The 70,932-nt window shown below is 53.0% G+C and overlaps 1 protein-coding gene and 1 pseudogene across 1 annotated transcript; one reads left to right on the top strand and one right to left on the bottom strand.

The window, feature by feature from the left end:
* Window positions 1-11,878: 11,878 nt before the first annotated feature.
* TWIST2 (twist family bHLH transcription factor 2) lies at window positions 11,879-62,004 on the bottom strand. Its single transcript, XM_032857650.1, has 2 exons — window positions 61,333-62,004; window positions 11,879-12,090 (listed from the first exon to the last, which is right to left on the bottom strand). Exon 1 carries the CDS (start codon window positions 61,848-61,850, stop codon window positions 61,368-61,370), a length of 483 nt encoding a protein of 160 aa, XP_032713541.1. The 5' UTR covers window positions 61,851-62,004; the 3' UTR covers window positions 11,879-12,090; window positions 61,333-61,367.
* Window positions 62,005-62,388: 384 nt separating this feature from the next.
* Window positions 62,389-63,285, top strand: LOC116867926 (annotated as a pseudogene).
* The last annotated feature ends 7,647 nt before the right edge of the window (window positions 63,286-70,932 follow it).

The raw sequence follows: 70,932 nt of genomic DNA, 5'->3' as shown, positions 1-70,932 counted from the left end.
GATCCAGGTGTGTGCTCCCAGGAAATGCCAGCAGTGCCATATGGCAGGCGGGAACCCTCATGGGGTCGCCCTGCAGGAAGCTGATGGGACCACCTCGTGCTCTGGGGTTCAGATTCCCGGGAAAATGGCAAAAGTCTGTGCCTGTGCTGAGGGAGATGCTGGGCTTCCCGGCCCAGCCACCATGCTGGCATCGCCGTCGCTGGCTGGGCACGACCACACAAGGCTGTGCTGGCCCTCCAAACTGTGGCTTGAAGGCTTGGGTGGTTGGGGGATGGAAGCACTGTCCCCTGGAGCCCAGGGAGGAGAGTGCATGAGAAAGGATCCATGGCACAGAAATGGGGTGTGTAGGAAACAGGAGGGCACCCGAGGTGGGTCCAGGCTTTGTTGTGAGTAGATGCTGCCTCTGCAGAGCCAAGGGCCACCCGGCCAGGCCACCAAGAACCCACAGGGTGGGGGTCACCCACATTCCTTGTTCTCAGAGCAAATGGGAGGAGACACATCGCGGGGTGTGGGAAAGCAGACCTCCTCTGGACCAGGACCCCCATGCAGGCGGTACAGAATGCACGATGCTTGCATCAGGTGACTTGTCTTCCCCCTGGATCCTTGTGGAACATTCTAGTACAGATAAGAGCCAGCTTGCCATTCAGAGTTAATAGTCTTCCCAAACCTGGGAAGGACCAGATGGTGGATGTACCTTTCCCAGCTGCAGGGTGTGTGTGTGTGTGTGTGTGTGTGTGTGTGTGTGTGTGTGTGTTACAGAGCCAGGAAAGAACGATGGTCAAGGGCAAGAACTCTGACTGCCTCTCCTGCCACCATACAACTCCAAGCTGGTACCATAACCTGTGTGGGCAGCGAGAGGAAGAGAGGGTGAGAGCCCCGGCTCAGGGGCCACAGGAGCCACGGCAGGAAACGCTGCAGAGGCACAGCCCGTGGGGAGGCTAGAATCGTCGTACCATGGTGTGTTGTCAGGATGATGGGACGCGGCCACCACCATGGGGATGGCTGGGGGCAGCCAGTTCCACATCGTATGGGGCACAAGAGGCCCCAGGGGTGCATGTTCCAAATTCAGAAGCCTTTTCCAATTTGTAAGCAAAGCCCCAACCCGGGAATAGAAATCGTAACAAAAAACGCTCGCGAAGTCACAAAGACATCTTGAATGCTTGGCCTATAAAGAAGTTTTGATCATTGATGTCATGTGTCAGCTTGACTGGGGTAAGGGATGCACGGTGACCCGGCAACACAGGATTCAGGGTGTGTTTGGTAGTGTTTCCCGAAGACAGCAGCTCTGGGGTTGGCAGACTGAGTCAAGAGGGCCCTCACTGGGTCTCTTGCCTAGATTAGCGCTGATAGCCCCGGGCTTCCTTGGGACTCCAGGTCACAGACGGCGGATCATGGGGGTCTCAGCCTTCATAGTCATGGGAGCTGATTCCCGCAAGGATGTATCTGCATGTATCCTATTGGTTCTGTTTCTCTGGCGAGCCCTAGTGCAGAAGTACTATGGTCAATATAGGACCTGAGCTTTAAAAGGGAAGGCAGCTTGGTGGGAAGGGTCTGAGAGATGCCAACACTAATAAGTTATGGGGACAGGGACGGAGACTGAGACCGCACAGGAAGCAGTGCTAAGGCGGCACCTGTGGACACTGGGGTCAAGACGGGGACTGTGGGGGGCAAGGGCTTGACCTCCTCCAGGACTTGCTGTGTGCACCTGTGCCTGAGCACCCTGCATTCAGCTGCTAGCTTGTTGGTGCAAGACTGGTATGCTGGGAGAAATGAGAGAGGAGCCGGTGGGACTCTGCAATGCGTCTGCCTCTTCCCCCATATTCACAAGGGGGCATGAGCATGACAGAGCAGAGCTGGCTGTGTGTCAAGGTACAGCAAATGCACCCCTGGGGGACCCCTAGGCTGTCAGCTCTCCCGGGAGCGGTTGAGCCCTTCACGTGTGTTCGTAGTGCTGGCTGGCACCCTGGAGCAAGTCAGACTTGCTTGCAGGTCAACTGATGAACGATTTATGAGGGGATCCTCTGTGCTCAGCAGGGAACAAAACAGATAATGGCCAGGCCCCTTTTGAAAGCTGAGATCGCATATGAGGCACTCAAGCTTGCCGGTGTCAGCCTCTCTCCCGCTTGCTCAGGGCTCCTCGCCTCCCTACCCACCAGAGCCCCCACCGTAGCTTCAGACCCACATTCTCTTGGCTTCAGCTCCCGCCCCAGTGACAGCAGTCTCTATGCACCCCAGCTCCCAAGAGGACTCTACTCGACTGGGCTCCTCATTTTGACCAGGCTCCCTGGGCCACCCAGGCCATGGCCGTGGCAGCTCGGGGGCTGGCCACGTTGGGTCCGGCGTCCACTCTGCTCTGGCTGGCCGGGGAGGGCAAGGGGGTGGCCGTGCAGAGAGGAGACTGTTTACTCAGAAGAGCCGTGGGCAGGAAGATAGTATCAACACAGAAGACATAAAAATGAAGGCAGGGAGATTTTCCTTGTGTTTCTTATGAATTCTTACAACTCCCCAAATGGACAGTGGGAGGACCTGGGTCAGCGGGACCATCCAGCGGACAGAATGTGCAGCTTTTTCCAACTCGATTGGTTCTGCATTTTTTTTTTTTAAATCTGTGAATTGTTGGGTCAATTCCAACATCATAAAGAGCCAGCTTTTGTTAATCTTGGCGTTGAAATGATGTGTTTTCAAAATCTGAACCAAACCAAAGAAGTAACAAGTGAGAGGAGGAAGCCTAAAGAAGTAACATACTGTTTTGTGGGGAGTCTGCTAAAAAAAAGAAAATACATAAACGGGGGAAAAAACACTATGCTGTGCTAAGCAAATGTCTAAGCGCACGCTGTGGGAGGGTCAGGAGCGCGCACTGAACCCAGCATGGGAAGATGTGGGTTTCCAGACGGATGCCTCATCCAAGGGTTTGGCTCGTGTGTGTTCACCTCGTCTGGAACCCTACACTTCCCACCCCCTGACAGAGGGCTGTTGCCGGGCAGTGACACCCACAGATCAAGAAGAGCGTGAGAACGGCTTTCGGGGACCTTGACCCAGAGAGAATGTTTATTTTTAGTGTGTCCGTCACAAGTGGAAGAGCTGCCCACCTGCCCGTCAGGCGACCCTGAATCAGATGTACTAAGCTGGGACGACATGTGACTCCAGGAGCACGGAGCCTGCTGGACCAGGCTTCCAACACCCATCGGATGTTTCCTCCCGTCCCTGAGCATTTTTCACACCCACAAGAGCCCCAGAATGACAGCCACAGTCTGGGCTGGCTCACTTGCTCTCCTCCCATGTCCGTCTCCTGAGAGCCCTGTGAGTTGTCCCAAGCCTCTGCGACCCCTCCCTCACAGATGGGGAAGCAGAGGAAGAACAGGTCATGGGGTTGTGCTGTTTCTTTAGGTCAGAAAACAGTCTCTCTCTTCTTCCTCCTTCTGATGGTGGGAATAGAAGCGCGGGCAGGCCTTTCCAGCCTGGGCGGCTGAGATGGTGGCCCTCGTGCTCGCCGGGACGCCCAGAACCTTACACCTGGCAGTTTCTATTTTCCTCAATGTCTTTGTAAAGGTTACTATTTGGATGTGGATTGTTATGATGCCAGTAGATCCAAACAGGTTTTCCTTTTCCCTCCTAAAATTCTGCACTCGTGACAACTGTTAGCTATGTTCTAATTTCTGTTTGGGTGGATTGTATCAGGACTTTTTACATCATAAACAGACAGGAAGTCCAGTTCAAATGGGTGTAAGTGGCTAGGGCTGTGTTCTTGGGGGAGGATTCAGGGACCTTCAGGAGAAGTTCGATCCAGCAGCTCTGTGATGCCGAGGGAGGGAGAGCCCTCAGCCCCACTCCCCCTGCATTGTTGGCAGCCCTGCAGGCTGACCACACCCCGCCCTGAAGGAAGGGAGTCGTCCCCTACTGGATTCCTGAGGCTCACTGAGCCACTTCTACATCTTCTTCCACTCAGAGCTATTTTCTTTGTGTCCCTGGGCTCCTGGGTGATGGGTTGTAGCGGGGATCATTCATTGGAAGCCACTTGCGGAAGGGCTCCCTGAGAAGTCCGAGGCTCGCAAAGCCATGGGATGGCCTGGCTCCGAAGAGGCCTCCTGAAAGCCCTTCCACAGCGCTCAGAGAATCCCCAGCAGGGGCTCCGCAGTCCCTCTGCGCCAGCCAGCCGCTGCTTCCAGCCCCATGGGCCTGCCAACCCCGTCCTTGAGATGCTGGGCTCCCACCCCAGGCCAGCTCAGCTGCCCACACCCCTCATGGCCATGCTCACCACCGCTTCTCGTCTTTCTACGCACACTCTGAGCGCCTCAGGCACAGACAAGGGTTGACAGGGCCCTCCCCTGCTCCTCTTGGCAGAGCTCTATGCCCTCCCCTCCTCTTACTGTCTGTCCTCCTCCACCCCTTCCCTGGCAGGGTGCCCGCTCTCCTGCACCACAAAGCACAGCGGGAGCTTCCAGCGCTCCCCATCACTGACCACTCATGGACCCCCTGCCACTACCCCAGCCCCCAAGGTGCTTCCTCCTAGAGCTAGACCGCCCCCCTCCACTGCCCAGCTGCTTTCCCTGCCCCCAAGCCCCTGCTGCTGTGGTCACCAGCCACTCAGAACTCGGTAAGGCAAAGGTCCAGGCACTGCCCTCCTCTGAGCCCCTTCCTGTCCCCACCACCACAAGGACCCGGCCCTCCCTGAGCACAAGGCAATGTTGGAGTCATTCTTCTGCTGTTCTTTGATCAGGAGCTTATCTGGGGCGCCCCTGGGAAAGTCCAAGAGTATCAGACATCCCTCTTCCAAAGCACCTCCTTTGAGCCTGGCCCCGTTTAGAAGTTTGTCTGAGCTCAGGGCCTCGTCCCCCTACAGCCCTGCCTGCTCCCAGTAGTGAAGGCACCCTTGGGGAGGCTTGCCGGGCTGTTCCCCTGAATGTGGGGGGTCCAGAAAAGATAAGGAAGAAGGAGGGGGCCTCCGGGGCAGCTGAGGGGCATGGGAAGCAGAGGGGCCTCTGCTGGCCCTTCCTGTCCTCACCTGGAACCATGGTCCCCTTTCAGGGCTGAGGACGTTTGGCTCAGCTCAGCTTCTGCTCACAGCACACTCACTGTTTTCTAATAAAATCCAAAGACCATTTGGGAGCTGGGATGCCTCTCTGGATCTCCTTGCTGCATGGGTGGGTAGGCTTGTACAGGGAGGTTTAACCCTAAAATCAGCCACAGGGAGCACTCAGCAGGTGTCATTGGAGTGGCGGGTCACACCATCCTTGAGGGCCACCCAGAGGCTGCATGATGCTCTCGGGAGACCCGCCTCTGCGTGCAGCTAGCAGTCACAGAGGACCCTACCAGGAGATGACCCTATTATGAGTCAGGTCACAAGGAGACCGCAGGAAAACATGTCTGCGCACATCATCGTATTGCCGCCAAGCCCCATGAGAAAGGTCAGACGGGGGTTCTACCCCATTCTGAAGAAATTCAGACCACAAATCCAGTTTCTAACAAGGCCTCTGCCCTTCTGGTTCCAGGAACACGGTGTGACACACACCACAAATGATAGTTACCAAGCAGCCGGAAGAGCAGAGAGAAACTGAACACAGAGGCGAAACCAGCCAGGTGTCTTTCAGGCCCAAACCACTGGCCCCTTGGGGTGCAGCAGGTGAAAATTTCTGATGCTTAGAGGAAGTCCTTTGTGGGATGGGGCCAAGCTGAGTACTCATGGACACTGGTCCTACTTCCTTCCTGGGCCCTCTGGCCACCCTGGTGAGTGAAGCTGGGCCCTGGAGGGGGGGCTTGAGATGCTCTGGGACCCAGGCAACCCAGCTTCTTTGCCCTGACTGGCTGTGGCATGTAATGGATGTGCAGAGGGGGCTGCCTCCCTCCTGGGGAGCCCGGGAGGGGTCCCCTGCTGCCTGCCGCAGTGCCTCTCACCGGCCTGGGTCACCCTGCAGCCCCTGCCCCAGCTGCTCACACGGGCTGCAGGGTGATGCCAGGGGAAGCCCTCATGCGCATGCCACCCTCGAGCATGGGAGAAGTGTGGCCTGGCATGGTCTGCCAGCATTGTGCAAAGCTCCAGGTGCCCAGGGGCCAGCAAGGAGCTGCTGGAATGGTCCCTGTCCTTCACGGTGGATGCTGTCTCCATGCCCAGCCACGTGCCTGCTGCAGAGAGCCCCTCCACCGGGCGCTGAGGCCAGCCCGGGCTGATGGAGGGCCCAGGGGTAGGTTTGGAACAGCCGGTGGGGGGGGGGCAGACCAGCCCACCCCCTCCTCCAGGGACACCTGCTGACATTTTCCGCTCTGGCACTGGGGGCCTCAGCCAGGCCCGCTCAGAGGGGTTCCAGCCCACATCCTTCCTGCACACCATTCTGAGCCTCTGTTTCTGGGAATTATGTCCAGAGACCTCTTAGAACTGACCCCAAAAGGGGAATCTGCCTCCGACATCCAGTCCGGAGAGAAGTTTCATGATGCTGACACTTCACCTCCCTTCCAGCAAAACTTAGGAAGTTCACGCACGAGGAAGAGGGAGGATTCCTGTCCAAGAGCACAGGGTTCATGGACGATGGGACGTGGGTGACGGGGCGGGAGGACTGCAGTCCCTCCCTCCTTGGACGTGGGACCACAGATTGGGGCAATCTGCTGTCTGGACGCCTCTGTGTCCCTCCTGGGACATGGGATCAGTTCATCTCCCGAGATGGTAATCTTGGCCTGGTCAGTCCCACAGACCCAGAGAGACTTGGTCGTGCCTTCTGGAATGGAGATGGATCCCATTCACCTCATTCCCAAAGAAACATCTCCAGTGTGAAAAGACCCAAGGGCCGTCTCAGGTCTGACGCTAAGGGGACAGCAGGTAAAGCAGGCCATCCCCTCCCCGCCACCCGGTCCTTCAGGGAACACTGAGTTTCTGTGGCCCCCCAACATCAAACCTTGATGGTGAACCCTTGAGACAAGTATATTTAATCACGCTGAAGGGGCCAACGGAGCACTCGGAAGGGCAGGAGTCTTTCACAGCGGCTCTGGATGAACGGCAGGCCACCGTCCGACTGCTCATCCCACCTGCCATCCCCAGGAGGAACTCCCAAAGTGCAGTGTACTTTCCAGAAGACTTGAGACATAGGAACCCTCCTGGGCGGGGGCAGGACCGTGGCATCTGGTCGTGCATTTTTAAGCAGAAACCCTGCTTGCGAAGGGTTGGTGGTTTGGCTCTAAGCCGGGCATCTTGCTTCTACAGGAGGGGAGACCCCTCGGCTGGCACCTTGCCCAGGCTGTGCAATGCCCCAAGGAGAGCGGAAACACAGACGGGGAGCCTCTCCTGTGGGCCGTAATTCGGCAATTAGCCAAGAGCCCTCTTCCCCTTTCATCAAGTGGGGGATGGCTGTCTGCAGGAGGAGGGCTTCGAGCGGGTCTGCAAGGCCTTCCATCTCCTTCCCCCAGGTGGGGAGGGGAAGGAGGGGTCATTCACCCCTGTGTCCACGGGGAATTCTGCTCCATGGTCAGCACCATCAGAGAGACCAGGAAACTACACTTCCCATCGTCCGTGATCATCTCTGACATCACAGTGCCATCTGTGCTCTCGTCGGCACCGTCGCCCCCTTTCCTCCCACGGGGAAGTCCGGTCACTGACTGCCACTGGTGGGGACCATAGCTCTGCCCACCCTGCATTTGTAAGCTTGGGAAGTGAGGCCAACCCCACTGGTTTTATGCATGTCTGATCTCGTTTCCCTTTCTCCTTTTAATCTTAACAAAGCAAACGCACGAGCAGGGGGCTTTACAGCTTGGTCGAGGGCAGTCCGAACACAGCACCAGGCATGAGGCAGCTTACATAAAACATGTGTTCTCTCTCTCTCTCTCTCTCTCTCTCTCTCCCCGTGCTGCATGGGGACATCTGAGACCAAGGTGTGGGGCAGGGTTGTTCCTTCCCGGGCCCCAAGGGAGAACCTGTTTCTGTCCCCTCTCCTTGGCTTACTGACAGCTGCCATCCATGTCTGAGTCCTCTTCTCCTCTCCTTATAAGGACATCTGTCACATGGGATGAGCTCATCCTAAGGGCCTCACTTTTACCTCTGCAAAAACCCCTGCTCCAAGTAAGGTCACCTTCTGAAGTACCGGGGCTAAGACTCCAACCTAGGATTGTGGGGGGACATAATTCAACCCATAACCAACTTGAATGGCTTTCATAGGGCACTTAGTCCACCACCGTGGCTTATAAAAGGGGAAACTGAGGCAGGGAGTAGGAAAATGGCCAGCAGCAGCAGTAGCTCCCATTCCAAACGCTCACTGGGTGCCGGGAACTGCGTTGAGTGGAGTCCGTGGGTGGCTCCAGCTCAGCCCGACGCCCACCCTGGAGGCAGGGACGCTGTGCCCCATGATGCCAATGGGGACACCTGCAGCAAGAAGGGTGGGGAGCAGAAATAGTCTTGGGATGTAGGTGCTCATCACTGACTTGTCTCCTCATTTGGTGAAGTTTTCTGTGGAACGATAGCTCCCTGAAGCTTTCTCTAGGTCCCAGACTGGCCCGAACTTCTCCTCTGCACCCCGGAGCCACAAGGCACGTGTCTGTCCTGCCCCCGGGCATGCCTCCGGCCTGGCACCTGCCCCAGCCTCCAGGATTTCCCTGTGATCCGAGTTACCACTTCATAAAGAAACCACTTCCTGCCAAGATAACCCAGATTGCCAGTGGGATTCCAGGAAATTGTGGGAGGAAGCTGTGTCCTTAACGTGTGGCAAGAATCCTGACATGTCTCTGTCCCCGGCCACATTCAGTATTCTTGGCAATGGCTGCCACTGCTGTCCAGAACTCATGCCGCCTTCCTTACCCCTCCACCCCCAGCTGTGTCTCCCCACCCTCTGTGTCGCTGACATCCAGACACTGACAACACCCAGAGCTTGCCCTCCACATATTCCTAGGTCCCAGACAAGGAAACGGAGGGGTTCCATTGCTCTTCCAAAGCTTGGGCAGCAGTGGGCCAGGGAGTCAAGACAGCCTGAGGATCTCAAGACTCCAGGTCGGGCGTCCCATATCACCCTCGGGCTGGGAAGGAGAGGATCAGGCAGGGTTTCTGATTCTCCTGGGCTACAGTCCAAGGTAGAGGGCATGTCAACAAAAGGAGTATTTAAGCAGGTGGCCCAGAGCCCAGGGTCAATGACTAGAACATGAAAGGAGGCAACGTGCTACCACCAAACTAAATGCATAAAAAGCAAAGGTGAACTTGTTAGTTGGAATAAAAATCACTGGCCACACTGTTCCTTAAATATTAGGACTGATGCTTCTGTTCAGCAGGGGAGGAGTTAATCCAACGTGTTCTACTCCTTCCAGAAGGCAAGAGGCAGTTGTGGGAGGAGGAGTTGTCCACACGCCCGCAGGCCACTCATTTCTACACGAAACTGGGACATGAAGATGCCGGTTCAGTGCCCCTCCTGGGACATGGGATCAGTTCATCTCCCGAGATGGTAATCTTGGCCTGGTCAGTCCCACAGACCCAGAGAGACTTGGTCGTGCCTTCTGGAAAATGCTTCCAATGACTTACAAATTACTACCTTTTCCCATCTTTGCATGTCCTTTTGGGACTTCGGCTCTCCTATCAGGAAACACCTGATTTGGTAGAGGAAGGAAGACACGTACAGGTGAGGGCTGTTAGACCGGGTGTCAAAAGCTGGGCTGGGACCCCGGGTTGGGGATGACCGTTCTCTTGCTAAGGGCTGGGCCCGCAGGCAGCGAGAACCCCTCCAAGTGTGTTTGTGTTTAGTGGGGAATGGAATCTAGCGGCAGAGTAGGGTGTCCCAGGTCCTAGGATATGACCTCAGTTTTTTCCATGGACTCTAGCCCTGGGGTCCCCGGCTGGAGGCCCTGAGCCCCACCCGACTACCCCAGCAGAAGCAATAGACACAGGCCCCCCTCATCCCCAGCACGTCCTGTGTTCATGCCTGACTAAGACATCCACCCTGGGTCTGGGCCTGGTCACCCGCAGTGGAGGCCCAGGGCTGGCCACGACACAGGCAGACCAGGCATCTACCCCGGCTCTGGGAGGGGGAAGCATGACTTTTGAAATTCGGGAGTCAGGAAAGAGCTCTTCACGGCCATCCAACCCGCACGTTCGATGAGCTATCGTGTTGGTGCTTGTGTTTTGAATCACTTCAGGGAGAGATGCCGGCGTGTCTAACAGCCCCTGCAGGACCCAGGGACAGCCCAGGGAAGCTCTGGACTCTGCCAGGACCACAGCTGCCCAGCTCTGTGTTCCCGAGGCCTCTGCGAGGGGTGTGCATGTGCGTGCGTGCCTTCCTGGGTGTGCGTGCATGCCTTCCTGGGTGTCGTTGGCGCTGGGACTCGTGCTGCAGGGACCAGGCCCCCAGACGGGTGCATGGAGCCCTCTAGGGGGTGCCAGCCTGGAGGGAAGCCATGCTACCTCAAGGTCATTTCAAGGAGCCAGCCAGCTGATGAAAGTGAAGGTGTGGCTGGCGTTCCCAGAGCTCCTGCCCTCCCTGTGGCAGTAGGCAGTAGTTTCAGTGGACAAGGAAGCTTCACAGGCCACCACAAGCCTGGGCCCTAGAATCCTGTCTGGGAGCCAGGGGTTGGGTGTCTCTGTGTGGCCTCTTGTCCACGGACAGCTCTGCCCAACAGACCTAGTATCTGCCATCCCCCAGGAGATAGGCCACCGGTGGTTCAGGGTGGTGGCCTGGTGACTTTGTGATCCCCCAGCCCTTAGCCTAGAGGCTCCCCACACTCCTGGCAGTGCCCGTGGACACGGTAAAGGGCTCCAAAGCCAGCAGCCTGGAGGTGCTGGACTTCTGGCCCCCACGGAGTTATGTCTACACCAGACCAGACCCCAGCCAGATTCTCCTTCTTAGCTGCAGACTGTGGCCCTTCTGGGGTTCCTGTACCCCAGTACCTTACATGTACACACAGGTGCTCCTTCCTCAACCTCCCCCTGCAGTGTGTACAAGACTCCGAGGGACAGGACCGTGGCCTGTGGAGCCCACAGTTAACACAGGGGTTCAACACAATCTGAGACTTCGAAGAAGCAGGGGACGTGCGTGCGGGTGAAAGGTGGTGGGCAAGGCTCCTCAGGGCCCCCAGGGGAGCGCTGGCCTCGGACAGAGGGACAGACATGGGATGGACACAGCCTGACAATGGGAAGTGGTCCTGAGAGCAGCTCTGACAGCGGGGGCCTTGGGGGACATAGCCACTGAGAAGCCGGACGCACGGAGGGACCGAGGCTGGCATCAACCGCTGTCCCAGGCCTGGGTCTGTTGCCCTCGCACTGTGTTAGGGTTGGTAGCTTCTGGAATGGCTAACAACGACCTAGGACATAAAATGCCTCGCATCCTTTCTTGTCCCTTCTAAAGGGAACCGAATGTCACTTTCTCAAGCCGCTCCAACTTTGACAGGCCGATTCCGTGCTGCGTGGTACAGAAGAGGAGAGGGGAGACGCGCTGCACCGACATCTTTATTATTCCTGGGAGGGGAGCGGGGTACACAGCCACGTTGCAGTCACCGAGCTTGTTAAAAATATCTCAATAAATAAAACAAATAAGCAACATATACACTGAAACAGAAAATATTTTAAAAACGGTTAGCTGAGCAAATCATGAGAAAGAGAAGAGGCGAAGAGTGAGGAGGGTTCCAGGCTTTCGTGGAACAGTCATGCAGAGGCTGGGGGGCGAGGGAACACGAGGTTCTTTTTCTGAGAGCCTTGGTCCAGTTTAAACAGAAGGTACAGGAATGCATTTCTGTTTTATTAAAAAAATATACATTAAAAAAGGCACTTAGAGGGAAATACAAATCCAAAATTTCAATCCTTGTAAATATGTTCCTGAATCTAGAGATTTTCGGAAAGAATAAATCCCCCCCCCCGAAAAAAAAAAAAAACAAAAAAAAAAAAAAAACCGAATCGCCGGCAAGAAAAACAAGTAACCCTGGCAAGAAGGACCATGAGTGTCGCGTCCTCTGTGGGGACCGTCTCTGGGGCAGGAGCTGTGCAGTCTGGGCTCTCCCACTCGGTGCCGCTGCTGTCCCCTCGTCCACACGCTGTGCTGGACTGCAGATGGGGAGGCTTCCTTGAGGTTGTTCAGGTTTCAGAAGTGACAGATGTGGAGTTGTCCCAGTTCCACTTGAGCCTCAGCCCCACAGGACAGCCTGGAAGACACACAAGAGGGAGGGTGAGACATCACCGCACGTGGGGTATGCCTGTGTGGTCGTGTGTACGTGTGTGTGGTAGTGTGGTTGTATATGTGCAGTTATGTGTGTGGTTGTGTATGTGTGTGGAGTGTGGTGTGTGTATGTGTTTGGTGAGTGTGTGGCTATCTGTTGTGGTATGTGTGTGTGCAGTTGTCTGTGTGGTTGTATATGTGTGTAGTGTGCATGTGTGGTTGTCCGTGTGGTCTGTCTGTCTGGTGTGTATTTTTATGTGTGTGTGTATGGTTAGGAGTGTTTTACGTGTCTGCGTGGCTGTGTATGTGTGGGCAGTATGTGTGGTGTGTGTTTGGGTATGCGTGGTTTTTGATGTAGTATATGGGGTTGTGGGTGTTATATGTAGTGGTTGTATGTTGTTTGTGTGTCGCTGTGTGTATTTTTTGTGTTATGTATGTATGTGGTGTTGTTTGTATGTGGTATGTGTGGTATGTGTGGTTGTGTATGTCTGTGGTGTGGTTGTGTGTGTAGTATAGTTGTGTGTATGTGTGGTTATGTGTATGAGTCTGGTGTCTGTGTGGTTATGTGTGTGTGGCTGTATATATGTGGTGTGTGTGTGTATTGTGTGTGGCATATGTATGTGTATGGTTGTGTATAGTTGTATGTGTGGTGTGATGTGTTTGTGTGTGTTTGTGCATAGTGTACTCTGTGTGTGTGCCTGTGTGTTTTTGTGTGTATGTGTGTGTGGTTGTGTGTGGTGTATATGTGGTGTTGTGCATATGTATGTGGTATATGTGTGTGTATGGTTATGTGTGTATGATATATGTTGTCATGTATGTGGTGTGTGTGTGGTGTGCATAGCTGTGTGTGGTGTGATGTGTGTGTATGTGTGTGATTGTGTGTGTGGTATGCACAGTTGTGTGTGTGGTTGTGTGTATGGTGTAACGTGTGTTTTTGTTTGTGTGTAGCGTGTGGTGTGTATGTGTGTGTGATTGTGTGGGTGGTGTGTATGTGTGTGTGGTGTGTATGGTTGTGTGTATGGTGTAACGTGTGTTTTTGTGTGTTTGTGTGTAGTGTGTGGTGTGTATGTGTGTGTGATTGTGTGGTTGTACGTGTGCTGTGTATGTGTGTGGTGTGTGGTTGTGTGTGTGGTGTGTGTGTGGTGTGATGTGTGTTTGTGTGTAGTGTGTGTGGTTTGCATGGTTGTGTGTGTGGTGTCATATGTTTGTGCTGTGGTGTGTATGTGTGGGGTGTGTGTGCAGTCCTAGGCCAGCTCATCACACAGCGATTCTAGCACTCGCCTTTGTGATCAGGATAAACAACTTTCCCACATCCAAAGGTCCCACAAGGGGGTGTAAGGGTCGCAGGAGCGTAAGGGCGGCCGTGCCTGCCCGCGGCGTGCACTGAAACCTGCACAGTGCGTCTTGCCGAGTCTCTCCGGGGGCCGCAGGGGCATCCCCTCCCACTCCACCCTGTGCCGTGGGACTGGCCAGAGAGCTACCAGGTGGGGAGCCCACCCATTGACCAGGGCCATGCTCCCCACGAAGCCTCCTGTCTTCCTGTAAGGAGGGTCTGTCTATCCGGTTGACCCTGCAGCCTGGAAACAGGGTGGGGGTTCAGACAGAAGGCCGGATGGAGTAGCGCTGGGTCTCTCTAGACCCAGCGGTGGGGTCCTCAGACCGCACCGGCTACCGTGTGTGCCACGGGGCTTGCTGAAGAAGACGTGCTGGGAAGAAGCTCAGGTGTGTGATGCCCAGACTTTAGAGACTTGTGGCTGTTGTAAGCCCAAGGTCATGAGTTCTGGTGGAAGAAAGGGGATAAGACTGCTGGGCACGAATGTGTGGTCAAGGACTGCGACACCTGCTGGAAAGTTCGTGCACCTGGGTGCTGAAGAGACTGAGGGTCCGGACAGGTGGGCCCCACACCTTACTCCGAGGTGGCAACTCGTGGCTAGGACAACTTCCCACCTGTCACCAGCTGTTCCGGGGGGCAGTGGGTGGCTGATCGCCTAGTCCTGCGGGACCCCAGTCCTGCGGGACCCCACTCCTACAGAACCCATGGCCAGTTTGCAACCAGCCCTGAACCGATAATATCCTTCCCAGGAAAACCCCGAGCTTCGTTAGTGATTCCTTAAGACTGACTGGTGAGCCCTTTGGTCGCATGTGGTCTTTAGTGCCTAACCCACCACCTGATGCACATGGCGTGCGCAGTTCTACGTCTGGAGAACAAACACAGAAATAACCAGAGAAACTTCATAACCCAAGCAGCCAAGTCCATTCACCGAGAGCCCTTGATGGCTGCCCTGGGCGGGGGTGGGGGGTAAACTGATGCTGAGATGGGAGGCTGGCAGGGACCTGTGGGTGGGGAGGAGTCAGGAATGGCTTTACCAAGGAGGAGGCTGGGGGAAGGGTCACCATGAGGAATTTCCCTCCAGGACAAGAGGTCAAGGACAGTCAAGCCCAGGCTCTGGGACAATGATGTGGAAAGGTATGAAAACACAGAAGGATCTCTCTGATACAGTGACAGGTGACATCTTCAGCAAGGGGTGTGTGTGTGTGTGTGTGTGTGTGTGTGTGTGTGTGTGTGTGTCCCTGATCCTACTGGGCCCTGGGCAGCAGAAAGCTTCCTCCTGTCTCCGTACTCCCAGCTCTTTCCTGACAGACCCCCCAGAGAACTCCAGAAACCCCTGCCGAGCCAAGACAAAGGTCTGAGAACACACACTGTCCCCGGAACTCGGGTGTTTTCACACACACAAACACACACACATATACACTACTTTTCCTTCAAGCCCTGAACACTCCAAATCCATCTGCCTTTCTAAGTGGTCTCGGGCAGAAAGTCAAAGGCTGCTCTCTCTCGGAGAATGTGGTTGTAATTAGATAATTAATCAGGGGGGCAGTTAGAGAAAGCTGAATGGAAGCCTTCCTCAGAGAGGGAATAATTACAACCATTTTTGATATATGAGCTGTGCCAACCCTCCGAGGGGAAATACAGGATCATCCGTGAAAAGCCAAAAATGACAGCAGCCATCCCCCAGCAGTGGTGAGCTTTGGGCTTTGCTGCATATGCCCGCAGGGAGCAGCTTCATTAGTCTTCTTGACAGAGAAGCTGGGGGCCTGGGCCCCTTGATGTCACCCTGACCCCAACCATGTCTGCTGACACGGGCAGCGTTCTCGGCAACAAACACAAAACATCTGGGGCCCAGGGCTGCCTCCCGCATAGAACAGCCACCTGAAACCGTACGCATATGCCCTGTCTGGGGTTCACGCTCTGCTTCTGTCTGCCCTGCAGGGAAGGGGGGTAGCGGGCAGAGCAGCAGGGCCGTGGCTACGCTGAGAGAGCACCTTTGCTCCTCTCTCCCACACCGGGACCTTGGGCACCAGTGCACAGCAAAGGGTCTTCACTGATTCTTATTTCCAGGACCTAATCCAATAAGTGAAACACCAACATGAATTCTCCAAAAAGGGAGGCAGGGCGATTAAGGGGGCATTTATTATAAGGTCTTCTGTCCATCTACCCATGCACCACCGCACCCATCCATGCACCCACCTACCATCCACACACCACCCACCCTTCCCTCCTACCTTCTATCCATCCATCCATCCATCATTCCACCCACCCTCAATCCCCCCATCCTTCCGTTTGTCTACTTACCCACCCCTCCTTCCTTCCATCCAACCACCATCTATGCATCTACGCGCCCACCCACCCTTCCATCATCTATCCACCATCCACCGTCCATCCATCTACCCATCCTTTCATCCATCTTCCTAACATGTATGGAGCTTCTATCGTGTGCCAGAAATATTTTAAAAAGCCCAGAAAAGAATCTGAGAAATCTAAGAGGGGAGAAGAAACATGTTTGGAAACAACTAGAACACAGAGTAGACAGGGACAACATTTTTAACGGAAATGGCATTAAGACTGCAGCCAGAAAGGAAAGGGACAAAGGACCTTGAACTTCGCTGGACTGCTGAAAAAAAGCAGGGTAGGGAATAAGGAGGGAAATAATAAGGACACAGATATGTTACCTCTGGTCACTACAGCACACACACACACACACACACACACACACACACCCCTGGGATTTTGCCAGTGGAGGCTGGAGGGGCAGAACGTGAGGCTCAGGGAGCCAGGCCCTGCCCACACAAACCTAGGGGCATGGCCACGGAGGGCCTTGCTCTGGCCCTCACTGCCCCCTTAGGCAGGGAAGTAGAGGACTCTACCTCCACAGGACCCTTACATTGTCCAGGTCACCAAAAGGGGCTACCCCCTGCCAGCCGTCTCCTGTAGCCACCTGTGTCTCTCTCTCCTTCCAGTCACTACACTGAAAACATCCCCCCCGCCCCCCACCAACTCTTGGGCTCCCAGGTGCACTGGGCTCAGGGGAATATGCCATCTGGAGGTGAACGTTCATTGGTAGCTGACCACCTGCCCCCACGGGGGTCTTGCCCAACCCACAGGAAACAGCATCCCCACCCACCCCAGCATTCTTCGACCACCGTTCTTCAGCTGGGGCCCTCTGTCCCCTGGCTGAGCCCAGACACAGCCTCCTGGCAGTTTGAAGATGCCCCCCCACCCCCACCCCAGGGTGGGCTGGAGGCACAGAGCCCACCCACCCATGTCAATCTGACGGGCCCGTAAATACGAGTAGAAAACAAGGAATGGTTCACATCAGGACCACGGTGGGGAAATCGGCAAGCTGAGCACTTCATGAATGGCCCAAGCACAGGGACCAAACTTTCAGAATGGTGGAATTCGTCATTTGGAGAGAAGCCAGGGGAGTCTGGGTGGATAAAATGAGGATACTCCATTTTCAAAGGGAAACACAGCCAGGAAACAAGGAACACGCTCTTGGAAATCACAGAAAAGTATGGAAGCGGCATATTTTGCAAGAAATGGGAGCAAGATAGCAAAAGGATGAAAAATGATCAGTAAATCAGAGACTGACTCGCGGAGGTCTCCAGCATCTGAGCAAAAGACAAAGAATGTGGAAGGAGGGAGGAGACGCAGCCCCAGGCAAGATGCAGAGGGAAATGTCCCTGTGCTTAGGGGAGACTGTCAGTCCCAGATAAAAAGGAACACAAAGTTCTGGGAAGGGCGACGGACAACACGGGCAGTCATGCCACATCACAAGGAAAGTTCTGGACTCTAAGAGTTCAGAAAACTTCCCACTGGCTTCCAGACATAAAAAGAGGCAGAAAAGAACCAGACCAGGAGAGCTTCCTGCTGGTGCCTGCGGACAGGCGATCCCAGGACGCCTGGGGTTTCTCTGGAAAAAGGGTCCACGAACCGTGTGGGGGAGCAGAAGTGACAAGGCTAGTCATATACAGCTTCAGAAAATGCACCCCCGGGGGCCACTTCTGGGGACACACTACCTGGAAATGTCTTCCACCCAGAGGAAAGTACTTAGGGTCCCTATCTCTGCAAGTATGGCCACCAGTCATGGAACAATCATCCCATGGCAAGACAAAGAGGCCAATAAAAATGCTGGTAGGAAAAACCTCAGAGGCCGAAGGAACCTATGGGTCCCTAGGCACCCCAAGCTCCCACCTGCCCCACAGGCCTCAGGACCCCACGCCAGTAGCCCCATCCATCCGTGATCACCACGCCCGCGATTTCGCACTCTTTTCCAAACTCACTCAAGAAAAGGGGGAAATCTGAATGTCTCAGTATTTGTGAGATAAGCCGACCAGGTTACAAAGACTCTGGAACCAGACTGTTTTACAAAAGCATTACACAGAATCTTCCAGAACCTGGTCATTCCTATCTGTATTACTTAAGCTGTTCCAGTGTTTACAGATGAGAAAACACTTCCCATTTTATCTTATTTATTTTTATTATGTGTTTATTTTGCCGAAGACTATTTTTTTAGAGCAGTTTTAGGTTCACAACAAAACTGCGAGGCGGGTGAAGAAATAGTCCGTGTACCCCCAGCCCCCCACCATGCACAGTCTCCCCATAAAATGCCAACAAGACACGACTCTGACTCCTGTCCAAATGGCAGAAGAACCAAAGGCCAGGTCATGCCACCCGGGACCCTGAATGCAGAGACGCTGAGTAAGACATCGGCAAACCAAGTCAAGTCACGGATTTGAAGAACCCCTTCCATGCCACCCAGAAGGCTTTGCGCCAGGAAAGCCAAGAAGTTAACATTCGGAATTCTGGTGCTAGAAGGTTCATGAACCAGTAGCTCAGTACATACTGGGGCAGCAGTGCTAGGACTCGAGCATTCTGGAAGCTCCTGGAAGTCAGGAACTGAGAGCTCAGGCCTCGAGCTGAATCCTAGTCCTGCCACTGTGGTCACTGCCACCTTGGGAAGGCGGCTTCAGCTCTCCAGGCCTCGGCTTGGGCATCTGTAAAAACACCCACTGAGGGCACCCTGAGACCACCAGCTCAGGGCTTACAGAGATCCAAGCCACAGCACACAAGAGGCTCAGGGCCCAACATCCTTGTCATGCCAGGTTGGGGTTTCTTCCCCAGATGGACCCCCAGGGTTTAAACCAAGCCCTGGCACATAGTAGGTGCTCGATAGACTTCTTTGGAAAGAGGCCTACAATGAGGAGGTAACGTGGACTCCAGCGCAAAGCTGGTGTGGGAGTGAAGCTCTAGGCTCCTTCTAGAAACCCTCTCTCTACCGTGCTAGCTCCCATTCAAGCCTTCTCAGTCTCTGGCCCAGCCAGCAGCATCAGCCTCACACTGGAGCTCAGGAGAAATGCTGCAGCAGGCTTCGCCCTGAACCCTAAAATCGATGTCCACACTCTGCCAAACGCCCAGCTCTTCAGAAGATGCCCCTAGAGGATCCAGAACAGCTGGATCAGCCCCGTCCACATCCCGCACGTCCCTGGTCAGCCAGGTCGGCTGCACCTGAGACTGGCCATGACTTGCCAGAGACACAGCTGGTTAGAGACAAGGCTGGAAAAGGACTGGGGCATCCTGATTCTCCCTGTTGGGGGCCATCCACAGGGCAGGCGTCCCCACCACACCCACCAGCTGCCCTTCTGCCTGACAGCCCAGACACACGGGCCGGTGTAGGTGGGACGCGAAGTGGACACAGCTGTGCAGCCAGCCGGCAACTTCCACAATTACTCACCCTAAAGGAAAGGCAGCCAGGGTGCCAGTGACAGGCCCTAGAGGCTCTGAGAAGGCCACCATGCCCAGCGGAGGGGGATTGCTCCTTCCCTCTTGCTGAGGGCTTTTCAACGTTTTCCCAGAGCCGCTTTGCCTCTGGGGCTACCTCCAGGACAAATGCCTTCTCCAGAGACAGTGGAAATAAGAGGTTTTGCTCTCAGAGGACAGAATCTGCAACTTCCTTCCAGGTGGGACCTGCAGGCAGCTCCAGGCAGGCCGCAAACAGACCAGCCCTAGCACACGGGGCCAACACCTACAGGAGCCGTGCCAGGTTCACCTGGCCGATCAGAAAGGCAGAGATCCAGCCACCCCTACTGGCTGCTGTGGGGGGCATCCATGGGGGTCCCCAGCGGGGCCGGGGGGGGGCATCCTCATGGTTTAGTCCCCCTCCCCTCCCTGCCGACTTCTGTGCACCTTTCCCAGAGCGGTCTCAAAGGCCAAAAACGAAACACAGCGCCCCCCACCCCACCCCATCCCAGGATTGTAAGAATCCACTTCCAAATCAGAGGGCAGGAGGGGCCAGCTGTCCTCCCATAGGTCAGACTCTACCACCTGAAGTTGGACTCTCTACAGAGTGTCAGGGGACATTCCTACAGGATGACAGAGGCCCTAGGAGAGGACGGATAAAGGCAAACCACTCTCACCCAAGCAAACACAAATCAAGAAGCCATCAGACATGTAAGATTTTTACAAGGTTCTCTGGCCGTCTGTGCCCCTGGCCACTCTACCCTCCTGCGCAGCCCCCCCCCCAACCCCTCTGGGGTCCCTGCCATACGGGGTGGTCTAGGCACTGTCCCTAGGCCAAGCAGTGGCTCTGACAGGCAGGACACTCTGCTCGTTCTCTGCTGGCCACCAAGCCCTCTCCCAGAGTCAAATAGAGGCCACCGCCATGGGGCCACAGCACTCTGCAAAGCAGGCCGGAGTCAAGATCCAGGAGCTTCTCTGCTGGCTGGGGCCTGGCGCATTCCCCTCTGGAGAGTCCGCTTTCCCAGGAATGGTTGGGTGGAGAGGGTGCCCCTGCCAGCCCCACGGGGCTCCCAGGACACCAGTGGGCTGATGGGCTTCTGCTGCTGGGCCTGAGAGAAGGCTGAGACCCTGCACCCAGCACAGCCCTGGAGGGACCTCCTGGGTTCCCAGGCCAAGTGGCTCCCGTGCGTCCTGGGGACAGTGAGATGTCCAGGAAGGCTGCTTGGAGACCAGCACAGGCTGTGTGCTCCTGTGCCCCTGGGCCCCTCTCTGCTTCCGAGGCAAGCCCCATGCTCCACTGTGTGGGGCACCTGCTCAGGAGTCCCAACTGATTCCCGGCTTGCCTGCCGTGCATGAGGAAGCAAATTCTGTCATGAACGACTGTATTTATGATGCCCGCACTAGTCTCCCACGCTCCCTGGTGGCTGGAGGCAGGGCTGTTGGCCCTGGTCCCTCAGGGGAGTAAGAGTTTCACACCAGCTCTGAAGCAAAGCTGTCTCTCTCTGTCTCCGTCTCCGTCTCTGTTGCTCTCCTCGGGCGTGGTGTTGGGAATTCGACCGGACGGTGTCTGGAATGGCCTTCCTGACGAGGAGACGCCGGCCTGCCAGCAGCCTGGGGAGAAGGCAGGCTTGCCTCTGCTTCCAGAACCTCTCTCTGCGTGGTGCCTCCCAGCCTCCAGGCCTCGGATCAATGTGGCCCCAGGACTGTCCAGGCCAGCTCTCTCAGTTCCCAAGGGAGCTGAGGCAGGAAGGCACAGGGTCCTCTCCAGTGACTCCCACCAGTTAGCCTACCCAGCCTTCCTCTGAGGGAGGCCGTCCCATCTCTCCTCCCCAAGTCATGGGACACTGCAAAGGGTCTCCCCAAGCTTAGAGGTCGTGAGGGACAGCGGTCCTGGACAACCAGGTAACAAGAAGATGCAGCCTCCTCTGGGACTCGGGGCCTCCATGTCCAGGAACTACCTCGACCAGTGAATTATGATTTCTCTATATGTCACTAAATTTAGCTTCCAAATGAAACCCACTAGCAAAGGAGGGCGGTGTAAAAACTTACCCTATGGGGCCCTATTTCAGGCTGGGGGCGCAGGCTGTGCCTGTGGTGGGAGTGAACCATCCAGGGACGTCACATCAGAGATGACGAGATGGGGCCTGGGGCTAGAGGGGACTTAGGCCAAGTGACCAGGCAGGTGCAGAATTGCCCCCAGAACACAGGTCAGCTATGCCCCAAGGCCCAAGGCTGACATCCTTCTCATGTGTCTGATCTTGTTCCTACACTTGTCACGTGGGTCCAGACCCAGGAACACTGACTTAGTAAATGTCTTTGCACACTTGACAAATGAGGATTGGAGGACACTACCTTCCCCACAACAGCAGCGGTGGCCCAAGAGAACATTAAGAGAAGGTTCGCTGATGTCAGGCACTCAGATGCACATCATGGGTACCACTCAGTCTCTGTCCTACACCAGTTCCCTTGAGGACAGACGACAAAATGAGTTATTATAACAAATACGTAATACATGTTCCAGTAAAGGTATCGTGGAAGTACACAAGGTCTACAACTATATTGCTCTACAACATAAACATATATTACAGATGTAAATGATTGTAGCAAAATATAATACATATTAAACATACAATATATAATACACATTAAAGTAAAGGTACAGGGCACCTGGGGGGCTCAGTTGGTTGAGCGTCTGCCTTCAGCTCAGGTCATGATTCCAGGTTCCTGGGATTCCCTGCTCCCTCTCCCTCTCCCCCTACTTGTGCTTTCTCTCTCTGTCAAATAAATAAAATCTTTAAAAAAAAAAAAAGCTATGAAAAGGTACATATGAAAGGCTCAGAGAAGGCAACGATTAAACCTCTGGGCAGGTAAAGGGTCTGGGGCGCTCTTCACAGAATTGGGGCTTGGAGCTGGGACTTCGAGGATGTCTCGTCCTGGGGGGAGGGAGGACTGAAAGTGTCTCAGGGCATATTTTAGGTGGGAGTGGGAGGAAAGGGGGCTTTCAGGGCAAGGTGACTCGTGACTCCCCAACAGTGAGGCCCTGGGCAGAGCATGGTGACCAGTGGTCTGGCTTGGGTACCAGGAGGGGTCAGGACCCCAAGAGCAGAAGAGGGAAGAGGAGAAAGATGCTTTGGGGGGAAACGGCAGGAGCAAAGATGATGGAGCTGAGCTGCAGGTGTTTGCGGGACCCCCAGAGGTCAGGTTCACCCAGTGGGATGTATAGCTCCGAACCCCAGAGGGGGCTGGGGACTTCACGTGCAGCTTCTGAGGGAGGCTGACAAAGGCATGAGACAGCAGTTAACTAGTGTTGGCTGGATTCGAACCCAAACCCGGGCTCATTCTCCAGCTCGGTGCTTCCTGTCCATGACAGACCCGGATACGGACACCTGGGGCAGCAGAGGGAGGGGAGGTGGTCCCTGAGGAGGCCACACGTGGCACTGGCTGGCAGCGCCCCCTGCTGGAAGGAGCCTGCCCTCTGCCAGGGGAAGCAGGACCTGACGGGGCAGGCAGGGGTCACCAAGAGACCTGGGGAAGGCCAGGTCAGGCAGCAGGGAGGGCTCCTTAAGACCGGTTTTCTTTCTTTTTTTTTTTAATTTAAATTTTAAGTATCCTGCATACAGTGCTGTCCTGACTTCTGGAGCACAATTCAGGGATTCATTGCGTACATTCCCATGGGTGGGCCCACTCCCCACCCAGCCCATCCCCCACCCGCGTCCCTCCAGCAACCCTCAGTCTGTTCTCTGTCGGTAAGAGTCTCTCATGGTTTGTTTCCCTCTCTCCCTTTTTTCTTTTCCCCCTTCCTCTATGTTCACGTTTTCTTTCCTAAACTCCACATGTGAGTGAAACTCTATGGTACCTGTCTTTCTTTGACCTATTTTGATCAGCATTATACCCTCTAGTTCCATCCACGTTGTTGCAATTGACAAGATTTCATCCTTTTTGAGGGCTGAGTGTGTGTGTGTGTGTGTGTGTGTGTGTGTGTACATACCACATCTTCATCTGTTCATCAGCCTGTGGGCATCTGGATGGCTTCCCTAGTTTAGCTATTAGTTGATAAGGTTACTATAAACACTGGGGGACATGTGCCCCTTCCGTTCTGTATTTTTGTATCCTTTGGGTAAATACCTTAAAGTGCAATTGCTGGGTCATAGGGTAGCTCTAATTTTAACCACAAAAGAACATTTCTGAGACCATTTCCCTTGAGCAGGGATAAACGGGGATAGAAAACGGTTTCCAGGAATGAATCTGTCTGACGACGAGCCCTCCCTACCTCCCAGCACCAGCATTTAGTTCCCAAATTTCATCTCAGAAAAGGAGGCAATTTTCCAAATGGACAACTCTTTACAGGAGTAACTACACCTAAATCTGTTTTCTTGAACAACCCGGAGAGAACACGCTACTTTAGGAAGATGATGCATACATTCAGACTTATTCAGAAGAAGGCAAAGTCCTTCCGGCGTGAGGTGGAAGAATCCTACAAGGCTCCAGTCCTCAGTCCTTCCCACCTCTGGGAACCCTGGCTTCAGCAGACACTTGAGAGGTGGGATTCCTCCAGAAAAAAACAACAGCACAGGACGGGGCCTGGTGGGGAGCACAGACACGCAGGCACGGCAGACGCCCCAGGAGCGTCGACATGCTTTGGCCAGCCCAGCCCTTCAGCAACAGGGACAAGGCCTTTTGCTTCCCAAACTCTGAACTCAGTGACTTTTGGTCTATTTCACGTTCTCAAACTTGAGCATCACAGGGATAAAACTGACTGACCTCCGCTGGGAAACGCACCACATTTAGAAACGAACGGGCACGCCCTTGAGTTCAGGTAAAGTCGGCTTGTCTGCAGAAGCAGACAGGAAGAGAGAGCCTCCCTGGGCCACATGGGCCACGTGGCAACCAGCACTGAGGCCACAGAAGGGACTGCTCTGCCCGAATGTGGTGCCTGAGCTCGGGGACCTCTCGGGAAGGGATACACGGCTGCTGCAGGACAGTGGCTCGGAAGCCAGGTGCCACCCCACCATGGAACGAAAGGAAACAGAAGTGCCCAGATGTGCATGGGTTAGCAGCCAGCCAGAGCTGGAGAATGAATAAACAGTCAATGGACAGATGCCAGAAGAATGGGTACACATCCCCCAACAAACCTCCCTGTGGGGTCACCTGTCACCCGCACACCAGATAACGCATTACCAGCACTCATTGAGTGGTTGCTAATTCACACTGATCCCCTGGGAACACTCAGGTCTCTCTAGGGACAAACTAGAAGGCAAGAGAGGCAGCAAAGACCCGAGAACAGTGGGTTTTATCAGACAGGCCATTCCACCTGGAAAATGTGCATGCCTTTGACCTCCCAGCTCCCAGAGCGACAGAGCAGTCAGCCGGCAGAGGGTGACCCCAGACCTCTGAACTTCACCTTTTCTTATCTTTGGGTCCACAAGCCTTTCACCTCCTCCCCTCCTGTGGTCCCTGTCCTGTATTCCCCGGGGGCAGGACGACTGACAGATGGGCCTGCTCACCCTCTGGCGCCCCCCACAGCTGACCTCACGCACCTGGGAGCTCACGTACCTGGGAGACCAAGGGCCTCAGGGGCAGCAGATACACAGGTGGAAGTCAAGGCCCAGAGCCATGCTGGCTCAGCAAAGAGGCTGCAGCCACCATGTGAACAGTGAAAGCCCTGGGTGAGGTCTGGGAAGAGACCCCGGTGGGTGCTGTGTCTCCCGGCAGCCAGGACCTCCATGCCAGGGATCACGGCCCATGGTGCTAACAGAGGGGCTCTGCTGTCGGCGGAGGAGGGCAACCCCAGGATCCCCAGCCCTCCGGACACAGTCAAGTTTACCCCGCTGTTCTTGAAGCACTTGGCATCGGCCCTGCCTCTGGAAGGTGTGTTAGATGTTCTCTCCCCAAAAGGATTTTCAGACAAAGAGGTGTGATTCCCAGCATTTTGTTTCTGAGGCTTATACCTCGAATTTCATGACCTGCCAGTGCAAGAGCTCCCTTTGCACGAACCCCGGAGAATCTGCGAGTGCAGATGCAGGTGCAGACCCCTATCAGCTCACAGGTAAGCTGCTGTCCCCTGGCTTGGGGGGTGGGGTGTTGTGGTGTCTGAAAAGGCGTCACACATCCTGGGGCGTCTCAGACAGCGGTGACCAATCTGGGAGAGCATACCCGGGGGAACAGATACTCCCCAGAGCCTTCTTGGCTTTGCCCTCGATGCAAGTGTTTAAAGAGTGCTACTGCCTGGTCCCAGACGGTTCTCCACCCCCGGACTCAAGTCACAAGCTACAGGAACATGCTCTTTATTGCTCAATTTCTTTAAAAAATGCAGGATTCCTGGATTGAAACTCTGCATTTATAAATTATACTCATCAATCTGTGGAACTTACTGTTTTCAAAATATTTCTGAATAAGAAAAAAAAACGAGAAATGATGTGCCTGAGCACACATTTCTGGGGGAAAAAAAAGCCTAAGTGAGACACCATCTCTTCGATTGCACAGTATATGGAATGCGTCCCCTCATCTCTACGGGCTGCATGAAATCGCTGGCTCTTAACGACCCCTTCCCCGAGGGGGACTTTGGGAACAAAGCATTCCCTGCACATCATGAGGAGGGACCCCCGACTTTTGCAAGCCCTGCCGCAGCTGATGTGGCCCAGGCCAGATGCTCTCACGCCCTGTGAAGACCGGCGGCCGGCGTCTGCAAGGGGTAGTAACCACCTGGCATATAGTAGGAGTTCATGTAGCATTAAGAGATCTGCACTGGGGCGCCTGGGTGGCTCAGTAGGCTAAAGCCTCTGCCTTCGGCTCAGGTCATGATCTCAGGGTCCTGGGATCGAGCCCCGCATCGGGCTCTCTGCTCGGTGGGGAGCCTGCTTCCCTCTCTCTCTCTGCCTGCCTCTCTGCCTACTTGTGATCTCTGTCTGTCAAATAAATAAATAAAATCTTAAAAAAAAAAAAAAAAGAGATCTGCACTGAAGGCACTCAGGTCCAGAGCTGTCAACAGAGGAGGTCGGCGGCGTGGAGGGACAAAATCTTGCTCCATGTCATGGGGACTGACTTTATTTGAATTTGGGGTGTCCCTGTACTACAGAAGTAAATCAAGTGGCCTGATTTTATGGTCTAAATACAAATAGAATTTTCTTCGAATGCAGAGTGGGCATGGAGCTCTGTCTGGACGTGGGAAACCGAGGGACAGACAGGGCACAGTGGGTTAGCAGTGACTTCTGTACCTGGTGCATATGTACAATATACAGGTGTGTGGGTATACTCAGTACTATCACACACCACACACACGTACATGTATGGGCTGCAAACGTATTCACCGTGTCTACACGCACACCACGAATAAACACATACTCACACCTTCACCCACTCTTCTCTAAGAAGGGTCACCTGGGTCCCAAGTGAGCTCTGGTCATTACAGATGTCACATCTGGAGGTAGAGATTAAACACTACTGTTGCTTCTAACTGGTCCATCACCCAGGAGCCAGTGTCCAGTGAGGGCCTCAAAGGACCATTGGATCAGTGGGCGTAGCTTCCATTTGTCCCCACAACCCTCTGCCGAATCCAGGAGCTCCAGAACCCTCCTTGCCCTTTGCACGTGCTGCAGCACCTCCCCCGCTGGGAAGGGGGCAGCTTGGATGTACCCGAGGGGGGCACTGGATTCCTTCTTCTTAAAAGAACATTTCTGATCCTTTGTGTGTCCAAGAACAGTCCTGGCTTCTTCCGTTCAGGCAGCATCAGCGTGGGCTGACAGGCTGGGGGTCACAGGTGTGCCTGTGGGTTGTGGAACCATTTTTTTCCCCACTGATTGCAACAAAATTCCTGAGTTTGAAGCCAGAAGTGACTACTTCTATTTGAAAGGGAGCGGAGCTAAGATCCAGAGACAGAAAACAATACCTCGCAACTACTCTCAGAGCTGAGTAGCTGAAGGGTCCAGATATTTCCTGGGTATTTCTCAGCTAAACCCAGGGCTACAGCCCTTTCCGTGCGAATCCCCCTTCCCTTATCTGCACATTTTTAGTGCATTTAATTACTACTTGGACTCCAGCTTAACATCCCATACAGATTCTTTTGCCAGGAAAGGCCCCATGAATTAAGAGAGCCATGTCAACGCCCATGTTTATAAGGGGAAATAGTCTTTACTTTCAATCCTACCACCAGAAACCCACCTTCCCTTCTAGACACCCATTAGCAACCTTGTCAATAAAGAGATGCGATGCGTTTGTTCTGCAATTCAGGTTGGGGACGCCTGGGTGGCTCAGTGGGTTCAGGCCTCTGCCTTCGGCTTGGGTCATGATCCCAGGGTCCTGGGATCGAGCCTCACATAGGGCTCTCTGCTCGGCAGGGAGCCTGCTTCCTCCTCTCTCTCTCTCTCTCTGCCTACTTGTTATCTCTGTCAAATAAATAAAAATAAATAAAATCTTAAAAAAAAAAAAGAATTCAGGTTGAATCCACTTTAAAATAAAATAGTACCCAGCAAGCACATACAGAGGAAGAAGGTCAGTAGGCAGAAGAAACCGCCAACAAAACCCAGAGTGGAGGCAGGGCCTTGAAAAGAAGCCAACACACCTTGAGCCAAAGGTAAGAAGTCAACCGAAGCCTGGGGGCAACGCAGCATGACTGCACATTCTGCACATCGAATGTGAGTTCCTCTAAGGCAAACCGGTATAGAGAGACCCACATTTAGTAAACAAATACAAGAAGCCATGGTTATACACCCTGGAAGTTTTATGATTTATAAAAAAAGCTTTAGTGAAAAGTGCCTTTCAAAACTGAGCTACTCTAAGAAAGAAATCTGAAAGGATTCACTTCAGACCATTTTTCTGAGCAAATACCCATTTTACAAAGCCGAGCGCACCTGTCTATGGCTCTGGGGTGACACGAGAGAGACCCGGGCGTTAAGGAGACTGTCTTCCTTCTCCTCTCAGGGCGTTTCCGTCGGGTGACCAGAGTATCAACTGCGACCACAGGTCCCTGCATCTCACTGGGCAACACAACAGTCCTGTCCTCTATGTCCTGTCCATTCTTCCTGCTTGGTCCAGCATGATGGGGGCTCCTCTCCACACAGCCACCAGGGATGCGGGCTGGCAGGGTCGCCACCATCTTGTGGATGCATCGTTTGTGACACATGGTCTCCTGGTCCCCTGGGGGCACCAGGAGGGAGACTGGGGTGTCACACACCCATTCTTCCGCACTTCAGCCTGGAGAGGCTAGCGCCCTTGCTCCCCAAGCACATTGACTACAACTAGTCACATGGCCTTGCCCAGTTGCAGGGTCCTGAGGAGCATGACGGAGATGGTCAATGTTTGGGGCCCCCACCGGGTCCACCTTAAGAGCCAAAGCAAGGTTTTTTGTTGTTGTTGTTTTTGTTTGATTTTTCATAAAGGTTGATCAAAAACACAAAATAATTTGCAGACAGTCCCTCAAGAAACTGATAAGTTAATCTCACTAACCTCTACCAGACCCTTGAAAATTCACCAGTAGCCAAAATAATGACTAGGGAATGATGGCGGGGAAGGGGACCAGAGAAAGGACTTAACTTTGATAAATAGTCCTTAAAAGCAACACACAGGCAAACACTAAGATGAATACGGTGACATTATTCTATCTTGAATTCATGGCATTGGGGTCCTGGCCACCAGCTGGCATCCTTGCTTGATTGAGGAGATGTGGGGCGCTGAGGGAAGGTGGGTTGTTACTGGAAAGCACCTCCAGTCTCCTCCACCTCCTCCAAGTGATGGGCCACCTGGTCCCCATGACCGCAGCACACGGTGTCCTTGGTGTGAAAGTCCCACAGGGACCCGAGACTCCAGGAGGCTCGCCACAGTGGAGTGAGCTGCAGTGTCGCCGTCTGAAGGAACCCGGCTCCTGGAGAGGCTCCTGTGTTGTCTGCAGAAGAAAGCTCCAAGCTGCCTGAGTGGGCCGGACTTCCAGGGGGTCCTCTTGGCCTCTGTGCCCGGTTGCTGTGCTCAAGCATGTTCTTGGATGTTGTTAATGCATTTACCCAAGTTCCATCTTCCAGGGATGCCTGGAACAAAACGTTTCTCCCTCCTTTTCCCAGCTCTCTCCTGGTAACTTCACTTCCACCCTGATAGGAAGGTTTGGCAACGGGAGGTCACTTGAAAGCCCCTCGTGGAGAAGTTTCTCTTGCTGCTGGGAATCCATGCAGAAAACAGAGCGCCCATTGACCAAATACACAACCCCTCCAATGTCACACGCCTCCCTGCCTTCCTTCTGGACGCACTTGCCCTATTTAGCTCATGGGCTGTCATAGAGTCACCACATCCCAAGATGGAGGCCTGGGAGTCTGTGCATATCCAGCGTCCCCGCGGACTCAAGACACGGTCCAGAAGTGTGCTTTCCCAAATTGTGAGCAAGGTGACCTCAGGGCTGGACGAGGGATTTCCACGCATGTTGTGTCCGTCTTTACAACACCAGCAACCCCTGGACACCCTCTGAGAAGAAACCTGAATTCTCCTGCATATCTTATGGTCCCAAGAAGCATAAATGAGAATGTTTTAGTGAAAGGATGTGGACAGAAACCACTTTCCCTGCGATAGAGTCTAGCTTGTGTTTCAGGTATTAATTGTTGAGTCAAAGACATAATTAACACTGGGCAAAGCTGTGTGACCTGGGATTGTTACAGGGATTCTGGGTTTCATATTGTTTCTGGCCGTAGGGGATTCAGTCCCCAGAAGAGGGTCTTGGCAGGCACTCAGCCTGGGCGCCGGTCTGCTGAATCAAGTTCACTACACGTTTTATGCCTTGGTGGGAAAGTCATTAGCAATATGATTGTAAGCTAAGATTACCAACATACTTGAAGAATGTAAAAACCACCTTGGCTGCCTTTCGACAATGATCCTAACATATTCCAATATCCCCCTCGTTACCCCCCAGGGTGGTGCAGAGCAGTTACAACGCGGTTTGTAGGATTCCCGGAGCTCTCGAGGGTAAATTCTCACCATCGCTCCAATCCTCACACAGAGTCCCACCTGTTCTGCCGACACCAGCCCTCAGGACCCCAGGGAGGGATGGAGCCCAGACCCCAGCACGTTCTGCTGGGCCACAGGGCGGACGAGGCGGGTGGGGAGAACACCAGGCTGCCGGGAGGGGCCGTCCCAAATGGACTACTACTCTTCCTTTGGTCAGATGTGTATAACAAACCCCCGAGAGGTCAGCTTTTCATTTTCCACCTCTTGGCCCGGACTAAACACCACTGACCGAACCAGGGCCTCAGTGGGGCACCGTGTGGGCACCAGGCGGGAGAAGATTGGGGTAAGCAGGGGACCCTGGGGCCCTGCGGCATGACCTCCAATGGCCCGACCACCGGGCAGGCTGCCCTGAGCCCAGGCAGCAGGGGACCCCAACATGAAGGAGACAGGCCCAGTGTCCTGGCTCCTTGCATCTGCACTGTTAGGGAGGGACCTGAGGACGGAGGAGGCTCCAGTGAGCTGGGCCGACCCCCTCCTGCTCTGAGCTTCCTGGGAATCCTTCCCTGTCACGTTCTCCTCCACGGAGAGCAAGCTCCGTTGAGGAAACCTTTGGCCTCCCTTGCCTCCTCGTCACCCCTGGGGTGTTGGAGTGGTCAATCACTGATTTGGAAAGAAAAAACAGTGTGTTGAGCTCAGGCTCTGGAACCTTCCTCCAGGAGCCAGAGTTGGCGGCAAAGAGCAGGTGTTTCCCGTCCACCCCTCGAGCAGGACGCCCACCCGCCCGACCCCAAGGGGAAGCCCACCTTGGTCCGGCTCTGCTGGGCACTGAGGGCGAGTCTGCCTGACCCTGGACCCTCCATCTTCATCTTAGCCTTCATCTGTGACAAAGGTGACCTTGGACCAGCCTCACACAGGTCTCACGTCTGCACCCAGGAGGGGGAAAGGGCATTCTCCTCTCACCCTGTCCTGTCTGGGGGCACCTGCGGGGTCACCACACCCCTGTGGCCTGTTAACTAATCAGCGCTTGGCCTGGGAAGCTCTTCCATGACCAGCACCTGGACCCCTGCGGTGTGGCTGGCAGACAGTGGGGGCCGCCCCACACCAAGAGGGGCTTCAGAACTCCAGTAGCAGAACCTGCCATGGGGCATGAGGCTGCTATCCAAAGAAGCTTGCATCAGGTCAGGCTAAGCCCTCCTGTCCTCCCTGTCTCCTGCTGTCGGAGAGAACTTGGTCACCTGTTGTCTCCAAGCTAGACCTTGCTTCTCCCGTAGCAGTGGGGGTACCTGGCCCAGGAGTCTCCATGGTCCCCGGGGGTCTCATGGTTTTTTAGAATCTCAAGGAGACTGGAGTATGGGCTCCCATGTTCTGTCTGGGGCACAGCCAGCATCTCACAAACGTGGTTCAGAGGAACTGGGCGAAGGCATGTAATGCCACGTTTTCCCAGATGTTCAGGGAGGAGGGTCCTCCCAGTACCTTCTCGGGGAGGGGCTGGTGTTAACAGAAGGATTTCTGAAGGGAAGAAGAGATACACAGGCGGGATTCTGGGGGAAGGACGAACTGAAACCAGACCCAGCGCCCCTGCCCCCGGGGCTTCGCAGACGGCTGCTCCTCGGCCATCGTTACTGACGTTACTGACGTGTTGCAGGCGCCTGCTCGAGGAGACAAAGCCACAGTTCTGAGCACCATACACCTGGGAAACAGTGAAAACACGGCCTCTTTCACCTTCTCGTTCCAGAGGGCCACCTCCCTCTCCACAAGGCAGAGCCAGCACGTCATCCGCCATCCCTTCTGAATGCCCCTGGAGCTGGGGTCCACCTAATTCAACCCCCTCCATGCTCCTGGGGTTCTTCCCAGGCCAGGCTTCTAGAAAACTCCTGCACTCCCACACCAAACATTTCCCCTGCTCCCTTCAAAATCCCAATCCTTCTCCCCCACTGGAACTAAAGGACCGTGCAGTCTGGGTCAGCCCACCTCCGTCCCTTCTCTGGTGTCTCCCGCCCCTCCCCCTCCACTGTTTTTCCCTCCTTATTTGTCCTATTTAATGTCAAGTGCCTGGTTCCTCAGGAACAGCAGCTGCAGAAGCGAGCACGAGTGGATTTCAAATCAGCAGAGAATGTTTGTGACAAGTAATGTGGCAAAACACCATCTACACTTGCACGGGGCTGCTCTGGGCCCCACGTGTGCTCTCGGGACAGCAAGGACAGGAGGGCCACCAGAACAGTCCCCATGGGCAGGAGACGTCCTCTACCCATCCTCACAATGGCCTAGGGGACGCCGTGGCACTCCTCCAGGGTCACTGAAGTGCCAGAGGCAGAAAGTGGAGGCCCCAAGTCCCTCCAGGGCCACACAGACCCCAGCTGCTTTCTAGGCCTGTCTGAACGCTCTCGGGCTCAAGGTCTCAGGCTGGGGCAACATTTGCACTCAGGACAGCACTGTCCGGCAGACCTGCCCTCATGCCTTCTCCGGTTCCATCCCCTGGCCCACAGCGGACAAGCTGCCCACAGCACGGGCCAGTAGCATACCAGGGTGAGATGGCAGGTGTCTGCAAAGCCGTGGGGCCCAGACCCTCCCTGGAGCCCAGCTGTCCCCTGAGGCCTGCCCGTCCCAGCCTGAGGCCGCCTTTCTGTCAGCTGCTCTGAGCGGCCGGGACTGCCCAGGTCTTTTCAGCACTTAGAGAGCACCCTTCCTTTTTGTAAAAACAATCTCTGTGCTCAGCAAATGCTCAGGAGTGGGCGATCATGGCAGTTCCACTCCCGGGGAGCCCCCTCCCCAGGGGCAACGCACACCCGTGAGCAGCTCACAGCTCGGCCAGGCGAGGAGCTCTGCTCCCGCAGCCAAATGTTTCTACAGATTGTTAACTCCTGGGGGCACGGCCAGGCCAGGGAGGAGGCGGGCTGCACATTGGTGGCTGCGCCTCGGAAGGCCGACCTGAGCAGAGGCAAAGAGGCTCTGGAATTAGAGTAACATGAGTCAACGCGAACCCAAATTAAATTTACACATGCTTCGAGAGCGTGGTCTGTTCTGCCAAGCAGGGCATACGGGCAAGGCCAAGGACGCCCGGCTTCTGCCTTTCTGTCAGGGCCGCAGCACAGAGGGGAGAAAAGCACGGGTGCATTTCCCAGGCCCTGTCTTCTTTAAGGTGGCCCGAGGTCAGAGCTGGTGGCAGCAGGGAGACAGGGTGTGCGGGAGAACTTGAACCCGAGGCCTGGCTCCCACAGGGCCTCACACCTGGGAGCCCAGACTACTGTTGGGAATGGGGAAGGAGTCTCCCAGGACAGAAGACTCGGAGCCAGAGGGCCTGGCCTGAAAGCCTGAATCCCCGTGCAATCCCGACCTATGGGCATGGCCATGTGTGTGTGCATGCACGAGTGTGTGTATGGTATGTGTGTGAGTGTGTGCACACACATGTTTGTGTGTATGTGGTGTGTTCTTGAGTGTGTATGTGATGTGTGTGCGTCTGAGTATTGTGTAGTGTGCGTGCATGAGTATGCATGTGCTGGGCACACGAGTGTGTGTGTGAGTATGTGGGTGTGTGCACATGTGTGCATGTGGTGTGTGTGTGAGTGTACGTGGCATGTGTGTGCATGCATGAGTGTGCATGTGGTCTCTGTGTGCATGTGAATGTGTGCGTGTGCACAGGAGAGATGCAGAGACGCACAGAAGGACAGAAAGAGCTGCCGCGTGGCCGGTAGCTCCCACGGTTGGAAAGCCAGGCGAAAGGCGGGAGGCGGGCAGGTCCTCCTGAGTGTGCAGTCCCCCACCACCCCACCCCAGAAAACATCTGCAGACACGGGTTCACAGGTACAGAACACTGACTCCAGCGATGCTCAAGACCGGGCTGCAGAATGGAGCTGAGCCGGGACCGTGAGCCGGTGAGTCTGGGGGCCGTGCCCGCACACGTGAACCCAGCCCGGGAAGGAGTCTTCCCTGCAGGCAGAGGGCATGGGTGGGCCGTGAGGAGCACAGACATGCAGGGACCCCTGTCCCTGCTCTCTGCGACCCTGTGAGATGCCGTGAGTGTGCTCAGCCAGAGCTCGCCGAAGGAGGAACAGGCCACAGAGGTCATCTGTCTGGACAGTGGTGTCCATGCTCCTTTAAAAATAATAATGATGATGATGCCCATCCTGCCCCCAGGTCCCTGGTTTAGCAGGTGGGGGCAGGGCATCAGAATCACGGGGGAGGGATTTTCAGCACTCTCCTCCCTGGCTGGGCATGCGGAGTGGGGAAGGGGTAGCAGGGCAGAGGAAAAACCCATGAGCTGTTCTACCACACACCTTCCCCTGCGTAGCCACAGAGCTTGTCAGAACGGCCCTGGAGAGTGTGCGTGTGTGTGCCCTGCACAGAAGGACCATACAATGCACCAGCGGAAGTGGGCCACGAGAGCGAAAGAGGCACTGTTAGACTCAGAAACAAAGATAAACCAGGACAGTCCCAGGAAGAGGGGCAGGGACTGGTCACCTCACTGACAGGGCATCCCCTTGGGACACTTGGCCCTCTGCCCCCACTTGCTCCAATCCAGAGCCCAGATTACTGATCTCCTCGGGAGGCCACCAACCCCACGTCTCCCCTAGATGTGTGCGTCCAGGTAAGACAAGGACAGACCCCCATCATGAGGGATGCCCAGGCTCAGCAGGGACAGAGCTGGAAAAGAGTGTGTGTCCATCCACCCTGGTGACAGCAGCCCTTCCTGTCGTTCTGGGGCCTGCTGGAGTCCTTCTCTGCACCAAGCACATGGTGCAACTTGATATGCTACACTCAGAATGCTTTTGAAATTATGGTCTCGCTTTTCATGACCTGGGCGTCCGCCTTTCTCTATGATTACATGCCTTCGGTTGGTATGTTTAATAGACGAATTCTTACCGCGGCCTCCAACACCAACATTTAATGAAACATTAAAAAGAAAGCCGGCTCTTAAAGGTGGTCAGCTGGAATGGGAGCTCATCGACTCCCCACCTGGAAGCAAGGCACCCCCCCACCGCCCGCAGCCGGCCCGTGTCCCTTCTCCCACGACATTCGCCTGCCACAGACAGCTCGTGGGCCTGGGGAAGACTCAGCCTGCGCAGTCAGAAAGAAAACATCTTCAGTCCGTGTTACCTCCTGGAGGAACAGACTCCACATTACAGTGGGGGTGGCAAGCTCACCCGGAAAACTCTCTGGCCAGCTCAGCCATGTGGTCGTGGCCGTGACCGAGAGCAAGCTGGACGGATGGCCCGTACCCCTGCAACCACTCTTGGCACATCTCTGTGACCAGAAACAGCCTCGAGGCCACTGCGCCTGGGCAGAGACTCCCCTGTCCCTCTTAAAGCTGCTGCGGGGTTGGTGGTCTTCGGTTGTCATGTAACTCCAGATTAGGAGACCACAGAAAACCATCCCCCCATGGACAGGTGTCCACGTGGACGCTGATAGAGAGAGGCACGAGGCCGGGCTGTGGGGCAGGAGGCACCGGCATTAACCACCCACGTGCTGGCTCAGGGAGACAGAGGGTGCCTTCGGGCAGGAGGACACCCCAAGTGCTGGGCATCTTTACAACCTCTGGGGCTGTTCTTGCGTAAACCTGCCTGATCCCGGCCTTTTGGGAATCAGTGTCGGGAGAGTGCCTCACTCACGGGAACTATCCCCTTTACTCGGACCTGACAGATGTCCAGGTCCTTCCAGAGCTCTCCATGGCTCGATTTCACCCCGTTTCCTTCCACTTCTCCACCTGAACCCTTTCCAGTGCCCCCCCCCAACACCAGGGCCCTGAGACCCCATGCCTGCCAGTCATAGTCCTTCCTCCCCACAGTCTTTTGTCAGACATTCTTGGACACGGAGGCTGCCTTCATCTTCCACTTGTACCCAAGAGGAACTTTGTTGAATTAAATATTACATTAAATATTTGAATTAACTGGGAGAATAAATGTCATGGTCACAATAGTAAGTACTTTCAAACAGCCTCACAGGAGACTGAGCTCCTCGTTCACGTAAATACTCTGCTGGATTCCCCAGCTAAGAAATTGTTCTTCTTAAGGTCCTCACCCTTTCTCATAGTATTTAGGAGGTATTATATATTGTTTGTCTGTTTTATGACATCTTAGGGTTTCATCACCTGAGCTAATGGCTTATTGCTAGCGTGTACGAAGGTGTTTTTAAAAAGTATCTTCACGTAGTAGTAACTGGCCTCCATTCTAAACCGTCTCATCGTTGTATTGGTTTTGAATGGATTTTTCTGGGGGAGGGGGAATGGGATGAGGGGCTAGGTTCCTGGAAGACAGTATTCTTTATTGTTCTGCTTTCCAGTAGACCTTACCTCTATTCCTTTTTCCTATCCTACAGAACCATTTAAAAAATTCAAAGCAATGTTAGGGCCCAGTATGTCGGTGAGAACACTCTTGACTTTCATACTAATGACTTCCAACGTCACATCAGTTTCGGGATCGATACTCCATGAAGGGAAGGAAGATTCTTTCTACATTAGCTTCTGAAAATTTTAAATATGAAAAAGGCATTTGCTATCAGAAATACACTGAAATCTCATCAAAGGCAATTTTAGTATTTATTGAGATGACTGTCTCTCCTTTTGACAGTGGATGTGTCAAACTGCATAACTGAGGTAAAGATTAGGAATAATTTCTCTGTGGACTCAACCTACCAGAGTGCGTCAAAACCCTGGGAAAGTACCTTAAATTGCTCCATCCATCAGTCAAACCTCCATGTCACGGGCCTTATTCTTTTGAAATATTACGGAATTTTAACTGGTGTGAGGTGGTATCTCTTGTGGTTTTGATGTGTATTTCCCTGACGGCCAGTGATGTGGAACATTTTTTCACGTGTCCATTGGCCGTTTGGATGTCTTCTTTGGAGAAGTGTCTGTTCATATCTTCTGCCCATTTCTTGATTGGATTATTTGCTTTTGGGAGTGTTGAGCTTGAGAAAGTACTAAGGAGGGCACGTGAAGCGTGTTATATGCAACTAATGAATCATTGAACAGTATATCTGAAACCAATGATGTGCTATACAGAGGCTAACTGGACATAATAAAAAAAAGAAATATTGCAGAATTCATTATTCTTACACTTTACCTAGAATTTGATCTAAGTTCTTAATGAGATGGGTCTGCCTCCTTATTTTTTTTTTCCTTTTTTGTTTTTTGTGTTGGATGGGTTTGGGTGTCGCTGTATGACAAATGTCCCGAGAGGCGTTCCTCTTCTGAGCTTGTTCCTGCGCATTGGGGACTGTCCCCAAAGGGTGGTTTTCCCAGTCCCCAGGCAGAGCTGACACACCAGGGGTTCCCCATTAACAGGCTGAATGATCCTCGACAGAAGAAGGGAGTCATCCAGACAGAACACCTTTTGGGCTGACACCACTTAGAGAGGGTGTTCGTAGAACATTCGACAGTCTTCTCTCCCTAGGCTTTGCTCTTCCCAATGTTGAAATTCTTAGGACTAAAGTAAAGTGATGAGCCACTGAGGGCCCTCCATCTCGTTCCCTCCAGAGGGCCCGGCGGCTGCTGCCTGTCCCTGGAGGCCCTGGTCACCCTCACACGCTCACCCATGGGGCAGGGGCAGGGCCGGTCAGGACCCCAGGCTCCCAGCCGGTCAGCTGGTGAGGACTTGAGCCCTCCCCTGCAGGCCTCAGGGGCCCCCACCCTCCAGCCCTGCCAGATCGGGGGGGGGGTCCCACGAGAAACAGTTTTTGTCTTTTATTTATTTTTTCTCGATTGCATCAGGATCTTCTGAAGTAAACTTTCTCTTGGGCCTGAGCTTCACTATTCCAGAGGTCTTCGCCAAGGATCTGTGAGGTAGCCTTCCCATCTGTTTATTTATGGTTTGGGTGCTTGGGGACACGGGAGAAATGCACGAGACCCATGACCCCCAGCAAGCTCGGCCAACATCATGGGAATCTGTCTGCCCTGACTGATAGCATTCCCGTGACCCCGGTCGGGGAACTGAGGCTCACAGCATTTTCTTGGCCCCCATCTAGTCCTAAATGTCCGGCTCAGTGGAAGCCAAACCGTGTTGCAAGGTGACATGAACTCTATGGTTTCCTCACGCGCAACAAATGCCAGCCCCGTGAAAAATAAAGCATCGGGGAGGAACGCTTTGTTATGATGCTTAGCTGCTGTCCCATATGCTTCATCTGTTCTTCTTTCATCTTTTGACTAAATTCAGTTTCCTCCACGGGAGAAGCTTCTGGAAGAACGGCAAGGGGGCTGTCCCCGTGGGTTGCACTAAAGTGGCCTTCTCATCCTTGGCAGGGACCTGTAGCCGGGCCTTCCCTCTCATCTGTCATGAGGGCTCTTTGAACGGCCAAGCGTCCGCCACGTCCCCCTCTACAATCTGTCCACTGTGGCCTAAGACAGACGGCCTCCAGATGTCCCCTCTCCTTGGCCAGGGTTTGCTCACTTAGGTCAAAGCCTTCGAGAGGCGGTAAAGCCAGCAAGTGTAGTCCATATTCTCTGCCTTGTTTCCTGCATCTTCTGGCAGGAGGGAAAGGAAAATCCGTCCAGGCTGTGTACGCTGAATGGTCCTTCCAAATCCTCCAATCAGCTTCTCGCTTGGTTGACTTGATTTATTTTTTTTCCTTCATGCATTCTACACCAAGTCACTGACAGCCCAGTGGACTGCAGGTGCCCATGGTGGGGGAGGGGCTCCAGGGTGGTAGAGAGAGAGAGAGAGAGACACCAGAACCCAGAACCCCCCTCGTGTAACCCTACTTGCGTCGGGGCGGCTTGGGAGCCAGGGGGAGCCTCGGGCAGGCATCTCTTCTACCTGAATCACGGCCAGCACCCCCGGAGTGCTCACCTCCATCTTTGGGGAGAGAAGCCTCTGCTCCAGAAGAGGAAGAAAGGGCCAAGATCTATGTCTTAAGAGAATGACCTGCTGGCAGCTGGAGGTGGGCGGGGCCAGGTGGGCATAGCACAGAGCCCGACAGGGAGCGAGTCTGCGGGCTGCTGTCTGTGCAGGACACGAATTATCCCCAAACTTAAGTGACTTCTCAGAGCAGCCCTGGGGCTTTGCAGTGTCTCATCTGCCCCAAATCCTTACACTTTCCCATTCTTTTGTGAAAGAAAGGTATTAAATAGCGACATTGGACATTTGAAGCCTGCGTGTGTGATTAAGATAAACCCAGCAGGCAAGTCGGGGTTCTTAAGCAAATTTGGTTTCCATTTTCCAGACTTAGTCACCCACTAAGCCTCTGGGCAGTTGTGTTCTTGAAGCGGTTGTTCCCCGTAACAGACGGTGGCCGCCAATCCCGAGCTGCCAACATTGGTCTGCGATTCCCAGGGACCTCATCACTTGGGATGATGGCTCCCCTTACCCATCAGCATCCTTGAGCCCGGGCTCTGCCTGTGTCATGCCCAGTGTCTCTCAGAGAGTTTGCTAAGGTCTCCAAGACACGGAGACTGTCTCAGCAAGAGGTAGAACTACAAGTGAGTTTTTTTTTTTTCCTTGAGGAAATATGGGTCAGTCAGTGTAGAGCGAGACACCAACACTGTTTTAAGTCAATGCACACCAGAGTCCCATTCTGAGGACAGGCTAGGGGACAGGGACAGTAGAGGGAGAGATAAATCACAGGCTTCCAGCTTCTCTTGAGCAAGACCTGAACAAACACATTTTATTATTTTGTTTTTGGAGCTGAGATGTTCCAGAACATTCCTTGCAGGCTCACTTATCAAGACTTTCCAGACAATGTGACGTTTGGTCAAGTTTTGCTTCCATCCTCCCCTGGCAGGGTGGTTTATCAGGACCCTGAGTTGTGTTCAGGAATTGCATGTATGGACGTCCAGCTGTCTTTAGCGCTCCTATCTCCCCCACTCCCTCCAGACACCTTGCCCACCCCAATCCCGCGCACACCCTCTCAGGGCAGGACCCTCACTGCTTTGGGTTCTGCCCGAGAGAAGCTGTAATCGACAGCCACAACCCCAGTCCCCCATCACTCCCATCCATGCTCTCCTCTTAATGTTCCTTCATAGCACCTGTGTCTGATGTCCACTCCCTGCCAGGATGAGCTCCGTGGCCCTGGGCCCATCCTTCCCCTCACCCAGTCCCAGAACAAATACTTGTTGAATGACTGAGCAAATCCACCAGAGTGCCATGCCTTGTTCCACTCCATGGTGTCCAGGGGACAATCCATCCCTTCCTTATTCTCAAACCACCACTAACCAACACTGACAGGTGGGATTGTAACTAGTTGCTTACCTACCTGTGTCCCTGGCTGGAAGGCAATTCCTCCATAGGCCAAACCAAATCAACCTCACCTTCATGTCTCCAGCACCAAGCAAGAAGACTGCAAACAATCAGTGCTCAATAAATGCGTGTACTACATACAGATAATGCTTAGAAAGAATACATCCATCCCATCATACCAGCTATTGTAAACCACTCTGCTGATTATATGCTTCTGGCGGTGTGTCCTTGACCTTCAGATTTTCCACCTGCAAAAGGGGGAAACACCGATCATCTGCCCACCAAGAGCGCAGGTGCCTAAGGCATCTTCCGGGGCTTTCGTGGCCGCATCCCTGGTGAGGCCCGCCTCTCCCCCAGGCGGGTGTTATTTCCTAATTCACATTTCCTCGAGCATCTGGAAGCTTTGTTTGCATTACCTTGAAGACACATCTCTAATCAAATTAATAGACATGTAATCCAACTCTTAGAAAAGAGAGACCATCACTCTTCCGTCCCCATACTGGCCAAAACGTTACTAAGTCGAAATACAAACAAACAAAAAGGCACACGGGGCTCTGATTTCTGTAAGAGTTTGGATTCAACCTTCCCTTTGAAATTTGAGAGTATCCCTTCCACTTGGGAGATGCTGGAAGCCCTGACATACCCAGGGCTGATCTCCTGAGACCACTCCTCTGACCAGTCAACCCCCACCCCCAACCAAGTTGGCCAGCTGGTTCAGGGAGTGGGACCAGAGCAGACCTGCCGTGGGACTGCCCTGCCCAAGAGTTGTTCCTCTTCCAGTTACTATGGAAGCAACACCTCCTCAAAGTTTTGTTTTAATTGTAATAAAAAACACATGTGCTTTCTTTGCGATCACTAGGAAACAGAAGCAACCTAGGTGCCCAGCAATAAATGAAGAAAGAAACGCAGTGCATATACACAGTGGAATACTATTTGGCCCTAAAAAGAATGACATCCTGCCATTAGTGAGGATGTGGATGGGGTGAAGTCAGTCCAAAGGTACAAACGTCCCATGACAAGACACATGGGTCCCGGGGTGGGGGGACTGCACACAGCATGGCGCCTACAGCTAATAACATGGCAAATTTGACAGTTGCGAAGAGAGAAGATTATAAAAATTTTCATCACAAGAAGAAAAAGGCTTTGTAACTATTGCAGTGACTGACGTTAGCTAGATCCACTGTGGTGACCGTTTCACAACAAACGCAAATATCAAATCTGTGTTGTCTTCGTAAAACCGATATAAGGTTCTATGTCGAGGATATCGCAACAAAAAAGAACAAAGACTTAGATCTGAAAGTTGTCAAAGTCAAAGGAGATGAAGTATTTAAGGTACCTGGACTGAAAATCAATGTATCTTCCTACCTTAAAAAAAAAAAAAATGTAAATGATACGGCTATGAACACAGGCGTGGAGATCTTTCCAGAAGGACCCTGCTCTCAGTTCTCCTGGGGACATACCCAGAAGGAGGATCGCTGGGTCCTAAGGTAAGTGCATATTTAACTTCTTGCAGAAAGAACTTGCTTCCATGACACCTGTACCATCTCATGCCCCCAGCGATGGGGCGCGAGGGGTCCTTTTCTCCAAGTCCTTGACCAGCCTTCACCTTTCCCTTCTGCGGCACCGGCTGTCCCAATGGGCATGACGTGAGGGCTCACTGTAGTTTTATGTGCATTTCTCCTCTGAGGAGTAATGCAGAGCATCTCTTCATGACCTTGTTCACCATTCATTATCATCTTTGCAGAAATGTCTATGCCACGCTTTGCCCTTTTAAAAATCCGATCATCTGGGTTTTGCTGCTGCTATTGTTAAACTGCAGACATTCTTCACGTGTTCTGGATATTAACGCCTTCTCAGATATGGGATGGGCAAGTGTGTTCTCCCACTCCATAGGTGGCCTTATTCACCCTGCTCAATAAGTCTGATAGAGTCCCATTTATCTACTTTCGCTTCTGCTGCCTGCCTCTGAAGATTTTCCCGAGAAGCCCAGATTGTTCTTTCTGAAAGGATGAAGTTCCATCTCCGTGATGGTAAACAAGCCACAGCCATAGCCCGTGCCAGGCCTTCTTGTGAAATCATTTCTTGAAAAGTGCTTCTCACCACACTTGACGTGATTCCTCGGCAAACAAACCCACGTCGCTCGCTTTCAAGTGAGCTTTGTACGCACTGATCTCATTCCACGGAGTCCTCCTTGGCCATGCCCTTTGCAGGAAACAGCTGGAACGATCAGATGTTTGCACCCCACTCTCCCCTCTGACGTGATCTGACAACTCGTCCATCACCGCCTTGTCAATCGGCATTCCCCCGGTCACTGATATCAGTCCCTGCAGCTGCTGCTCCTAGCTGGCAGGACCCCTGTGCAAACATCTAGCTGTGACCCTCACATTTGTTCCTTCCTTATCCTCCACATCTCCAGACCAACCTGAAACCTGCAGACATCAGACCCCCCTGAGAGTACAGGACAGGAAACCATTCTCTCTTCAAGACTGTAGAACCCTGAAGATGGAAAAAGGCACCATCATGGGGTCGGAGGGCATAAATTCAATCCCAAGCCCGGCCATCAGCCAGCATGTGAATGGGGCCTAATAGCTCATGACCCCTCCGAGACCCACACCCAGGTCTAGAAAATGCAGTGAATGACCCCCACCCCAGTTGCTGGACCATCCTGGGGATAGGCACAAGGCCTAACATGCAGGGCTTCCTCAATTCTCGCTGAGCCTTTAGGACTGTTCCATCCGCACAGTGCTGATGGCCACAATGAGCCCAGTCACTGCATCCACATGAGTGGGCCACACTGGACAGTGTGGGGGCGTTGGTCCCAGAGAGTCGCCAGCTCAGACTGTGGTGATTTGATGGTCACAGCCAAGGCTGTTCAGCGGCCCACCCCCAAAACAGACTTTCTCTCATGCAGTCCCCCTGAGTGACATAACAGTGTGGCAGAGTGACCCAGTGGGGGCTGGGGGCTGGTCCGGCCATGCCCCTCTGTGCTGCATACCTTCGACAGCCTCCTCACCCCTCCTCTGAGCCCTTTAAAGCGCACAGCCATGGGTTACCTAGGTCTTGTGCAGCTGCAGAATCACCAGAAGCACCATGGGCACCAGAATGAGGGGGCAGATCTGGGCAGATGGTCAGTTCGAGGCTTGGGGCCCACCAGCCTCAGCCCCAATGCAGAAAAGGCCTCGGGGCCCTACAGAGCTTCATCTAAAACAGCTGTCCCAGGGAACGTCCTAGAGCCTGCCAGTCCTCTGGGACCCACGGTCTGGTGCACCCAGGGGCTAGAGCCCCAGTGGCTGGAGTTCAGGTGGGAGGGACCCAGCCTCTGCCTTCCCCGGATCGCAGTGCTCCTTGGCGCTCCCATAGCTTCTTCCCTCCATTCAACCCCCCCACCCCCACCGTTCTCGGCCGGCCTCTGTTGATGGGACAGCCTCCCTCGGACGTCCTTCCCCCACCGCACTACCCCCCAGATATGCATGCCTCCACCTTCTGCTTCCCTGCTGGTCCTCCTTCCTCCATCACTCAGCCTTGGGGGTGCCCCTAGAGCCCTCGCCCCCACCGGCCTCCCAGCCCACCCATCAGCTTCATTTGATGAGGATGGTATCTCATCTCTGCGTCTGGTCTTCAGGCACAGCATCTGTGACACGGGAGGCACCCACAGCCAGCAGGCCAGGGGACAGTGCTCTCTTCTGTTGTACTGACAGGCACCCGGCCACGACTCTCCCACCAGGGCCCATGCACCCCAGAAGCTAGGCTGGGGTCTTACCGTCCCCCCAGCCCCAAAGCCACTGCATAGAGCCTGGTGAGAATGGGTACTTCCCTGGGAAGTGTGTGTGTGTGTGTGTGTGTGTGTGTGTGTGTGTGTGTGTATGTGTGTTCTGAGGGCAGAGGAGAGAACGTCGGTATGGTATTTCACTCCCCAAGTCACAGTCTCTCACCCCAGCTCCATAGGCACCTCCTCTCCTGGTATTTCCGCCACTAGGATGGGCGTGGCGGTTCTCTCTCTCTCCCCCACCCCCTTCTGCAAAAGCAGTTTAGGGGATGTGGCCCATCCAGTATCAGAGCCCCATCCTGCAAATAGCCACTGGTTCACAGGATGGAAAAGGCCCTTACACGACAAGGCTTGCCATTCTCAGTGGCAAACTCAGACCCCCACGTTGCCAGGCGTTCTTCTCCGAAGACAGCTGGAGAATTATCCATCACAAATACTCTCCCCTGTCACGGGGAAAATGTGGTTTCGAATCACAGACGCAGCGTCACCCCCACCACCCAGCTTTTTGCATCGTGTGAACACATGCTCTGCACTGACCTGGTGCGTGGCCGTGGACCCGACCAGGAATACTCACGGCCAAGATGACCAGGACGTGACCCCGCAGCCACTCCCCTCTGACAGGTAGGCAGAGGGCCTGGGGTCAGTCACCACAACGGGACCACTGCTGTCCCTGCTGGGGCATCCCAGGCCCCGGGTTCATGCGATGCATTGCAGGCCCACAAGGAGGGGTTGCTGGGCTGGGGTGGCGGCGGGAGGAGTGGAGGTGCGGGTCAGTGGGCAGACGGAGGGCTGCGCAGAGCCCATCTGGAGGCGCTCAGAGGGGCAGCTCAAGCACCGGAGTGGGCAGGGCCCACAGCCCCCCCGGGACAGTACCACAGCGGGTTCGGTGGTGCCCACGAGTCCGTCAACGTTGACCTCATTAGACCACACCGGTGACCTGGAAAGCTCCCTGGCCCACCGTGTGCAGAAAGGCTTGAAGTGGAGTGAGACACCACACCTAGCGACCAGACGAGCCAAACCCGGGACGCTGACAACACCCACGGGGGGGGGGGGGGGGGTAGACAGGGGCCACAGGACCCGGTGGGGACGCATACAGGGTGGCCCCCCGAAAGTCAGCGGGACACGTCTTACAAAACCAAGCCCGCTCTTCGCAGTACACGCCAGCCCCTGCATGCTTGGCTATTTACCCAAAGGAGCTGAAAACTGAGAGCCGCATGAAACCTGTACACGGATGCTGACAGCAGCTTTATGCGTAATTGCCAGCACCTAGAAGCAACCCAGATGTCCCCTGGTAGGTGGATGGACAGACTGCGGTTTGCAGGCGTGGCCACGTCCCTCGGCCCCAGAAAAAAATGAGCTACTGAGCCCAGAAAGCCAGGGAGGAGCTTTAAATGCATATTGTTAGAAGCCAATCTGAAAAACCTACATACTATATGATTCCAACTGTAGGAGCTGCTGGAAAAGGCAAAACTACAGAGACAGGAAGAACATCGGTGGTCGCCAGGGGTCGGTGGGATTGGGGGGTCGGGGGAAGGGGATGAACAGGTAGGGCCCGGAGGATTCTCATACTCCGTATGACATCACAGTAAAGAATACATGACCTTGTACATTTGTGCAAACCCACAGAGTGTACACCTCTGGATTTGGGGTGATGAGGCCGTGTCTGGGTAGGTTCATCAACTGTAAGAGATGCACCCTCTGGTGGGGGGACGCTGACGACAAGGGAGGCTGTGCACGTGCGGAGGTTGGGGGGGGGACACAGGAAATCACTCTACTTTTCCTCAATTTTGCTATGACCAAGATTACCCTGCTCTGAAAAAAATCATCATAATAAAAAAATACAATAAATTAAATAAACTAAAAAAATTTTTAAGATTTTTATTTATTTATGACAGAGAAAAATAGCAAGAGAGGGAACACAAGCACAGGAGAGCTGGAGCGGGGAGCCTGATGCAGGACAGGAGCCAAAGGCAGACGCTTAACCAACTGAACCACTGAGGCGCTCCACATAAACTAAAATTTTTAAAAGAATGACCTGGAAGGAAGATACCACAGAGGGTCAGGGAGAAGGGCCCACCTGTCCCCTGCTGGGTGCTGCACGGAGGGATGGGAAATGTCCCATTATTGGAAATCACGGGATCCCACATCCGTGTTGTACAGACAGTGGGGAGGGCTCCCTGCTAACCAAGAGCACTAGCCATGGTTATTTATTTCCACCACACGTTTATAAAGGTAGTGAGGTTTCTCTGGGTTGGAGGGAATGTGTTTCTTCTATCACAGTAGGAAAATAAGCTCCAAACCAGCAAACTCTAAATGCTGCGCAACCTGAGGTTCACCTTATTCCCTGGGCCCTGTCAATTCAAAGGCTTACTCTGCAGGCATTAAGAGCCAAGAGATGCCCAGGAGGGGAGAGGCGCAATCTGCCCATTTCTGAACCCAGGGGCCCCTGTGTCCAGGCAGAACGGTGCTCAGCCTGCCTCGCTGAATCCTGATACCAAACGCAGAGGTGTGCAGGGCTGCGGGGGAAGCAAGGGCAGCCTTTGCCTGGCAGTGCACTGGGTGGCCGTCCAAAAGCAAGGGCCAAGGGCGTAGGAAATGCCACCTGTGCTTAGCCGGGATCCAGGCCCAGGCCTCCCCCTCTCTCCCCAAGGACTGCCCTGTGGCATTCGAGGCCACTATCTTGTCGGAACCAGAGACGTCCCGTGGAACAGCACATTCCAGGAACAGAAGCTGGGCTGTATTTGAGGCTGAAGGGAAATCTCACTTTCTAGACGGTTGACTGAAAGCACAGACTGCCTCGGTTCAATTGCTGATTCTGCCCACTGCAGGCTGGACACCCTCTGCTGAGCCACCGAGTCCCCTCAGTTTTCCCATCTGGAGAATGGGAATAAGAGTGCCAAGCTCACTGGACTGTCTCCAGCATTGAAATGACTGGACGGGCCATGTGCTGTGGTCCATTGTGAACAAGACTTGCCAGAGCCCCATCGGTCAGCCCTCAGCGTCTTTGCCCCCAGGCGAGGTCTCACCCCCATCTCACCCAGTTTGGAGCAGGAGAAGAGGAGACTCCTCACACTGCTCCATGGCCAGGTCTGGGTCAGGGAGACCCCCGAGGCCCTGCTGAATCCTGGTGTCACCCCAGCTGCACCCCGAGGACCCTCCACAGCCCCCAGCCACCCCGCCATGGATGCCGAGGCCAGGCTCCAGCCTAAGCATTACACTCTGGACCTCTCAGAGGGTCCCAAAGGAAGGGATACCCCAAGGACCACCTTCCTTAATGCACAGGAGCTCAGAGAAGGACAACCACTCACAGGTGTGTCCCCAGCAGGCATTTCTGAGGGGGGTGGAGGGCAATGTGGGCCCCAGGGCAGGGTGGACCTTGGCCCAGCATCTCTGCAGAGCATCCAAGGCTGGCCCTCACCTCCCCGTACCCCCTCCAGGCCCCCGCTGTGCCCTGTGGGCACCAGCTTCTCTGCTGTCTCTCCCCAGTCTTGGTCCCCAGTGCCTGAGCCCACGCTCCCCTCTGCCCAGGCCCGCCTGTGGGAGCTGGGAGCCACCTTCTGCCCTGCACTCCTGGCCTCCCATTCAGGCCTTCCTGCTGTTTATTTGCACAGCCAGAAGACAAAAAGCCATCCCTGTGAGTCACCCGCTCTGCTCCAGTCAGGCTCTGATTCACGCGGGAGGCCCGTGGCAGGGACTCACCCGGCCGTTAGCCTCTTGGTTTCTTAATGTCTTGACAGCAAAAGGTATCTGTGGTTTCAGACTCAGGATTAAAGCCCAGCGGGCTTCGTGGTGTGGACAGCCACAATGCAGACCAGGCACGACCCGCAGCACGCGAGCCCCAGTCTCTCCCTCCCGAAACCCTGGTCCACTCCGCCCGGCCGCGATGGAAACTTACAAGTATTTCAGTCATCTTTCTGAAAAGGATTTGGTCATCTGGCAAGTGTGGTCCCAGAATTTGCCAGAAGTATGCATCAAATGCAGCCTAGGGGTGAAAGAAGGCAGGCCTGGTGCAAATTAGATTAGGGCTGAGAATCTGAAAGGAAATGTGAGACTGGGAGCCTGGGGCTCTGCCTGGGGGTGGGGGCTACTCTGGGCCCCCAGGAAGGTGCAGGTGAGATGCAGGCTTCAGAGAAGGCTGGAAAGCACTGGGGTCCGGGGCTCTGGGGAAGCTGGCCTGCAGGGATGGGGGAGAATACCCCAGGCACGCCCATGTTTCCCTCCAGGCCTGAGCGCTCGCAGGCTGGTCATCACACAAGGCCGGGAGCTAGCATGAGTGATTTTATTTTCTCATTCCAATCATCAGTGAATTCCAGCGCCTCCAGAAGGTGAGGAGGGGTCCCTTCCTCCTTCTCATCCTCCTCCTCTCAGTTTGGGTTCGGAGAATAGTTACTGAGATTTTCTCCACTTACTTGCACCAATCTGGAGTACTTTCTGATTAAGAACACTTATCCCCACATACACAGAGAAGAGTTCACAAACTAAAGACAAGCAAAGATGCTGAAAGGACACAGAGGGTGGGAGCCCACTAGGGGATAAGGACGAGCTAATTGCTAATAGCTAGCATTGCAGGAAGGCAGTACACAGCCCTGCTGCCCCAAGCTGCCACCTGCCAGGGACCCAGAGTGGGCTGTGTTGATAACATTCTGGAAAAACAGATCAAATTAAACTGAGGCACGGCATTAAAATAATGGTCAGCCTTTCTCTATCCTTACGAAGCGCAGTTTTCTCCCAACTGCCTAAGTAAGACACGGCATTTGCAGAACACTTGGAAAATAAAGGAAAACAATACGAATACAAAGAAGGAAAGGCAGATTTTTGACTCACATGTTGGTCTCAGGGTGTTCACTCCTGGGACTGATGCACCCACGCCAGCGTACACGCTTGGAATTTTCAGCCCCGGGTCTTGTGATCTGTGCCGTTGTGGGGCCATTTCCCTGAGTTATCAGATGTGCGTTTGCAGCACGAAATCTGCTGACCGTATAGTGTTCCAGCACATGCACAAGCCACAGCTCACTCTCAACCTACCTCCCGAGACATTGGAAGCCTCTCGCTAATATTAGCAAAGCTGATAGGAATCTCCCTGTTGCTAGGCAACCCCGCCATTATTCACTCCGGACAGTGACTAAAAAGCTCACTTGCTTGCTCAAATGGGATTTCCCATTTTAAAAATCTTTCCTTATCTATCCTCAAAATCTCTTCACAAAGGTTTTATAATTGATCTTCTCATGTCAGAGACAAGGTGGCCCGGTTCCTCACGATTTCCTCGATACTGAAGGTTATCATTATCTTTTTTCCGAATTAATAGAAAAAAAATAGTATCCTCCTGCTTATTTTTAATGTCTTGGGTTATTGTTGAAGTAGAACACTTTTCCTCTGTTCATTGGACAACCAAAGTTCTTCTCCTGTAAATTCATATTTTCACCCTCACTTTCTACTGGGTGGTTATTTGTTTTCCTTTGGACTTTTAAGGGCTTTTGTCTAGTAGGAATAGTGATTCATTGTATAATACACTGTAAATACTTCCTTCCTGGCTCATTTAAAGATTTTGGTTATCACAGGTTTTTGGTACAGGTGAGTTTCATATTTTAATTTAATCAGAGTTATTTTTTTTTCCTTCATAACTCATGTTTGCTCTACTAGGAAAGATCAGTTTTAGGAAGCAGAGGATGGGAGGGGTCCCCATTAGTTAATGTCACTTAAGTTCCCTCAATGCTGACCGATGGGTTCTGTGGTGTGGGACAGTGGCTTGGGTGTCCGCGCTGCGTGCCATCTATGGCCGAGCCACACATCACACAGAACCACAGGGCGTTGATGAAGCAATATGAACACATACTCTTGGACCCACCAGGAAGCCTGATTTTCTATTAGTGTTACCAGCAGATGAGCTTAGAGAGAAGCTGAGTGGGTGGACATTGTGAGATCAAGGCCTGGCCTGCTCTGGGGACAGTAAGCATGGAGGCAGGGGGCTGGGCAGGAGGTGGCACCCTCTGTATAGCACACCCAGGGTGCCAAACTTCGTTCATGTCATCCAATGGTATTTCTGAAAACCACATGCACAGTCAAGGGACAGAGATCTACTCTTTGTGCCCTGTCTTGACTTCCTTGCTGGCTGCAGATTCCCACGGCTTCCAGTCCACAGGTGGGCATGCCCATGCCCCCTCTTCAGGTCCTCAGAGGGAGAGAGAGAGAGAGAGAGGATCCGAGTGTGCCCGGGCACAGCGAGTGTGCCCTGCTGTAAATGTGAGAACCACACTGATAGAACAAAGCGTGTCCACTCAGCCGCCAGGAACCCACATGGTGTCAACTGGTGGGGTCCCCAAGGTAAGATGTGCCCTGCTTGAGAGGTGACCCAGGCTCCTGTGAGGCCGGGTGCACAACTAGGGGTGTGGACACCCAGATCCCATCCTGCTATCTCTCTCGCTCTCCCTGGAGTCCTCTTTCTCAGCGTTTGGGCAATCTCTGTCTCCCTCCCTGCTGATTTCCCCTTTCGAGGGGCAGAGGACCAAGAACTGAGGGACAGCAGCACCCTTGGCCTTGGGCAACCTGACGGTTCTGGCTAAGATTCTTTGGGATCCGCTCCCAGTCCTGAGCCCTTCTGCCTGGATTCTCGAGACATGAACAATCCCTGAGCCCAGCACGATCTCCGGGGTTTCTGTGAGTGTCTCAATACGCTGATTGTGTAACCAGGGAGGGGATAGAGTTTAAAAAAGAAACAGATCGGGACCCCCACTGGGGAAACCCCGGGAGAGCCTCTCTTCTGCCCCTTCCCCTCCTGCGTGGGTCCCCAGGGCACAGGGGGCTCAGGAGGCACACCAAGGGTTAACAGATCAGGAGAGAAAGGAGAGGAAGAAAAGCACAGGAGAGAAAACCCGCCCAATTGGCCCTGAATGAGCTCCTGCCAGAGTCCAGCCTTCGTCCTGTCTCTGGGGACCGCTCTCACAGTGCACTTTGCTCCATTCCCAGCCCTGGGGAAAGTGGTATTTACAGAAAAAGAGGGATTCTCTTCAAAAAGCAGCTCCGAGCCAGAAGCCCCACTTTTCAGGAATCAGCAGCATCATCAGCTTGGGTGTCTCTCTGAGCCTGAAATGTTCTGGTCCTCTGACAGGCCCTGGGTTCAGGGATCCCATGGCTGGGTGGGTTAAAATGCTCACAGGCCACAGTCCCCCTCACAACAGATGGGGACATGCCCCCTGCCCTTGTCTGCTGGGCTGACTGCAAACCACACAGAACCTGAGGCCACCCCGTCCTTGCCCACCACCCCCAAGAACGGGAGAACGCAGTCCCTGCGGAGGGGCTTCGGAAGGATAATTGACCCGCCGCCCAAATCAGAAGGTGGGGGGACAAAAGCAGCGTGTTATCAGAGTTGTCTGCGGTTCTCTGGGTGGGGGGACACATAGGAAATAGATTTCGAAAGAGAAAGAGAAGCGTCTTCAGGCAGGGACAACTTGAGGCGGAGAACCAGCTGATAAACACAGAGTCATGTGGGGAAATGGGACCGCCCCTCTGGAAAGTGGGGCGGATGGAAGGCATGGCACCCACCCGCTCCCACGTCCTGCTGGTCACCAGCAACACCCACGGCCTGAGTCACAGGATCTTTTGGGGGTTGTAAAATACACATCCTACAAAATGTATCGTTTCGACCACTTTGAAGCCTTAAATCCAGTGGAAGTAAGTGCACAGCGTTCCCACCATTGTGCAAACACCCTCACTATCTATTCTAGAGACAGAAATCCCACACCCATTAGGCAATCCTGTCCCCATCCCCCTCCTCCAGGCCCTGGCAGCCACGAATCCACCTTTGCCTATTCTGGATTATTCATGCAGACGGACTCACACAGTATTTACTCTCGTGTCTGGCTCCTTTGACTTAGTATGACATTTGCAATGTCCCTCCCTGTTGTGTCAGGAGTCGTCCTTAGCTCCTTCTTCTGGCTGAACGGCCGTCCCCTATAGGGCTCGCCCATGTTTTCCACCTTTCCTCAGGGGCACACATTCAGATCGTTTTCACCTTGTGGGGTGTTATGAGGAGTGCTGCCTCAAACACACAAACACACATTTTCGTGGAGACCCTGCTTTCAATTCTTTGAGGGTGTACAGTTAGCGGGGAGGGGCTGGGTCGCACTGATTCCTGGAAGATGGACAGCTGCAGGGTATTAGAAACATCCTCTGTCCCTTTATATAGAGGGAAACTGAGTCCCAGACAGGCTACAACTTGCCCAAGCCACACACGACCGTGGGCTGAGAGCAGGAGTGCTCTCCCCCGCCAAGTTCAACCTCAGGAAAGTCCTGTTGACCCCTCTGGACACAAGACAACGGGTTGGCCCCACAGAGTCATTTGGCAGCCTATCCTGTTCCTACAAAGACAAGAGCCTTTGGTTTCTGTCTAATTAAAATTTCCCCCAAATAGAAAAATACCAGTTTACTAAGGGAAAAGAACGCCATACGATTTATTCCAGAAACAGTGACTTCGATAAACTGCAAAACCCACTGTGGAGAGTCACAATGGTTACAAGTCGGCCCAGGTATCAAAAAGCCCTGAGATGGCAAGGATTACTGTTCCCTGCGTGCAAACACGGGTGTGCACCGGGAGCCGGAAACGTAAGCCGGTCCTGCTCTGGCTCTGCCACCCTCCCCACCTCTCGTGCTGCCCAGAAAAGGTGAAATTATGTAATCGATATAAAATGGTACTTGCTGTATCTCTCCAAAACCGTTCACTACAAGCTGCTTGCCCGAGACATCGGTCCGGAGGATCCACGTATGGACACGTGGCTGAGGGAGGCGCCGGGAGGGTGGAGTTTGTCATTGGGAAAAGTAACGTGTTGCCACACAGCCCAGTTCTGCACCTGCGGCAGAGCGATGGTCTGTGAGAGGGACAATGCGGTCATTTGTCCTCTCGCAGCAAAGCCAGGTGGGTTCCATGAGCCTTGGAAACCTGGGAGGTGGGAGGCTGAGATTTTCCTCTGGAGGAGTCTTTGGAGGTGCAGGGGCTTTTCACATCGGATTTGGCCGTAGGGAAAGGCTACTGCATGAAACCCAGGAGGAGGAAACAAAGGCTGAGTGACCACTTGCTTGCATCAGCCCCGGCAAAGGCTGAGCCCCACTGGGCTCGTGCTGGGACGGTCATCAGCACGACCTGCAGGTTGGACCCGCCTGCAGCACCTGGATGCCCAGGAAGCCTGAGGCCAACACACACCCTTCACAATTGGTCTGTTCCATCTTTCCTCTCTCTTCCCTCCTCTGTCATGAGAGAGTCCCTCCCAGTCCCACAGGGGCACCCAGCCACCCAGGAGAGCAGACCCAACCCAGGCTGATCCTAGGGTCCCCACCCCACCGTGGAGGAGGTGTCCACCCTTGACCGCCTTGCAGGGACTCTGTTTTGGCCCCAGTGGCCTCCCGCCTGGGGCATTAAGGCAGAAGAATTGAGGCGGGGCCTTGTGGGTTGTTATGAAGGGTCCTTTCTCTGGGAAGGCAGGCAGCATGCTTCTGATAAAACATTTTCTTTTCCATTTCTGAGGGACCCTGAACAGGGTCCTGAGGGAAGAAGGAATCCATCTGCAGCAGGTGGCAGAGGAAGGTAACAAGCGTGGATCCTTCCATCTTCTTATGAAGGGAGCCCCATCCCCTCGGTTGCTCCTTTCCTTACAAGAGACCCCACACAGCACACTTCCTGCCCACATCCTCATTTTCTCTTACTCTGTCACTCCTGAAAGAGTGACTGTCACTCCTCTTCCACAGTATAAATCTTAAGCTGCCGGATTAATGTTTAGGGAGTCTTCAGAGACACACGAGGAGGTGAAACTGCTCAACAATGAAATCAGAGAAAACTGCTTGTTTTTGAAGCATCATAAAACAAAAACGAAGAGAGCATAGTAGCCATATTTGAGATGAGCCCGTAAATAGATCCCAGCCCTCACCTGATGCGTGTCGTTTAATTCAGAGATAACCCCTAGCCTCAAAAAGCCGTCTGAAAGAGAGCTGGGCAAGTGGCCACACTTTACCACCCAGTAAAACAGCCTCAAGTTCACCCTGCCCTTAAGATGTTTCACGGTGTGGGCTCCTGGTCACACCTCAGACCTGCCTCAGCCTACAAACGTGCCACGGAACCCCGGCGTGCCCAGGGTGTCACCACATGGTCCCCACCCACACTGTTCTGGGTGGCTGGAGCCGCTCATGTCGCCCAAGAGACATCAACGAAAACAGGACACACCAGATTTCCTGGGGGTACAGGTATCTGTTGGGGACACTTCTGCTCTAGTCTTAATGCAACAACTTTCTTAGAAAGTAGTAATGATGGGCAGCTAAGGGAGGGGGTAACCCAGCACTGAGGTAGGGGACAGGGTGTCCGGGCACTTCCGAAACACCCGGAATCCCTCAACTCCGAGCACCCCGAGACAGGTATGCATTCCCCGAGTGTGACTGTGCATTGCCAGAGCCTGATGGTGGGCTTTTTGCTCATCCTTTATTATTTAGTATAAGATGAAAACCTACATGGGCCTCGGCTAATAGTGGGAACATACAGGTGAGCTCTCAGCTACGGAATACAGGAGGGAACGCTGGGTGTGGGGGGCGGGAGGTGGCAGAGGGCAGGGCTGCAGGAAAAATGCTCACCAGGCAGCAAAAAAAAAAAAAAAAAAAAAGATCAGATCTTTCTTTCTCAGGCCCCAGCCATGCACACAGCCATCGCAAAACAGAGGAAAATCCATTTTGATTAGTTAGGAACCAATATCTGTGTCGTATACGATTTGGAATGATTTAAATTTGGGAAAAATCAGTCTTCAGTGAAGACGTGGTTCATCCGTGCAACTTAATCTCCTGGAAGAGACAGGTCTCAATTGGAGAAAGGAAATCATGCTTCCCCCTGCCCCACTTTCCTTTCCAATTTGCAATAATCCAGGCATTTCCCGAGGAAACAAAAAGCCCCTCACTAGTATTTATCAAGGCGGTTTCATGAAGAGCGGGGTTTTAAGTTCACACGGCTTTCTGGAAGTCGGTGGAGATCTTGCTAAACCCGAAGGCTAGCTCGCCTTCGAACCCTCCACGGAAGCAGACCCCTCCAGCTCACAGGCACCCCCAGGTCCAAATAATCACACAAGGCGAATGAATTTTGACTTCTGATCCCTCGGAGCTCCCTGCTAGCCAGATCTACTTTAAGAACTGAGATTAAGGAAAGGAAACAGCAACTCAATCTTTATTTCTAGAGCTCTTGATTGAAGGAAGGTGCTGGTTGCTTGCATTTTGACTTCCAGAATGTTAAACTGAAGTCAAACCCACAAAGAAATCCACCGCAGCAGTAGATAGAGTCAGAGACTATAAACTATTGGCCTGTGTTTTCTTTTAGGGAGTTTGTTTATTTTACAAGCCGTCCCTTCCAGAGCCCCACTTGCCCCTGAAGCAGGCAAAAAAATCCCCTGAATCTCTTAAGAAGAGGGACACACTCAAAGAATTTACCAGAAAAGTCCATGTGGCATTTTATTTGTATAGCGGCAGAAAAGCAGCATTAACAACAGAAGCGTGGACCTTTTTTTCCTCCAAGGGGACGTCAGAGAAAGATCCCTATTCCTCGCCTCTCAAAGCAAAAAAGCTAAAAACCTGCCCCAGGTTGTCCTGTGCTGAGCGGCCCTGGCTGAGGTCCTGGGGCTTTGGCTGTGACCACAGCACAGACCTCAGCTCTGGGGTTGGAACTGGATATCTGGTCACCATCAAAGGGTTAATTAAAATCCAGGTTTCTGCCCAAATCTTGCCTGTCAGTCATGCACCAGATCTGCACATTCAGAAAACCAAGTGTGGGCTTTCTGTCAAAATGAAAACAGTGGGAAATAAGAATCCAATGCCAGACAGCATAACTAAGTTTGCAATTCACCCCTAAAAGATGCAGGTGACTTTTTTTTTTTTTTAAAGCTGGAAGTGAGCTAAAAAGAAAAAGGTATTTTCCAGAAGAGCTAAATTTGGTAAGTGAAAGCTCTCTGGGTTATCCCTTTCATTTAACTGATGGGGAAATTCTGATCTACAGAAAAGGAGGTATGTGTGCCCATTTTAAAGGTATGGATCTGAGGATTTGAGAAATGAAGTTACAGTTCTACAGAAGGTGTCATGAGAAGCTGAGTCATCTCAATTTTCCCCCGGTCAGGTCACAGCGGAAAGCGTGTGGGGATGGGAAACACGGGCACTAAGCAACAGACTCCACGAAACCCCATGCACTGAGCGCTTTCAACCACTGATATTCTGCACAAATCCCAGACTCATGTTATTCTGAACAATCGAGATGGAGGAAAAACAATACAGACATTTGAAGCACTGTTTGGCTTCAAAATGACTCTATTTTCAATTAACCACTAAAAATTTCTTTCATGTTGGAATGAAGTTACATGCTGGCTTTTCTAGTTCCTGACTCAAGACTCCTTGAGCACGACCACCATTAGTAATCACTGAAGACAAATCCCATTGTGACCTGGTTGACATCAGCATGAAAATCACATCATTAATGTCACCATATCCCATTCCAAGACAAACATTAAATTAAGGCACATTTAATATAACTAAATTGCATTCAAAGAGTTACTACTGAACCAAACACAAAATATGTTCCTAGGACAAACAAATATTACTTTCAAATAACCATGACTAAGCTTAGGGTTTGAGCTCTCTCTCTCTCTCCCCTCTCCCTGCCTGTATGTCTCTTAATACTAAAACGTTAATCTCTACCTCTTTTGGTGAATAATTTTTACAAACCATGGGTTTCAGAATTGTGTGTGTTTCATGCACGTCAGTGTAGGCTTTGTATCTCAAAAGCAAATGTTGGGTCAGTTTCAGGTAAATATTTCCTAAAATTTCTTTGAAAAATATTTTGTTTCTTGGTATAGGGGAAAAATGTATTAACTGGTATTTCTCCTTTCAGATTTCTGGAATTTTACTCTGTCTAAGGATAAGAAGGAGCCACCTTTAATTGCACAGAGGAAATACTTTGAGATTCCTCGTATTTTGGAAAGAAGTACAAAATGCAAATGACATCAGGAAAAAAAAATAGATCTGGGCTCAAACCACACTCGTTTATTACTCCGAGATGAGGCATCATCATTCCTTATATAATTTGTTTGTTTGAATACAGAAAAATGTTTAAATTCTTGTGGCGTATCTTTCCTTTTTATATTGAGATAACTGTAGATTCATATGAGGTTGTAAGAAATAATGCACAGGGAGTCTCTTCCACTCTTTACTCCGTTTCCCTCAATGGCAACGTCTTGCAAAACTATAGAGCAAGGTCACAGCTGGGAAATTAACACTGATACAATCTCCAGACCTTATGCAGATTTCACCAGTTTTAAGGGTGTGTGTGTGTTTCGTTCTATACAATGTTACACACTTGTAGACTCAGGTGACCCTGCGGAGTATCTTTTTAAACAGCTTCTGATGTTAGTATTCTATCTTGTCCATATCTCTTAGTCTCCTTCTCCTTTATGGCTGCTTCTTGGCCTCCATAACTTATTCACCTTTTCTTTGAGTTTTATTGCCTCGCTCGGGAACTGTTTGCTGGTGGAGACTCTGTATTTGGTCTATTTCTTGCAGCACATTTATCCTTTCCCAGGAAAAGACACAAACATAAACAGACATTCCAGCACGCATTCACAGCGTTTTTAAAGACACCAGTGAGAATAGATTAATATAAATACTAAGCTTAAAAACTGTCATAAAAGTTCAGCCTTTGAAATTGGCTTATTAAAATATTTGTTTTCTTTTAAGCCCAGATTTAAACTGATGTTATGAGTTATAGTGCTCTGCTCCAAAAGAGTTTACTTTGTGGTCTTTTTTTGCCAGGCAAGAGGAATCTGACATCTGTGCCGTCCGTCCAGGATAGATTGAAACAAGGATGATGGAAACTCAATTCTTACAGGCTCAAGACTTGTCTGAAAATAGTACCTTTTTTTTTTTTTTCCCAGAAAACCTCAATCAAGTACTATATTTCAAATGACCTCAAACAGCCACTCTCAAAGTCCCATCCCTCCACCCCCCATGCTGGCCAGATGCTGTAGCAAGACTTCTTCGTTCAAGGTTGAAAGAATAACACAGACACTTATAGAACAATATACCCACATCACAGAGGTCAGCTCCCTCTATTGGATCTTATTGACAGGTATTTTATAACAAAACAATACTTGTGTTCTAGGTAGCTCAGGCTTTCATTCCACTTCTTCGGATCCATCAAAACCTGTCCTGGGGATTCTGCATGTACGTTCCCCATGGGGAATTCATTTGCTTTGGAGACCCGCTAGCATTCCAAATGGAGCAGTTAACAAACACCTCCAAGAAATCAATGTTCAGGAGGGAGAAACAGGCTTACACACTTTTTAGGAGGTGAAAGGGTCATACTCTGTTCTCCAAAGTTCCAAACTAAAAATTCTCAGGGAAAAAAAAAGTCGTTTGTTGACTACAGTAACCTACTGAAAATCTGTGCCTATGGCAGGAGTCAGGGAAGACGTTTTCTTTAATGACAAAGTGGAAAATAGGAAAAATGTCTGATAATCATCACCTTCCTCCAAGCCAGGTGCCCCTGACCCTATTACTAAAGCTTCAACATTTAACGACAATACTAAAAACTTCTTTTGAGATTCTCCCAATGAGATGAACCTAGCTGACTGTCCAACGATGCCTGATCTATTGTATATTTTTATGCTTAAATACGGGACTAAGGAAGAAAGTGAGGATAAATATTACCACCAGCCGAACACCATTTCCTGCGATTCTCTTTGTACCAAGGGACAATTCAGGTTCTTTGTGGTTATTGCTATTCATCAGGACACAGCTTTTTTTCATATATGTGAAAACATCTCGTATACTGAGAACATTAAAATCACACACAACTTACTGAAAGTTCTAGAATTCTTTGCTGGTACCTATAACTAACACTTCTTAAAAATATTACAAATAACAAATGTCATTTAGCAACATTTTCAGGAAATCAAACCAATCATGATTGTACTTACATTCACAGACAGTAATGTGATAAAAACAAACAAGCAAAAACACAAAAAAACAAAAAAATAAATAGTTTGCCCAATGTACAAAGTAAAAACAAGTAAAACCAAGGTGTGTCCAGAATTATTGGTGTTATCAAAAATGTCCCCATTTCTCTCCTCGTCTTGCAGAGAGTGGGTATCTTTCTACCTAAAGAAACTGGCTTCCTGAAATTAATCAGTTATATTCAAATATATTAAAAAATAAAAATAAATAGGCACCCATATAGACCATATTTTTCCTCCAGCTGAATGTGCTGTGTTATGTTTTAAGGATTTTTCCAAAAAAACTCTCAACACTTACAATAAATAAAGTGTCACTTTTTATTTTTATATAATCTTTATTTGTGATCTAGGTCTGATTCTCTAAGTTTGAGGAATGCAATGATTTTAAAATGAATTTTAAATGATCCTACTAAATTTTGCATTAAGGTCATATCTCCTAGTATTTGTTTTCAGTAATTTTCTGGAGGGAAGTCTTAACGATAATTCTGTTGACATTTTCCTTAAACAAAGCTATACATGTATGTTTTACAAAGATGACATCTCTCATTTGTTTATCCTTCCTTCAGATGTGCTGTAAACTATCCATGGTATAAAGGGTAAATGGAATTAACTAATGGAAGCTCATAATTTAGGCAGCAAAACCCAGAATTAATGTATTATCCCCCTGTAGCATTTTACTACTCAGCCAATCCAAACTTTCTTTCTTAGAGAAATACGTGATTGTGATACTTTCCATCTGTTTTTGACAAAGATAGGAGAAGATTCCCAAAAGTTATTTCTGCTAAAAAAATCTTTCTTAAAAAAAACGATCATTATCTTAAGGGAGGGGGCAATTTCATCAAAAGAATTTTCAGAGACACAGAAATAAAAGCTTAACAAAGAAAATTCACCTGTGCCAGATCAGCCTTTTGTGACCACAGCAAAAACATCTGTAGATATTAGAGAACCATACATTTTTTAAAAAGAAATAGATATGTTTGGGAGAACGGGTGGGGGCACGCTCTGGATTAATCTAAATTCCTTCTGTGTGAAGTAGAGACTTATAAAAACACTGCAAGATGAGCAGGAAACTAAAGCACACTAAGTAGTAAGGATCTTTACCACCCCCTCGGCCGGCAACATATCTTGCCCCTTCTCATTGCCCTAGAGAGCCCTCCGAAGGAAGATGCCCACCAGCCTCGAAGAGCCTTCTGGAAGGGAAGGCGCCTCGGGAGTTAGATTTCCTCTAAACGGAGTTCCAAGGTGTCTGGTCAAAGGGTGCTGGTGCAGGGCGCCCTGAGCGCTCTTCCAGAGCAAACCAGAGTTTCCAAATGCTCTCAGCAGCTGTGTCCCCTTCGCCTTCTCCAGTGCAGGGCCTGGCCCGCACTCCCTCCCGGTCCCGCAAACCTGTTTCCCAGCCTGGACCCCTCGCGCTCTCCTGCGGGTGCCGGGCGCTGGGACGCGGCGCGGACAGACCCCCACTCCCAGACCCTCCAGGTTCAAGGCTGGAACCAGAGGCTCCCAGCTCCGAGATCCGCCCACCTGCCTGCGGGCCGAGGGTTTCCGAACCTGGGGGTGCGCTCCCGGCCTAGGCGCTCTGGTCTCCGCGACTCAGCCCGGGCCCTGTCTCCCGCGCTCCCAGCGCAGGGCGTACCAAGGCTCTCCCGCTGCAGTGGCCCCGGAGCCACCAACGCAGGGCCGTGTCCTCCCGCTCTCCCCAAGGCAAACCTGGCCGCCGGCCCGCTCTCTTGTGCCCACCGGGCCCACCAGGGCGCGGACCGCTCGGCTTTCGAAGCGCCGGCCCGGGAGGCCCTGCTGGAGCCGTCCGCGAAAGATGAGTGTCCGCACCATGAACGCGCTTCCCGGGAAGAGGGCAAAGCCGCAGCCGGGCACAACCTGGCTCCGGCAGCCTCGTGGGCGGCCTCGATTCCGGAGGGCGTCGAGGGCAGTGGCTTTCCACCTCTCTGCCCGTGCGGGCTGCCGGCCGTTCTTCCGATGCCCACTCTCCCGACACTCACCCGCAGGCGCCAGCGGTAGCAGCAGCAAGGGTAGCAAGTACCGCTGTCACCGGTGCTCCCCCTCCCCCCCAGCTCCCGGACTGACACCCAGCAGGGAAGCTTGCAAAAGGACCCAAGGGTGTCCCTGGGACGCGGGAGCTTCCCAACAGACCCCCTTCTGTTGCTGCGAGGAAAACCGCACCCCAACCACGCCGCCCCGGCCCACAGGGCCTCCACTAGGAGGGATGCGCGGGCCGGGCCGCCTGCCCCCCGCTGCGGAGGGCGCGGGTCGCGCACGCAGCACCTACCCTGGCGCGCGGGTCCGGACGTGGGTGGCGCGGCGCTAGTGGGAGGCGGACATGGACCACGCGCCCTCCATGCGCCACACGGAGAAGGCGTAGCTGAGGCGCTCGTGGGCCACGTAGCTGCAGCTGGTCATCTTATTGTCCATCTCGTCGCTCTGCAGGACCTGGTAGAGGAAGTCTATGTACCTGGCGGCCAGCTTGAGCGTCTGGATCTTGCTGAGCTTGTCCGAGGGCAGCGTGGGGATGATCTTGCGCAGCGCGGCGAAGGCCTCGTTGAGCGACTGGGTGCGCTGGCGCTCGCGCACGTTGGCCAGGATGCGCTGGCTCTGCAGCTCCTCGAAGGACTGCGCGCTCGGGCTGCCCTTCTTGCCGCGCTTGCCTGGGGTCGGGCTGCCATCTTCGCTCGACTTCTTGCTGTAGCGCCGCTTCCGGCCAAAGCGCTTGGGCTGCCTCTCGAGCTCCTCCTCGCTGGTGCCCAGGCTGTCCACGGGGGACACGGGCGAGCTGGAGCCCTCCTCCATGGCGCCCGCCCGGCGCGCTTGGGGCTGGGGGCGCCGGGCGCCGAGCGCGCGCCGCTGCCCAAGCCCGCGGTCGCCGAGCACACGCTCTCCGAGTTGCTCGAGAGGCTCTGATTTCAAGGCCGGCTTGTGCAAAACCGAGGTCTCCGGGAGAGGAAGTTATTCTAACTTTTTTGGAAACTCTAGCCGGGCTGGGTTGCTAAATAGTTGTCAGGAGCGAGGGCGGCGCGCTGATTGGCCGCGGCGGCCGGGGGCTGGACGAGTTTTGGGGCCTTCGCCCGCCGCCCCCGCCCCCCGGCGCGGCACTTTCAGTTTTGCCTCCCCTTTCGGTCCCGGCCACGGCGGGCACCCCGGAGGCCCGGCCCTGGCGTGCCGCCGGAGCCCCCAGCCGGCATCCGACAGCTCTCCGGCCGCCCGGCGCCCTGGGCATTACCGACCTGCTTTGTCTGCTCCTTAACGTGGAGGTCGGGCCCCGCCAGGCTGCGTGATCTCCCCCGGGCGCGAAGAGCGCGAGGGGCGCGGGAGCCGAGTCCTACCCTAGATGCGCTCCCAGGAGGTGAGGACGAGGCGGGGAGCCCCGGGGGCTGCTCCGGCCTCTGCGCTCCTTGGCTGTCCCCCGGGAGCGACGCGAGTCCTCGCTGCTCCCGCACACTCAGTCTGGGGTGGGAGACGCGCGCGGGCAGGGGTCCCGGCAACCGGACCACAGGCGTGCGGATACTTGAGTGCCCTCCGAGACGCCTTTGCCCACGCACGTGGCGCAGGGATCAGTGCACATGCACCGGCTCTGCCCAGGCTTCGTGTTGGGTGGCCTTTCTCACCCCAGCTTTCTGGGGATCCCGGCACCAACGCCCTTTGCAGACCTTGCTTCTAAGTGCTTTCAAACTTGAAAGCCACAGCGAGCCTCTGCGGGAGCGCCGGTGCCCACTGCGCCCACCTGCTTGGCCCTGCCTGGGATGCCGGGTACAGGGCGGGGGCGACCGCCAGGCCCCCGGTGCAGGGCCCCAGCCTCTGCGCTCCTCCTCTGCTTCGCCAGTCACCAGTGGCCCGGAGGGCAGTCTGGGGAGCAGCACAGCCTCCCCTGCGCTGGGCGCCTGAAGGCAGGAGGGCGCGGGGCGGCGGGAGCCGGGCGACACCGCGGACCCCGGCTCCGCGCCATCTGGACGCCGAGCGCGGGCGCGTTTGAAGTGGTTGGGGGGGGGGCTCTTTGTTCGCCAGGCCGCTCTGGCTCTGGGCCTGGAGGTGGTTTACGGCTTTGATGCCTTTGAACCTATTCCCAGGTGACCCGGGCTCAATTAGGCCGGGGCCTGAGCCCGGCTGTCAGGCAAGCCGCGTGATCAAGGGCGGGTGGGTCCTTTTATTGAAGTTGAACTCGGGGCCCGCGGAGCGCTCGGCCTCCGCTGCTCCTCGGCCGCCAGGCCGGCCGCGACCACCGCGTTAGGAACCCCGCGGGCGGTGGTGAGCGGCCAGGGCTGCTCAAGGGGGACATTGCCCCAGCAGCGAGTGGAGCAGATGTCTGGGAAGAACAGGCCCTGACACGGAGGTAGCCACGTAACAACGCTGTTTGCAGTTTCTAACCCACCCGCGGGCTTCACGATCCTGTGACTAAAGGGTCCTGCCGAGTCACCGCGCCCAGCCCCACCCCGCCCAACCGCCCCTTCCCCTGCTCTGAGAAGGATCGGGGTTTATCCCGCTCCCTACAGCTTTCTCCAAACTTCGAAAATAAATGTAAGGAAGGATAGAGACCCCGGCCTGGGTCGCAGCCTTTCCTGGGCTTCCTGCGTCGGAAGGGCCTGCTCCCTTCCAGACTGGGCCTGGAAGCCGCGTCTGGCTCACCGCAGGACAGCAGCGATTTGCTGCTCTTTTACCAACTCTGTGTGTGCTTTAGCGTGGGGAGTCCGAAGACCCGGACCCCGTTTTGGCCCAGCTTAAATGAGTGCAGTCAGGGAGCGACTCCCTCCTGGAAGCTGGAGGGGAGGTGCCCCCGCTGCCTGAGGGCCTGCTGCACCCCCCCCCACACCCACCCCAGCTCTGTCTCTCCTACTGATGATGGACAGCAGAACACTTTCTGGAAGTCAGATCTAAAAACCCATCATTTGCCTAAATTACAGCACTAACACAGGCAGGGTAAAGGCATACAGACAAAAGGCTGGAATCCAATGTTTGAGCTACACATCTCATACATGCAAGAGTCTCCTTTAAAAAACGCCCTTAAAATTTTCCCCCTGAAAAATTGCTCAGGAGGGCATATGACAAGCCTTCATGGTAACCGTTCTACCATTGCACACCTAATATTTGCAAAAAAGTTCCTCTCTGTGCATGGGTGGGTGGGTGCCCACACTCCTTTCCATCTTTCTTCTATTCCTTCTGGAACTGTAAAGCCAGGATGACCTTTCTCGGACTGTGGCAGCCCTGGTCTGTAAGACCGCTCTCAGGGGCTGCGTAGGGAAAGGGGACATCCACTCTGCCCTGTCCTCTAGTCCGGGGCTGGGGGATGTGTTTGGTTTGTCTGGGCAGCACAGTGCGTGGTCCCTGGATGTCTGTAGAGTTAGGGCAGGAGTACCAGTTTTGCAAGCAGGCACGGCAGCAGCTTCTTGATTCCAGGATGCTTCTGGAACCACTGTGTTCCTGGTGCAGCGAGCAAGGCAGGAGTTCGATGGCTGCCGTTCGTTCTGGAAATGAGCTCTGCCTGGAGCCTGTTTTCTCAGCTCTAGGCAATTTTATCCTGTTGTCTAATAAGTTGCTTCCTGAGTGCAGTGACCAGTGAGGGCCGTTCTCTACAAAGGAACCCCACTTGAGAACCCACCTCTGGACTGGGGTCCAGAAGGTACACACTAGGGCTCTCCCCGGGGAGTGCCTCTTCTTGACATCACTAACGCCATTTCCTTGCAATGTGGACGAGCACTGGCCTTTGACACACTTCGATGCCTTTAAGATCACATCGAAGTTGCTCTTGCAACAAACTCATATTACGATGCTTTTTAACTTGGAATATGTACCAAATTTCAGTTAAAACAACAGTGGGAAGAACTATCGTGGCATAAATATGGTGGGAGAGAGAGAACAGGGTGTAGGGGTCTGGGACACAAGCCAGGCTCTTCTGCATAAACTTTGTTTTATAGATTTGACTTTGGAATCATACAAATGTTTTCCATAGCTATTTAAAAATTAAATTAAAAAAAAAACCCTAAAAGTCAAAAGCGGAATGGGACAATGTGCCTAATTTTGTATCATTTCCGTGGCCTGCCCAGCACACAGGAATCACCAGAGAGAGCCATAAACACTGTAATTGGACTCTGCATACTGGGAAGGCAAAGGGAACTGAAAAAAAAAAAAATTTAGAGGTTTTCAACATTCATGTTTCTAGTAACAATGTTGCTGTTGTCATTCTGAAACTGTGAGCTAAGGCCAGTCAGTTATTATGTCTCTGTCTTCAAGAATCAAGATTTCCAGCCCCAAAGAAAAGAGATACAAATACGAAAGAAAAGAAATTAGGCAGGACGGGGTCATTCTAAATTTGTTGGAAATATCAATCTAAACTTGTGATGTGTTTTCTCTCAAGCAGTGTTATTTCCTGGCCCTGGCCCCTGGAAAGATCTAGAAATGTTGATGGATGCAGTGGCAAGGAGAACCACCAGGGTTCAGATTGTGTTCTCTCCTGGAAGGAATGGCCGACTTCAGGTCCGGGGAAAACATGTACATGAGAAGCCTGGAGCGTCTTCCTGGGTCAGAAAGCAAGAAAACAGCCAGCAGCCTGGTGAGTCATAGCCTGACTCTAGAATGTTCTAAAAGATGCCTCCATGGGCCAGAGAGGGTGCCAGGTAAGCATCAACCAGAACAAAACTACAATGGATGGGAACACATCAGATGGTAAAAATCCGTGAGTTTCTAATGTTAATTGAATAAACACTTCCTGGTCGTCTTAGGCTACTGATGGGAAATTGAGTCTTGATTCTGAAAATTGGTAAGTAAAGGGAAAGAGTCAAGCACAGAACCAGTCTTTCTTACCAAATATACTTCAAAGTAACAGAAGAGTTGAGGAAATGTCCTGTTCCCCAGATGGACTCCAGATAGTAAACGAGGGCGGACTGGTGGGATTACGTCACCATTCTGCAGACCTCATCCGTGCTAACTAACATGAGAGATTCCAGCCACATCACCGGCCGCTGGGCTTGGCAGCCAGTCCCAGGAAATCCAGCACATAGTACTCGGACAAGTTAAATGGCGCCATGCGGGTGCAATCAAGTCCGGCTCTTCTGTTCTCAGAACCCCCAAAGAGCTCATTTCATTTTTGTAAAAGCCTCTCTTGACCATGTTCTGGAAGGCTGTCCAGGCTGGCAATCAGAATGCCCTGTCACTGATCTGACCCCCTGTCCTGGGGCTTGGGCTCACTCTCCCCACCATCCCCGCATCACTCGGGCTGCTCCCCCTACGGTGCAGGGACTCATGCAGGAGCCTACCTGAAACTGCCCTGGGACAGCCACAGGGTTGACCTTCTCGAAGGCTGCACATTGGTCTCATTTCTGTTGTTCCCTAACGGCTCACAGTCTTAGCAATGTACAACACCTCCCGTTTCGTCTTCTCCCAATCAAGCAGGCTGACGATTGTACGGTGTTGGGCTGGGTGGGTTTCTGTCACTCCTCCCTTCCAGCTCTAGCCTAAGACGGTCTCAGTAACAGATCTGTTAGGGAGGCTCTCAGGGAGCATGCCTCAGCCCTCCTCCATGTGACTTCTCCATCCAGCAGGCTCCTTCTTGCTGTGGACTCAGATCTCTGACCACAGTGCTCTCAAGCCTTTGCCTGGAGGGAATTTGCTGATCTCCCCTGAGCTAATGCAAATCACACAGCCAAGCCCAGATTCAAGAGTTTGACATTAAAGAGTTGATTGGCAGCTCTGGGTGTGCAGAGATATGTGTGTGTGTGTGTGTGTGTGCATACCAGTATTATGGATGTGTGTGTGTGTGTGTGTGTGTACACATATGTGCATGTAGGTAAGATCTGTGTAGTTGTGTGTATGTGTGTGCATGTGTGCGTGTACGCTGGTGAGGGGACCTGTTGTCGCTTGTAGACTTACTTTAGGATGATCACTTGGGGCCCCGGTCATATTTGGGGGGACCCCCACTTTTTGCCAGTGTTTTCTTTGTGACTGGCCCTATCTCCAGAGAGGAATTTTTGACCTCCTGCTCTGGAACAGCAGCCTGGGTTCCAGGGTCCTGGAACCCAGGGAGGGAAGAGGCCTAAAAGGAGCTCTCACCATTCAGAATGTGGATTTCCACACATTCCCTGTTTTCCGTACAGGCTCTCCCATTTCCTCTTCTCTCAGCACTACCTGGTACCCCCGTCTGAAACTTCTCTGGCTCAAATTCTCCAAGGGAACACCCAGCTCCCTCCAGGGTTGCACCAGGCCTCTTAGCAATGGGGGAGGGGATCCAGGCATACATCCGCTCTTAACATTGGCTGAGAGGTGGGGTACTTCTGCATGGGACTCAGCCAGCTTGCTGTCATGGCCATGTCCCTGACCTATGCTCCCGCCTCCGGTCCTCCACTGTCCACTGAATCGGACGCTACGCCTCCAGCCTCCTTCCACCTGCACAAGTATGCCGCTGTGAACTGCTCTCCTGTTTCCTCTGAGATCTGGGTTTTTGCCTTTCCCATTCTTTTAGCCCAGTTTCAGTGGATTTAAGAGAGAGCAGAAATAAACGCATATGTGCCAGCCATCATTTTCAGTTGGAAATTGCTGGAGATCATTGTTTAGAAGCTGAATGCAAGTACAGAGAGCGGGAGGCAGCTCAGCCCTCTTCCTGCGTACCTCGCCCTGTGCCCCCCTCCGTCTCTGCAACTCTGGTGGGTAACTGTTCCCTGCTGATCCCTCAGGGCAGGACACCTAGTGGCCCACAGAGGGCTAGGGCCAGAAGTAAAACCCCACCTAGTGACCTAGGAAGCCAGACCGTGAAAGCTAGCTCCTCTCTCCCACTTCTAGTTCACTGACAGACACTCGTGTGCCCAGGGGTGCTGGGTCCCCACAAGTGTGTCTCCCTGTCCTCCTCCACCAGGAACCTCACACCTGCCCGGATCGCAAGGTTATCATCCGACGCCGCTCTAGCGGTGGCTGGATTTACTTGAGCTTAACTTCAATTCATGAGTCAGAAAGGCATGCTTTTGCCCCCGCCCCCCAAGGCCCCTGCAAGAAATTCAACACATATATGCAAGTCCTGATTTCCCAAGTGGAAACCTCATTTCCGTTGTTTAATATATTTTGAATAGAAGTTCGCTCAAATAGTTTAAGTTCTTGCTGCCCCACCCTGTTAGTTTTTAATCTTCAAATTTGTTGCTTACATCTTCTGCCCTCTCCTCTCCTCTCCCACCCCCCCCCCACCTCCAGCCTCTGCTCGTCAAACTTCACATGTTCAAATGGAGAGCAGCAAATGCTGTTGACTGGTGGCAGGAAAGGGAATGGGGCTCTTGGTGGATGTCTCTCCTGACCGCACAATCTGGGTCTATCCTAGTAAGGACACACATTGTGCGCTGTGGGGAGGAATTAACTGAAGATAGGAGATTAGTAATACAGAGCTTTTCAATTAATTATCACTGTGTATCTAATACAGGGCTAGGAAGTGGAGTAGAGTAGGAGACACATAAACAGATACTCCATAGTGGGGCCACTCAGGGGATATGGAAGAGTATGAGCCAGACTGCGGAGAAGCCTAGGGACAGAGGCTGGTGGGTATGAGGCCCTGGGAAAGACATCAGCAAAGAGGAGTAAATTTACCATCAGAGAGAGAAGAGCATTCAGACAAAGAGAGGAAAATGTGTCAAGACCCACAAGGGTGACATGCAATGGTGTCCCTGCAGCGGGGACATCCCTGTGGCTGGGAGCTCTGGGGCTCAGTGGCCAGCACTCTCTGAGCTGCAGGTGACAAAATACACCCAAACCTGCTTGACCCCCCCAAATAAAAGAAAAAAAGGAAAAAAAAAAAAAGGAATCTGTTTGTTCACTACTTAGGAAGCTCAGGCTTAGGCTGGCTTCAGGCTTAGTTGGATCCAAGAGTTTCAATGCTATTGTGTCTCTTTTCTCCTCTATCCTTCAGCTCTGCTTCCCTCTATGTGTGAAGCTTACTCTCTCTGTACAAGGATGCCCTTTATGCCTGAAGGTGACAGCACTGCGGGGTCGTATCCACCAGGGACAGCAATGCTGATTAAATGGAGTCTTCTCCTCCAGCTCCAGCAGAGACATCAGGCATAGGACCCTGACTGGCTAGACTTTTCTTTGTGTCCTGGGGCCCGAGAGCCCTATTCAACCAGCTGGGTTATATGGTTGCTCTCATGATGGGTGTGACCGGAAGGGCAAACTGGGGCCCTGGAGGTGGGGGAGTTCCCACTGGAAGATATGCCAGACGAACAAGGAGTGCCTGCTGTGGTGTGTGGAGGTACCACAGAGGAAGGTTGAGGCCAGACTCTCAAGGGTCTTATAGGACAAGTTACTGAGTTCAGATGTCCTCAAGGAGGCAATGGGAACCAAAGGAGAGTTCTAAGGAAAGAGGTGACGACTGACTTTGACTTTGAGAGCAGTTTCAAAAGGACAGCCAACTAGGAGCCTGTTGCAAAAACCTACCAAGGAACTGAGGAACCAAGGAAACATAGAAACACAGAACCCTGGAACTAGGGAACCACAGAACTAGGGAACTAGTGAACCAAGGAGCCACAGAGCCTTGGAACCAAGGAGCCTTAGAAGCAGGGAACCATGGAACTAGGAAATCAGGAAACTAGGGACTGGGGAACAAGGGAGAACCAAGGAACCACAGAACTAAGCAACCACAGAACCAGGGAACAAAGGAACCACAGAACCAAGAAACCAGAGAACTAGGGAACTAGGGAAACAAGGAACCACAGAACTAGGGACTCACAGAACCAAGGAACCACTGAACTAGTGAACCAGGGAATCATAGAACTGAGGAACCACAGAACTAGGGAACCAGGGAACTAAGGAACCAAGGAATCAGGGAAATAAAGAATCATGGAAACATAGAACCAAGGAGCCACAGAACCGTGGGACCAGGGTACTAGGAACCACAGAACCAGGGAACCATGGAACTAGGAAATCACAGAACTAGGGAAACAGGGAACTAGGGAGAATGAAAGAACCACAGAACCAGGGAGCCACAGAACTAGAGAACCATGGAACTAGGGAACCAAGGAACATCAGTACTGAGATGAGGTGGAGACAGGACAGGGGGGATTTAAGAGGGAGAAGATGCAGGATTTTATTTTTCTCAGTGTGACAGTGAATCCCCCAAAGCTAGGCTTGGAATTAACTAGAGAGGTTACATACACCCATTTCTCCTCCTGCCGTATATAATTATGTTTCCACTTTGAGATAGACTAGCTGAGAATGGGAACCCATGCCATTTAAATACTGCTTTATCATGTAAGGAAAAAAAGTTATAAGCCAACCCCAACCAGGCTGTGCAGAAGGACAGAAACAGGGCAGGATGGTGATGAGTTAGGATTCTGTGTTCTGTCAATGATTAGGGGATGACACCCCTTTCCATCTGTGGGACTCGCTTTCCCCTCTTGTGAAAAAAAATGAGTTGGGTGAGTGACCCCTAAGGTTTCCTTAATGTAACAATGTCTAGGTCCTCTTTTCTGCAACTAAAATCCCTGTCTGGGAACTTAAGCTTCATGTCACACTTTGACATTCAGTGGCGTTTTAGAAAGGGTGGGGGATGCTGCCAAGGCATGGGGAGTGCGATTCTCTTTAATCTGTCTAAGTAATGTGCAGGGGAGCCTTTGGTGACCACACAGGCCCCAACCCCTCATAAAGTCCCTGCCCCGTTGTGACCTGGTCGTAAACTTTCTTGCAAAGGTCATGTGAATTTATCGTTCCCAATACTTTATAATTAGAAATTATGGTCTGTCTGCCACATGACACTTTTGAGCTCTAGCAGATCTTAAATTAAGACTATATAAATGTTTTAAAATGTTCTTCAGAAGACTTTCAACTCCTTAGTTGAAATTTTGACTTAGGTTCCTGAATGCTTACCTAAATAAACACATAGGTTTGACCTTCAGTATTTGAAGGAATAAACCTG

Source organism: Lontra canadensis, unplaced genomic scaffold (genome assembly GCF_010015895.1).
Source record: "Lontra canadensis isolate GAN:19392208 unplaced genomic scaffold, GSC_riverotter_1.0 scaffold13, whole genome shotgun sequence".
In the NCBI taxonomy this organism is placed as follows: Eukaryota; Metazoa; Chordata; class Mammalia; order Carnivora; family Mustelidae; genus Lontra; species Lontra canadensis.
The sequence above is the reverse complement of the archived record's forward strand: the minus strand, read 5'-3'. Positions and strand labels throughout refer to the sequence as shown.

Excerpts from the sequence above, each read along its gene's own strand:
- TWIST2 (XM_032857650.1), bottom strand. The coding sequence starts at position 61,850 with ATGGAGGAGGGCTCCAGCTCGCCCGTGTCCCCCGTGGACAGCCTGGGC.